This window comes from Coenobita brevimanus, chromosome 11, assembly GCF_032717465.1.
Source record: "Coenobita brevimanus isolate Jiangsu-jjx chromosome 11, ASM3271746v2, whole genome shotgun sequence".
Lineage (NCBI taxonomy): Eukaryota > Metazoa > Arthropoda > Malacostraca > Decapoda > Coenobitidae > Coenobita > Coenobita brevimanus.
The window spans coordinates 9,432,733-9,504,821 of NC_136964.1; the positions used below are offsets into that span (position 1 = coordinate 9,432,733).

Here is a 72,089-nt window from a genome sequence, read left to right on the forward strand (position 1 = left end):
AGGTGGATGGTTACCATCGTCCCGGGAGGTACTACCATGGCAGTGACGTGGTAGCTGGCCTTGCACAACACTCCCAGGCGGGGAACTCAACCACATTTACCAAGTAGTCAAAGTCCGGGCTGAGACTACTACTCCTACATATCTCCTATACACAGCTCATCCTCTTGGGGGCTATGCCTCCTCCATTTTACCTGCACCTCGCCATGTGCAAGCACCCTGTTCCCACCCTGGCCAGGCGCTGCCTGCCACAGCAAGGCCCCTGCTTGATTGTGATCGATGGGTCTGCTCACCCACACACCGGGGTACAACAGCAGTGACATTTGGGTAGTTTATTTTTGCTGTCTCCAGACGGTTTTATTGGCCTTATAAAAGAGGTTGATGAAGTTTATAACCCGCCCAATTTGGGGAAAAAAGTAAATGGCGTGGAGAACAAGAATTAAATGGAAACTTCGTCACCGTGCTGAAGCGGTTAATTTCTTCAGTACTTAAGCTCGTTAAGAATAAATTAGTTTGAGAGGAGCGCAAAGAAAACGGAATATACGTTCTTGAGTAGATTTGTTTATTCTGCGATAAGTGAAGGAAACGAGAGAGAGAGAGAGAGAGCAGGTGTGTGTGTGTGTGTGTGTGTGTGTGTGTGTGTGTGTGTGTGTAGCTGTTTCTTTATCACAAATTGTTTTATGATTCAGTTTACCGTGAAGCAAATTGCGGAGGAAGAGGTTGGGAGGAGGAGGAGGAGGAGGAAGGGGAAGAGGAAGAGGAAGAGGAGAGTGGGGGGAAGAAACGGGATATATGAGGAAGAGGGAGGGAGGGAGGAAGAAAAATAAGAGGAGGAGGAGAAGGAAGAGGGGGGAAAGGGGCAAGAAAGGAATATATGAGGAAGGAGGAGGGAGGAAGAAAAATAAGAGGAGGGAGAAAGACGACGAGGAGGGAGGTAGTTATTATAATCTTTGTCACCCTCCACATTTACTTCCGTGTGTGTGTGTGTGTGTGTGTGTGTGTGTGTGTGTGTGTGTGTGTGTGTGTGTGTGTGTGTGAGAGAGAGAGAGAGAGAGAGAGAGAGAGAGAGAGAGAGAGAGACTTGTTCACGTAATTGCAAGTTTCACCTTTATAGGGAAAGTTGCCTAGAAAATTGTGTGTGTGTGTGTGTGTGTGTGTGTGTGTGTGTGTGTGTGTGCAGTAATAACTTGTTTACGTATAACAGCCATATGTGCGTGTAATGAGTGTGTGTGCGTGTGAAAGCAAGATGCAAGTCATGCAACCACTCTCAGGAAGATAAACACAATAACAACCTCTCTCTCTCTCTCTCTCTCTCTCTCTCTCTCTCTCTCTCTCTCTCTCTCTCAGGAAGCTAACCACAGTAACTAACCAATAAGCCATTCTCTCTCTCTCTCTCTCTCTCTCTCTCTCAGGAAGCTAACCACAATAACTAACCCATAAACCATTCTCTCTCTCTCTCTCTCTCTCTCTCTCTCTCTCTCTCTCTCTCTCTCTCTCTCTCTCTCTCTCTCTCTCTCTCTCTCACACACACACACACACACACACACACACACCTCCCGGTCGAGTTTAGATATGTATGTACAGTACAATATATGTCTATCTATCTATCTGTCTGTCTATCTATCTATCTATCTATCTATCTATCTATATATATCTATATATATATCTATATATATATATATATATATATATATATATATATATATATATGCATGTATGTATATGCACCACACCACACCACACAACACCATAGTGCCACCCCTCAACACCACACCACATTACCACACCATTCCACAGCACACTTCCACACCACATAACACCACACTTCCACACCACACCACACCACACCACACCAAAGCTCTCATTCCTAGGATCAACCACTTTTTAAATACAGAATCTGAACGGTAATTTGAAGTAGACGTGGCAGTTGACAGTTGTGCCCATTGCATCGCGTGAAGGTGCCTGGGCATATGAAAGCAGATGTCATTACTCAGCAACGACCCTGTGTATTTTAGCTTATACTGTTTGGGTTCATTATACGGCGGAGTTTTAGGTGTGTAGCTGATAGTAGTTAGTTAATAATAATAATAATAATAATAATGATGATGATAACAATAATGATATTGATAATAACAATGATAATGGTGGTGGTTGTGTTGGTGGTGGTGATGATTATAGTAGCAATAGTGGTAGTAGCAATAGTATTAGCGATGATTATAGTAGTAGTAGTAGTAGTGGTAGCAGTAGTAGTTATAGTAGTAGTAGGGGGAGGAGGAGGAGGAGTCATTTAGAGACCATTGCCTGAAGCTAAGATCATCCATGTGTAGGTTTGACGTGTGATGAAAATGGCTGGTCTTGTCAGAAGGATGTGTACTGTCGCACGATGACAAGCAATTTCCTCCTCCGCCACCGATGATTCTTAGTGATGTGAACAATATTCACAAAGATACTTAAGTTGAGAATTTGTATAGGTACCTTAAAATGGCTAAAGAATATGAAATGGTCTCCTGTAGGTTCGCCAGTAAACAGATTGGCTTTTTAGTGTTATCTTGAAGTTGGATCTGCTATCTTATTTTTGTTTTCTACTTGGATGGAATAATCTTACGGGCTTCATGCCTTTGGTTCCTTCTTCCTTGCATAAAAAAAAAAAAAAAATACGTGCCGTACAACTCCCAACCTTTTCAAAACCAATGGGAAGTAGAAAGCGCTCTCCAGTTAAATTTAAGAGTTACTGCTGTTTTGTTCTTTCCTACGTGACGGATACTTTTACGGTCTCATAGCTAATTCTGCGGTGTTGGTCTGCCCTGTTTCACAATCTCAGAGCTCATACCCCCGCCGACGCCAATACATTTAATATCCTGATCCATCTCTAAATCTGATCAACTCATCCATGGCCCACTGTCCACCTTTTCACCAAATTTAATTGAAATCCGATAACTTTTTGAAATACCCTGTGCACAAACCAACAAATTAACAGACACGGGTGAATACATAACCTCCCTCTTGCTTCGTTGGCGGGGGTAATAATTTGAAGGCAACAAAAGCTGATTTCAGATAAAGTTTATTTTTTTTTATTTATTTTTTTTTGATGGTGTAGATTTTTGTCATCACGGTCATTGCCATACGCGTACCTGCAGTATCCGTGACACCTCTTCCTTAGCGATTTATTTTCCAGACTTTTTTTTTTTTTTTTTTTTTTTTTTTTTTTTTTTTGTCGACATAGATTGCATGAATAGCACACGTGAATATATTAAAGGAGCAAAAGCAGGCTCATTGTGGTTGAGTAAGGAATCTTCCTAACTCTTCTTCCTTAGCGATTTATTTTTGGATATGTCTGGTTAATAGCCTTGTGTACGTTATTTATGCAGAGTATGGCCATATTGAAAGGATTTATGGAAGACAAGACAGTAAGATGTGATAAAATAAATCGCTTAGGAAAAGGTGTTAGGGTGGTTAATAGTTTTACCTAATTAATGCAGAGGATGGCAATGTTGAAACGATTTATAGAAGACAAGACAGTAACTTGTAATCAAAGTAAATCGCTTAGGAAAAGGTGTTAGGGTGGTTAATATTGATTTACCTAATTAATGTAGAGGATGGCAATATTGAAACGATTTATAGAAGACAGAAAAGGACAAAAAGCTATGATAATCAAAATAAATCGCTTAGGAAAAGGTGTTAGGGTCCTCAACCGTCTTCGTCTCGCTAGGGTTATCATCTATAGCGGTTTTTGTGAGGATGGGAGATTCCGGTGACAGTTACCCACGTCTCTCTCTCTCTCTCTCTCTCTCTCTCTCTCTCTCTCTCTCCTTGCAGATTACAGTTGAATACCTGTATGCTTCCTCCAATTATGTGTGTGTTTGTCTGTGTGTGTATGTGTTTGTGTGTGTGTGTGTGTGTGTGTGTGTGTGTGTGTGTGTGTGTGTGTGTGTGTGTGTGAAATAGATAGATAGATAGATAGAGAGAGAGAGAGAGAGAGAGAGAGAGAGAGAGGAAACTAGGGGGAAGATGGAGAGATTTGGAAGGTAGAAAGGAAGAGGGTAATATTGAAAGGTAGGAGAGAGAGAGAGAGAGAGAGAGAGGAATTAAGGGACGTAGAAGGGAGGGGAAGGAACGGGGGGAGAATGGAGGGAGGGAGGGAGGTAAAAATTGAAGGATAATAAGGAGGAAAGAGAGAGGGAGGTAGGGAGAAAGGGAGGGAAATGGAGGAAAGGAAGGGAGGAAGTGGAGGGACGGGAGGGAGGGAAAACTAATGGGAAAGAGTGAGGGAGGGAGGGAGGGTAGGGAGAAGGGGAGGGAATGGAGGAAAGGAAAGAGAAGGAGGGAGGGAGGGGAGGGGAAATTGATGGGTAGGAGTAAGGGAAGAGAGGGAGGGAGGGAAGGGGAGGGAAGGTAGAGATGGATGGGGAGCAAGTCCAGTGGCGTAGTTGTGGTTTGGATCGGAGTGTAGTAGGATGGGTGACTAGAAGCTCAGAGAGAGAGAGAGAGAGAGTATGAGGGAGGGTGAAGTGGTTGGAGAGAGAGCAAAATAGTGTATGAGGGAGGGTGATGTGGTTGGAGAGAGAGAGAGGGGGGGGGATAATTATAATGGACGGTGGTGCCACGGGAAGGATAGGTCCTAAATAAGTAGGGACAAATGCTAGAATACGTTAAAGCATGTTTTAAAATGGAATTGTATCACTATTTAAGGTGTCTTTCTCTTCGCTGCAATGTAGTATCACCCTCATTTATTTATTGTTTATTTCAGGTAATTTCAGTGCCGGGTGAAGATCGACAGACTGGAAGATAAAAAAAACTCCCGTCAAATAAAGGCAGAAATTAGTGTCGAACTGAGGTACGAATTTTGAAATATAAAAAGTCTAGTATTTATGTGATTCTGAAAACTGAAACCAGTGTCGAATTTGAACTGTGACGTGAATTTAGAAGTTTTTAAAAATTGTTAAATAGAAACATCAGTACCGAAGGCGAATAATAGTAATAATAATAATAATAATAATAATAATAATAATCCCGACCGTAAGTGTGATTCTGAAATTGCAAAAAAAAATATACCGTATATTAGAAAGGTGAATTTTGAGAGAGGAAAAATGAGTGTCGAATGGAGAGATACAGAGTTTGAAGATTGAAAATAAATAATTAATTAAAGGTGTCGATTACAGACGTGGTTTTTGAAACATGAAAAAATATATATGTCGAACTGAAGTATAGATTGTGAAGCTAAAATGCTGATTACAGGAGTGAATTTTGAAAGCAGAGTCGATTAAAGATACAGATTTTGTAACGATCCAAATACATCTGTCCTTTTTGCAGTAATTATCGTAAATTTGAGAGAGAGAGAGAGAGAGAGAGAGAGGACATTTAAATATTGGGTGCCAGGTTGAAGTGTGAGAGTGGTGAGATTTTGGCGGGGTGTGACTGAGTGGGTGTGGCCAAGAAGCTAATCACCATAACCACTAATTCTCACGCACTTAAGCACACGCATGCTTGTGGTGGTGACTGGTTTTGTGGTGACTGTTATAGTATGTTTTTAAATTCGTCTGGCGGTTTAAAATGTATAAATAAATGACGCTAATAACCGAAGAATTACTGTAGCTGATTTATTTTAACGACCCAAAATTCATGCCTGCTTATTTTACGTAGCTCAGTGGCAGAAAAGGACAATACTGTAGCTCTGCATCCTTTCTGTTGCACTTCTTCGTGACCAGCATCATATTCTAGTATTAATGTATTTCTTTAACTCAGCATTCAAGAGAGACATGTTAGTTTTAGGCCAAAGTAGAGTGAACAGAGAACAGAAACTTACTTTAACCCCTTGACATAATTGCAACGTATGAAAGGAGAAAATTTAAAATGGAAAGATAATGTTGAAGGACTAACTGAAGATTAATTTAAACTTTCAAACGTTCATTGCTGGATTATATTCGGCTCCAATGCTAAATAAATTCTGGAGGTAACAAGAAAAACTCTGAATAAGACTGTCGCTCTGATAAACTTCGTAAACATGGCGTCTTTAGCGGGATGGAGGATGTTGAGGGTGGTGGTATTAATTTTGACGTTTGTCGTGTGTGGTGGTGGTGGTATGTGTGGTGTGGAGCGTCATGCAATCCCGTGCAATGATGGGGCAGCGACATGCAATTCAGAACCGTCCCCAGTGCATGACGGGGTGAACGATTTGAAGCGACCGTACGCAGATTGTGAGAGGAATCTTAATGGCGGAGAGAAGGAAGAGTTTGAGGTGGAGAGAAGAGGTGAGAGACTGGAGAAAGAGCAGGTAGAGAGGAGAGAAGAGGGGAGAGGAGAAGAACTTAAGGGATGGGAGATGGAAGGAAGAGAAGATGACGAGGAAAACAAGAGGAAGGGAGAGGAAATGGAGAAACAGGCAAGAAGAAGTGGAGGGAAAACGGAAGAATTGGTGGAGGGAAAGGATCATACCAAAGAAGAATGCGGAGAATGGAGAGAAAACAGGAGGGAGGAAAGAGAAGCGGATGAGGGAGACGAAGAAGGAGGAAGGAAACAAGAGAAGACGAAGGAAGGAGACAGAAAGAAGGAAAATGAGACAACCGAAGAAGACAATGAAAGAAAATGGGCGCAAAAAAGAGAGAAAATGGGCCAAGAATTGAATCAAAACAGAGACCAAACAGAGAAAACGGATATAAACATAGAAAATAAATGGGAAACAAAACCAAATCGCGAAGGGGGCGGTGTTCTCATCCTCCACCCTATATTTTCTGGAAGCCACGAGCGAGTGTTGCGAAAAGTGGGCGAGACACTGGTCAGACGAGGCCACAGGGTCACGCAAATCAGGTTCCCGTCCTCCCTGACACAAGAGGTCAATTCTAGCGTCGAGGTCATCACGCTGAGGGTCAATAATAGTGATTTAAGGTGAGTAGTTGTGCCCTGGTGTACGGGGGGAGCAGACCCATCGAGTACAAGCAAGCAGGGGCCTTCCACATAGCGAGGTGCTGGTAAAATGGAAAATGAGCTGTGTATAGGAGGTATGTGTGCGTTAGATGGGTATTTTTTCTTTGTAATTATCTATATAAAGGATTGCGTGGTCTGGAATTTGTCGACTTTCGTTTTAGTCATGTCTGTCTTATCTATCTATCTGTCTGTCTGTCTATCTACCTGTCAGTTTATGTATCTTTATCTGCCAATAGGAGATCCATGACGGTGTGAACATATCAATACTAATACTGTTGTTAAACCTAAACGAGAGAGAGCGAGAGAGAGAGAGAGAGAGAGAGAGAGAGAGAGAGAGAGAGAGAAAGCGTATTTCAAAGTACTAGAGCGTGTATGAGAGAGAGAGGAAAGGGGGGTGGGGTGGCTCATGGGCCGTCAGCTTTCCGTGTCTAAAAACAATTAATCTTTACCACAGACGGGGATGTGGGTTATTGAAGGGGGCTTATACGGCTTACTTCCGCCTCTCTCTCTCTCTCTCTCTCATGATCCTTCTTCCCTATTAGTCCTTTCTCTCTCTCTCTCTCTCTCTCTCTCTCTCTCTCTCTCTCTCATATTCCTTACTTCTTCCCTGTGTATGTCCTTTCTCTCTCTCTCTCTCTCTCTCTCTCTCTCTCTCTCTCTCTCTCTCTCTCTCTCTCATATTCCTTACTTCTTCCCTGTTTATGTCTTTTTCTTTCTTTTTTTTTCTCTCATATTCCTTCCTTCATTGTGTCCTTTCCTTCTTTCCATTCATTCTTCATTTTCATTTTTTCTATCCTTTTCCTTCCTTCCTTCCTCATTTTCTCTCCTTTTCTTCCTTCCTTCCCCATTTTCTTCCTCTTATCCTCTTTCTTCCTTCATTCATTTCCCCTCATCCTTCCTTTCTTTACTTCCTTCCTTCCTCCTACGGTCATCTCTCTTCTTTCCTCTCTTCCCTCCTTCCATCCTTCCTTCCTCATTCCATCACTCCTATTCCTTCTTATCTCCCTCTTTCTTTCCCTATATCCGTGCATATTTATCTTTCTACTCTCTCTCTCTCTCTCTCTCTCTCTCTGTCACACACACACACACACACACACACACACACACACACACACACACACACACACACACCTGGTCATCGACTCTGGGTAATAACATCTGGTGAGCCGTAATAACAGCCGCATCAGTTATAATAATTCTGTCACCAGCACCGCTATCATTGTCAACATCAAACACCACCACCACCACCAACAACAACAACAACAATAGCAATACTAACAATGATGATGATGGTGATGGTTAATATAATAATAATAATAATAATAATAACTAATAATTATAATAGTAGTAGTAGTACGGTAGTTGTAGTAGTAATAGTAGTAGTAGTAGTAAGGCAGTTGTAGTAGTAGTAATAATAATAATAATAATAATAATTACTACTGTACTACTTCTGCTACTGCTATTACTGCTACTACTACAATAAATAATAATAATAATAAGACCAATGCTAATGTGTTGTTTATGTGTTTGTCTTATTGTGACGATTTGTGATTGTTATATAATTATGATTTCCAATTTATTTTTATAGTTGTTTGATAGGTTAGTATAATGTGATTTTAAATGGATAGATAGATGTAAGGATAGGTAGGTGGATGGATAGATGGGTAGAGGGATTGATAGATGGATAGATAAAGAGAGGTGTAGATAGATGATAGATAAAGAGGAGTAAATAGATGTACTGTAATGATAGAGGGATAGGCTGATAGAATAGGTAGATTTAATTATAGAGGGATAGACCGATAGATAGAGGAATAGATGTGTAATGATGGATAGATAGATAGAGAGGAATAGGCATGTAATGATCGTGATAGGTAGGTACAGATAGTTGGCTACGTAGATAGATAGATAGAGGGATAAAGATAGACTCAGATAGACGGATAGATAGAAGAATAAGTAAATGTAATGATATAGATACAGATATAGATAGATGGATATGTAGGTAGGTTATCAGACAGATAGATAAATAGAGATAGATGGATGGATTAGTAGGTATATAAATAGATAATTATTTTTTCTTCTGACAGGTTCCCTTACATAGATCGAGATGGGACCTTTTTACCCCCCACGGGCCTGCTATGGGACAGGCCAAGGCGGCAGTGGCAGGTTCGTTGCTGAGTAGGCACACTAACCCGTATTCTGGGCTGGCATGGGCTTCGTAGCACCTTTTTATGAGTGATTTATTTTCCATATTAGCTTAGTATTTTCTGATATAATTTTAATATTGTTATACCTTGCGTCAGGAACATGCCCTACTCTGTGCTACTTACACCAACATTACCCTACCTTACTCTACCCTGCCTTACTCTGCCCTACCCTACTTTACCCTTCCTTACCCTACCTTTCCATTCCCTACCCTACCTAACCCTACTTTCTCGTCATTCCAACCCATCCAACTGTACCCTACCCTACCCTACACTACTCTATCCTACCCTACCCTACCCTACCCTACCTTACCTTACCTTACCTTACCTTACCTTACCTTTCCATTCCGTATCCTACCCAACCATACCTTACCTTACCTTACTTTTCCCTACCCTACCCTCATTGCATCCCATCTAACTCTACCCAACCCCGCCCCACCCCTAACCCCATCACGACGTTGCAGCTGCCCTTAGACGTGTTCCGGATCATCGACGCTCACTGCCAAGCCCTACTGGGGGACGCCACACTCCTGCAGCGGCTGGGGCGGGTGAAATATTCGGTGGCCGTGGTGGATGTGATAAGCAATGAATGTTCCCTGGCACTTGCGCATATTCTGGATCTGCCCGTAATTGGCTTCTGGGGCTTCGCGTATCAGGGAGCAGAGGTATCGTAAAAGTTATTGGGAAAAATAATAGTTACCAAAATTCCATGATAATTTAAATGATACAAGCTTGCCAACAGTTACTTTCTTGGCCACCCACGTGAGGGAGCAGAGGTATCATAAAAGTTATTGGGAAAAAATAGTTACCAAAATTCCTTGATAAATGATGCAATCTTGGCAACAGTGCTTATTTTTTTGGCCAGGCACGTGAGATGGGTATGTTCCAGTCGCCAGCGTTAGTCCCGGCGTTCATGAGTGAGACCAGCTGCTATATGACGTTCACACAGCGCTTATGGAACACCCTAGTCACCATCGTAGAATCGCTCATTGCCACATACCACTTCCATGTTGTTGATTCTAACATAAAGGTGAGACTTGGAGTATAATGGCAATTTGATATTAAGAGTATTCTGTTTTTTAAAGTTAACATTGACTTAAAGCTTCCCACACCAGTACTACCCCACACACTCCCATCCCATCCTGCCTACTCTTGCCCACACCTTGTTGCCCTTTTTATTTATTTTATATTTTTGGGAAGGAGACTAGGCGTTATTTTTGTACTGTTAGGACGCTTACTAATACCTCTTCCTTACCGATTTATTTCTGACTCTGTTCCGTATATTCTTGTGTGTTATCCATGCAATCTATGTCGATATTGACACAAGAAGCAAACTAGGGGATATTAATGAGTTGTTTGGAAAATAAATAGTTAAAGGAGAGGTATTAGGGAGCTTCCTTACCCAACGAGAATTTGGTCTTGTTTTAAATATCCATGTAGTAAGTTTGATTTCTAACTTTGACCCTTTGAGTTCTGTATCGTATTTTGTATATTTCCGTCTCCAGTCACTTTATTCAGTTTGAGATTATTATTATTTTTTTAACTGGCATGAATAAACCCCCCAAAATTTTAGACATCCTTCCTGATTTACATAAACTCGTCCGGAAATACCAGGAATAAAATTAAATGGTTAAATCCCTCCTACAGAAGTTAGCACCGAGCAGCCCGGACAGCCGAACTCTTCTTGGGCGGGTTGAGGCTGTACTCGTCCACTCGCACTGGCTGGTGGACTGTCCGAAACTCCTACCGCCTAATGTCCAGTATGTTGGGTGTATCTCGTGTGGTTTACCCTCACCCCTGCCACCACATATCAACTCTTGGGTACGTATACATGCCCTTTCCTCACTTTCTTCTTTCTTTCCATGCTCTTCCGTCATTCTTTCCTTCATTCTTTCCTCTTTCTTCCGTCTGTGGGTGCCTCTACACTGAGTGACAAGCCAAATGGTTTCCTGTTCACCAGGATACCATTTACTACGCTGAGCGGTAAGCATGTAACCAGATTGTGGCACCTGGTGGTTTAGTGGGTAATTACGGCGCTCCAATTGGATTGAGCCGGTATAGGTTTATATCCAGGGGGTGGTTGGGGTTTATTGCTTACGTTATGCGACTCAGGGATGAGTGAGGCTGGTCACTCTTATCTTAAATGTCAAGACCAACTTGCCTAGCCCCGGGCTCCTACGCTCCTCATGGGGCAATGTAGGATTTGATGATGATGACAGCATCTGAAACAGTTACCGTCCACATTTATCTGAAACTGGTGCCGTTTAGATTATCCAAAGCTCCACTGTTTCCTGGACCAACTAATACTGCTACCACCCAGCGTTCATGAGTAGTTAAGTAGATAAGTAGTTACTTCCTGTGCATTCAGAGAGAACATGGAAGCTGCATACCCAGTCCTGTGATATGTATGCCTACTTCGTTGAAATCTACATAGTCACTTTCCTCCATTTCTGATCGTTGTTATTTTTGGAAGGGGGCTGACCACCTCCAAGAATCAATGAGGGGTCACGCTCCCTATATCGCATTACGGCTGAGAGTCCATTATACAACATTTACTGAGATAGTAAAGCTATATCTGCCCTCTTTTCACCATTTTTCTATATTTTTTTATTTGGGAAAGGGGGCTAACTCCCAAAAATCATGGTTGGAAAATTGTACATAGTATAACTGACGAACTCATCTGGGAAGTTACACACACACACACACACACACACACACACACACACACACACACACACACACACACACACACACACACACACAAATCTCGCGGAACGGTATAGGTCGAGATGGAGCAAATTCAACCATCCCGCTTCACAAAATAATACCAGTTCTTCCCCAACAGGTCAACGGGGCGAAATCCGGTGTGATAATCTTCTCGCTGGGCTACACCGGGTATGACGCTGCCTCAGTACCCAGCCACGTCATGCAGTCCTTCATGGCCGCCTTCTCACGCCTTCGTCAGCGCGTCCTGGTGCGTTTCAACCCAATGCTCCTGGACGCACCTAAAAATGTTATGGTCTTGGAATGGCTGCCGCAGTTTGATATTCTGGGTAGGTTTGTGGATTTTTAAGTCTAGAATTTATATTGCTTGTGGTTGGTAGTGGCGACCGTCATCCACTCACTTGATATAGTGCTGCCTTCTTACATCTGTATTATTCTTTTTCTTCGTCTGCTTTCCGCGCTTCCTATTACCCCCATCATCCACTTACTTGATGTAGTGCTGCCTACTTCGTCCTTCACCTCTATCGTTCTTTTTCTGTGGCTGCCCTCCTCTCTTCCTGTTTCTCCCATCATCCACTCACTTGATGTAGTGCTGCCTACGGGTACTTCTTCCTTCGCCTATATCATTCTTTTTCTGCGTCTGCCCTCCTCACTTCCTATTTCTCCCATCGTCCACTCACTTGATGTAGTGCTGCCTTCTTTCTACATCTTTATTATTCTTTTTCTACGTCCGCCCTTCTCTCTTCCAATTTCTCCCTTCATCCACTCACTTGTTGTAGTGCTGCCATCTTCCTTCACCTCACTTCTTTTTCTGCGTCTGCCCTCCTCTCTTCCATTTTCTCACCATCATCCACTCACTTGATGTAGTGCTGCCGTCTTCTTCCTACACCTTTATTATTCTTTTTTCTGCGTCTACCCTCCTCTCTTCCTATTTCTCACCATCATCCACTCATTTGATGTAGTGCTGCCTTCTTCCTACACCTTTGTTATTCTTTTTCCTGAGTCTGTCCAGCTCCCTTCCCATTTCTCACCATCATCCACTCACTTGATGTAGTGCTGCCTTCTTCTTCCTACACCTTTGTTATTCATTTTCCTGAGTCTGCCCAGCTCCCTTCCCATTTCTCACCATCATCCACTCACTTGATGTAGTGCTGCCTACTTCTTCCTTTACCTCTATCATTATTTTTTTTGTCTGTCTTCCTCTCTTCCTATTTCTCCCATCTTTCCTGTCACATTTTATTACTCTACATTTCCTTTTCAGGTGGCTTTACATTGAGTGACAAGCCTAATGGTTTCTTGTAATCCAGGAAACCATTTACAGCGCTGGGTGGTAACCATATAACCAACCCATTGGTGTTGCCTACGTGTCAGCAATGGGTTGGCGAAGGGTTAGTGCCCCTCCACGTAAAATAACTAACTCAAAGACAAACGGCCACCCCTTACCCAATTATGGCGTCTGGCTATAGATAAATAAATAAATAGATCCCAACTAAGGTATTGAAAATTGGAGACAGATAGACGATATAATTTGTTTACCTATATTCCTTCCCGTAAAAGAATATATATTTACTTACTTTTTTAGCTCTGCCTTTGTGTTTTGTGCATTTGTATATAATTTAAATCTTCCAGCCTTTCCCATGTTCTTCATTTTTATTCATTATTTATTTTTTATGTGGGAGATTTAGTAATTTTAATAAGTGATAGGTACTGTTTGTGATGTGTAAAAATAAGTACCGAATGATAAGGCGACGTTGTAATAGTACTAGTAGTAATGGTGGTGGTGGGAGTAGTAGTAAGAGTAGTAGTAGTAATAGCAGTAACAGTATTAGTTGTAATAGTAGTGGTAGTAGTAGTAATTGTAGTAGTAGTGGTTATGGTGGTGGTATATAGTAGTAGTAGTAATAATAATAATCATAATCAATAAGAACAATCATAATAACAATAATAATCTTTCTCCCCAGCACACCCGAAGACAGTGGCCTTTGTGAGTCACTGTGGGCAAGGTGGGATGAGTGAGGCTGTGTACTGTGGTGTGCCTCTCGTCTGTGTACCCATATTCGCTGACCAGGGCGACAACGCAAGAAGAATAGAGGAGAGGGGACTGGGTGTAGTGGTGGATAAGCATGAGATAACCGAGGATGCTGTCTTCACTGCTGTTAATACTGTACTTAGTGATCACAGGTGAGAGAGAGAGAGAGAGAGAGAGAGTAACTGTGTCTGTGTGTGTGGGAGAAAAAAAACGTGTGTATGTATGTTTGTGTGTGTGTGAGAGAGAGAGGGAGAGATAGAGAGAGAGACCCCTTAACCAAACCTCTCTTTCTCCTCAGATATCGTGAAAATACCCAGCGGTTTTCTCGAATGTGGAGGGAGGAGGACAAGTCTGGTGGAGTGGAGGGTGGGGCTGGGGTGGCGGCGGGCTGGGTGGAGAGAGTGGTACATCACGGTCCGCAAACCCACCTGAGGATGCCCGGACACCATTTCACCGTAGCACAGTACTTTGCCATCGATGTGTACATGTTTATACTGACTGTGTTGATGTTACCGCCTTTGTGTTTAATCTACTGCTGTCGGAACAAGAATAAACAGAAAATGGATTAGATATAAGGAAGAATGGCTGGATCTGTAACGTGTACCCTTTTGAATTTTCGTCTCTTTCTCACTACACCTCCCCATTTGGATTTTGGATGTATTTGATGAGTGTAAACTGTTAATTGTGTATCATTAGGGCTTATTCCCATTTCTGAGTGCCTAGTAATGCCCCTTACTGGGAGTGTGTATATTTACGAGGTCTGACTAAAAAAGAAACGGAACATTTTAAATAGCGCGCCAACTAGAGCGTGAGCGTCAGGAGCGGTGTAGCGGCGACTTTGAACTTTATGGCCGTATTAAAGTTGGTGTATGGTTCGTAGCACCTTTTTCTAAGCGATTTGTTATGTCTTCTGTTTGATATTCTCTTTCATGCTGTTTATGTATTATTTTCCTGTTATATAATTTGCCTCAGGAACGCATCGGATGGTAAAAAAGTCGTGTAACATAATAAATCGCTAAGGAAAAGTTGCTGCCAAGCTGCTGTCACAATGCGTCCCTTGGTCTAACGTTAGTCGCATTACATTATTCTGCCTTTACGTCACTCAGGATGTAATCAGGTCCACTGCCATTTGGCTGCTCTCTCTAACTCACGCCCTCACCTTCTATCACTCCATCCCATCCTCGGTATCCTTCTCCCCCTCCATCTCATCCTTGGTATCCTTCTCCCCTTCCATCTCATCCTTGATATCCTTCTCCATCTCATCCTACCTCCACCTCACCCACAAACGCTCTTCTAGTTAGTTTCTCATCCTCTTTGAAACACAGTGGTTCTTATCGCCTTGATTCCTTGCAGTACAGAATTTTATGAGGCAGCTCATAATACTGCAGCTTCACCTTTAAGTACAGTATTTTATTTTTCACTAGTCAAAACACTGCTGCGCCGCCCGGGAATCGAACCCGGGTCGCAAGAATGGGAATCTTGCATGATACCACTACACCAGCGGCGCTATGTGTAATATTGTAACTGAGTAGTGATCATAAAATGTCCCAATTTTTTCCCTGGTCATTATCCACATTTGCCAGACAATTTTTGATGACTCCCTCGTCCTTTGGGGGGTTATTTTAAGTAACTGGATTCTACAGTAGACATGCGGAGAGGATGAAGAGCAAAAGACTAACGAGGAGAGTGTATGTAAATGAAGTGGAGAGGGGAGAGGGAGGGGGAGGCGGAGGATGAGATGGAGGGATGGAATGGAGAGGTATAATAGAGAGGCGTGTGAGCTGGGGGAGAGCAGTGAAATGGCGGGGGAAGGCAACATGGAGGCGATTTGTTTGTGGTCCCCCCTTACGGGATTAAGGCGTCTGGCAATAGATAGATTCCAGAGTATTCGTCACCAAATAACTGGATTATAGAGTTATTCGTCTCCGTTTAGCGGTAATGTTTAGACTGTAGCGGCAAAATTTAAATTATTCTGGGCATTCCTCCCCATTTGGGAACATGGTAAAGTTCTTCGTGGGAAAAAAAATAAAACATCGAGAGGGATATACATACAGGCAGTGGTAACGCTCTCGCCTGCCAACTGGTGGACGGGAGTTCGCGCCTCGCTCAGGTTGCGAAAAGTTTCACTGACGAAGTGGGTGGTTAGTCCCCCTTGAGCAAGGGGACGGGTGTGTGAAGGTCACAGCCTTGCCCTTAGATCGGACTATATGAGCTCCCAGCTCCCTTCCGGGAGGGTAAAAGCTGACGATCGAGACCATCAAGTGATCCTGACCGACCCGGTGAATTACGTACATACCTGTGTGTGTGTGTGTGTGTACGGAAAGGACATGGAAAGGAGTATTTGCAAGTTTCGTATGAAATATAATGCAGTATTGGTTACGAGATTTGTTGTATTTAAATTCTTTCTGCAATATATCTTTACCCCTTTTCGAGGAGTTTATGTTATTGCAGGATGAACAAGGAAATTACTTTGATAATTCCAGTTGTTGGGTGAATTATTTTCGAATGCAGCAACCGCCCCTGAAAAAGACAATGTTACGGCTCTACACCCTTCCGTAGCTTTTTTTTTTTTTTTTTTTCTTTTTTTTTTAGCATAATATTCTAGTGTTCTACTCAAGACTGGCCTTTGGTTCCTTCTTCCTTGCATTAAAAAAAGTAATAATAAAATAAACCCCCACAAACACCATCAGCTAGTTCCGAGTTGTAATCCCATTGTCTTGCATGATTTATAAAGAAACAAAGGTGTATAAACAAACTATGTCCTTATCCTCCGGGAGATGGTATCTACCCCTGGGGAAGGGGGTAAAGAATACTTCCCCAGTATCCCTGCTTGTCGTAAGAGGCGACTAAAAGGGGTCTTTTTGTCTCCAATCTTTCCTTACTGTCCTCTTCTGCTCTTCTGTCCTACTTCTCTTCTTGATATTTCCGTGTTTCTTCCGGCCTTTACTTTCCCTCTATCCCTGCACTGCTATAAACCCATATTATGGCTTGACGATACTGCATTATTCCTTCCTTCACTACCCGACTATTCAAACGTCCTTTAGTCTCCTCCTTATCCCCCCAAAGAAGGATGATGGGCCGCAGGAGAACAACTTTAGCCTGCAGTCCACTGGGTTCACATTTCGGATGAACCAGGGGCTAACTTCTACCACTAGCAAAAATATAGAGACCCGGATTTATTGCACTTACTTTTAATCCCCCCCCCCCCTTTTTTTTTGGACGAACGACGAGTGCAGACATCCCCCCCCCCTCCTCTTTTTTTTTCCTTCAGAGAGAGAGAGATTGGATGGATAGTTTGCTACCGGTACAGCTTAAAATTGTCATCTCCGTCTCTAATGCTGGCTTGTAACAATAGATTACAATATAATGCCAGTCAAAGAAGTTCTGTGGGAAGGATGTGGAGTCAGCGTACTAATGGCTGTAGTTGCTCCTTAGCCTGCCAACCTTCTCATGGGGGATATGGAAAGCTGAGGGACGTTTGTATAACCAGTCAGATTCCACCTCCCTTGGAGGAGATTTGTACATTCTGGGCTTTGCTGCACCAGGGAAATAAAACGTAATAACCATTCATGATTCCACCAAATAAATGTATAATAAGGCTTATTTGATATATAGAAAGGACTTTTAATAGATAAATTAGAAAAACGATTCGAACCACTAGCCAAGTTGTTGATGTAAACAAACAGCAGACGGACATGGCTGGCGCGGATGACACAGAGTCAGAGGTAAGTGTGATGTTTTTCGGTTTTTACAGGTCATACACACATTGACATTGCATTACAAGACAACTGTGCGATAGCGAGAAATATAACATTTTTAGTAATTGCTGAAATAATTGTTTAGACTTCTCAGGAAGCCTTATGGCAGCTGTCAAAATGGAATAAGTTGTTCCTTGAAATATGAAATCGGTAACACAGAATTAGGGACTATATAGAAAATAGTTGATGTAAGTTTTCAGTATCCAGCATTGGTACCGCCTAATTCGGTTAATGCTATAGTAACCTGTTTACAGGTGCATTTTTAGTGAATTTTGAGTACGGTATGGGGTTGTCAGTACCGTATCTAAAGTGCATGCAGTGCAGAGCTGTGGTATTGTAAATTAAGGGGTGAACAGTGAAAATGTAGGAGAGCTCCCATGCCTGTAATTTATAACTTTTTTCCTCATTAAACTGTAACCTAATTATCATAGTCAAAGTATTGCACAAGGACATAATTTTCAAGTATTACGGTATAACTTCGTCATTTTTCACACATACACCATGGCACGTGGCTGCCGACCATGTTGAGCAGTCATGTAGATTCAGCTTATAATGTCAATCCATCACCGGTTGTTTTGACCCCATTATGAGAGAATTAAAGGTACAAAGCATAAAGCCACCTTCTACAAAAATTATTAGTAATCATCAAGGAGACACAGGACCCAGTGGTGGGCATTAATGCATTAATTGTTAATCTGTGAATAACAGAGCTAAGTTTTTTGTTAACACGCTAATCCTTTAATTTTTTCAAAGTTAATGAATTATCGTTAACTGTTAAAATTTCTGTTGATTTCTGTTAAATCTGTTACCGGTATTTTCTGTTACAGGTCACTCTTGGTCAGAAACGTTTTAAATCGTCAAATCAATAGTGTCAAAGTGACTCTAAGCCAACAGAACTTTGGACTGTGAAGTGATCATAGACTCATAGTGATGGCATCTCATTCAAGCACATTGCAAGAGTCCATCCCTTTGTCTCAGTTGTCTGTGAGTGAGACAGAAATCAGATTGAGTGATTGTGTCATTTGCATTTCTGTTAGCATTCTAACTGTATATTTTTAATATTTTGGAGTATTAAAACTTTTCTAGCTTTAAGAGTGTCTTTTATATAGGAAAACTGATTTTCATATGTAAAAAAACAAAAATTAGCAAGTAGCAGATTAGTGGACTATCAAATTAGTGATTAGCCAAGTTAATGTTTTAAAAAACTAGTGGATTAATGGATTAACGGTAAAATTCCGTTAATGCAACAGCAGAATCAGCGGATTACCTTTAATGAAGCTACCGTACTTGACAGATTAATAGTTAACGAAGCTAACTTTTTTCATTAACTTGCCCACCACTGACAGGACCACCTTATTGTGCAGTTTTCTTCTGCTTTTCCATATACCAAGGCTCTTCTTGGGATTGTGTTTGTATTTTCTGCATATGGTACATTTTCAGTTTTCAATGTTGTTCATTTCTTTTAAAAGTGGCAAGAAGCATTTAAAAAGTGGTGATTGTTTACAATCTCTAATGGTGCCAAAGACAGATGGATGTCACCTTGCAGTGCGCTGAAGACGTATGCCATTTTTTGATGAAATAACCCTTATCAGTGTACTGTGCAAGTATAACCTGTTAGAATGACTTTTTTTTTTTTTTTTTTTTTTTTTTTTTTTTTAATGAACTAACCTTTATCATTGCTTATTTATTCAAATCCAACTTACATTTTTGTAATAGCCTAACCTAGTTTATCCTAACCTAACCTAACCTATCTCTCATACAGTATGATCCTAATTTTCCTTATTTCGTGATGGATCCTCTTCATACCTGAAAATGCACTTTGTACACCTGGATAAAGTAACAGAATCAGTTCAGTGGTAGGCATTTTTTTTTTTTTTTCTAAGGTAATCATATGTCTCCTTGAAGAATTCCAGATTATTTATGGTACTAGTACTATACATACAGTATTAGTGGTAGGTGGTGACAGCCATCATCCACTCACTTAATGTAGTGCTGCCTACTTCTTCCTTCACCATTATCATTCTTTTTCTGGGTCTGCCCTCACTTCTTATGTCTCCCACCTTTTGTGTCACATTTTATTACACTTCTTTCCTTTTGAAGTGGCATTACATTGATTGACAATCCTAATGGTTTCCTGTAAGCCAGGAAACCATTTACAATGCTGGGTGGTAACCATGTAACCAACCTATATGTGTCAACAAGTGGGTTGGTGAAGGGTTAGTGCCCCTCCCTGTAAAACTCAAAGACAGCCACCCCTTACCGGATTATGGCGTCTGGCTAGAGATAGAAAGGATAGAAATTTTTGTCATTTCCTAGGTGGTCATATGTCTCCCTGATTACTAGATTAACTATTTACTAACACTGTACTGTACATATCCCACAGATCCCATCTTCATGGATCCAAGTGGGTATGTGGATGTGTGCGGGCAGATGGCGGTACCTGGCACTATGGGCAAGACAGGCTGAGGAATACAACACTCGATGAACCTGTCAGAGAGACTTGTAAGTGAGAAAGATTTTGAAATTGAATGGCATTGGTATTATTTTTTATTTAGGAGTGGTTGAAATTCAGTTTTGGTATTAGGCTGTTCTTGTATTATTTTAGACATAGGAGTATCTAAGTGTATTTATACAGTATTTTGGTATTGGTACTGGATTATTTTTGGCTTAGGAGTGGGTGTTAATTAGGTTTTGCAGTTAAGCTGTTCTGGTATTATTTTTGGCCAGGGAGTAGGTGTAAGTTTTGGTATTAGACTATTCTGGTATTATATTTGGCTTAGAAGTGGGTGTAATTAGGTTTTGGTATTAGACTTTTTTTTTTTTTTTTTCCCTCCAGGAGTGGGTGTAATTAGGTTTTGGTATTGGACGATTCTGGTATTATTTTTGGCATGGGGGTGGTTGTAATTAGGTTTTGGTATTGGACAGTGTTGGTATTATTTTTGACTTAGGAGTGGGTGTAATTAGATTTTGGTATCAGACTGTTCTGGTATTATTTTAGAGCTAGAAACAGATAAATTTACTTTCCTGTACAGTATTACTGTACAGTATTTTATTTAGGACAGATTTTGGTATTGAGTGGGACTGGTGTTATAGGCTGAGATTTCATGCTAGCTCATGGTGTTTTACGAATATTTTCATATTATGCTGAAACATCGTATTCAGAAGGATATCCGTAATTTATGATAAGGCAGTTTTACTATGAGAAATAATGGATAGGATGATGATTGTTCTATGCATCAAATTACAGTACTTAATATTACCTGATTTCAGTTAGATTTATATTAATTACCGTACCGGTAATCTTAGTATGGACCGTGAGGAAGATAGATATGGAAGTTGATGAGGCTGAGGGATTGACAAGAGTTCGAGCTGGCTGGATAAATTTTGTGCATAGAAATGCATGACTGGGGATTTGGCACCCCATTTCAATGTGACAGCGTTCAGATTGGCCCAATCAGGTAGGTACTGTGTATGTGAAGCTAAGGAACGTGGTTAAATTTTTTTTTTTTTTTTTTGACCTATAAGATGGAGTCAGGATTTCAAGGGCTTGATTGATGAGTGAATGGAAGCATAGCCCATTGAATTGGGCAGACTTTGGCTGTCTGGATGTTGCTACTTCTCTCCCTGGCCTAGGGTGGGAACGGAGGTCCGGATGATGATGATGAATACGAACTTGTAATTCAGATGATAAATGTAAGAGCAGTGTGGAGTGTATATATTGTAAAGTGTATTGATTATTTTTCATTCCTTGCTTTAGTACCATTAAACTTACGACTTCTATTTCAGATGAGAGATTTGAGAGCAATTGGCACCAAATTCTTCCATGTACTGTTTCCAGAGGAGAAAAAGGCATTACTCAAAGAATGTGAGTATTCAGTTCATTGTTTATTTTTATTGCAAGACCATGATCTCACTCAGGTTATAGTGATATAGCTTAATTTGTTGCACAGTCATGAGGATGATGATAGACCTTATGTGTCAGAATTAGATTAACACCGTAAAATGGTACTCTGTATCTTTCTGCTGTGTACAAGAATGTAATGTATGTAACTGATGATTAGCTAACCATGTGAAGTACTGTAATATTGAAGTACTGGTTTAGTTTTCATTTCAGTAATTGTTATTAATGATATTATGGCATCAGGCAATAGATAGATAATGTAGATAGATTATTATTCCTCTTCCTTCTGCCTGTGGGTGACTCTACACTGAGTGACAAGCCAAATGGTTTCCTGTACACCAGAAAACCATTTACTCGTACTACGCTGGGTGGTAACCATATAACCAAATTTTGGCGTCTGGTGGTTTAGTGGGTAATTATTGAGCTCCAGTCAGATTGAGCCGGTGAAGGTTTATATCCAAGGGATGGTTGGGGTTGATTGCTCATGTAAGGCCACTCGGGGATGAGTGAGGGCTGGTCACTCTCATCTTAAATGTCGGGACCAGCTGCCTAGCCCCTGGCTCCTATGCTCCTCATGGGGCAGTGTAGGATTGGATGTTGGATGGGTAATTGTTTATGCTTGTAAGTTTACAGGTTTAAGTAAATGAATGAATTTATGGCCCATTTTATATGACAATTGTTATCTTCTGCTTATATTTTTCATTGTCATCTTCTGCTTATGTTTCTCCTTGTCCAGTTTCCTAAGCTTTCCCAATTTATTATATAGTAAGGTAGGTAACAGCTGAGTTAGGGTAATGTTAGTGATTAAAGTGGCAGATGTGCCAGTGAATGATAATGTTTGATGTCTACCAGTGACCCGAGTCCACCCAAGGGTCATTGGTAGATATCAGGAAGGGCATCCGGTCATAAAGTGCTACATGCTCCAAACCTAAATCCTCTACCCAGGGGCAACACCTTGGTTCTCATTGAAAAAAGGAGACACGCCATTAAAAAAAAAAAAAGAAAGTGTGCAGAATGTGAATATGCAGTTGAAAAATGTGAATGTTTGTTTGGCCTGGTGTTTTTCTTCTTTTAATAATAATAATAATAATAATGATAATAATAATAATGATGGGGTGGAGAGGTATATGAGAGAGGGGGGTGTGAGTTGGGAGCAGGGCAGTGAAATGGCGGGGGACAGGGCGACTTGGAGGCGATTTGTTTGTGGCCACCCCAAACGGGATTGAGGCGTCTGGCAATAGATAGATAGATAGATAATAAAATCTGGATGATGGATGGCTGGATAAATACACTTAACTAATTTGAGAGGAATGAGGGTTGGTATGACAACAAGGATGATTGTGGTGGTGACAGTGACGATGATGACGATGGTGATGTATTGTGCACTGTACGTTTCTTTCTCTTTCAGGGGCTTGTTGGGAGTGCTCATCCTCCGCACTTTTTTTTCCATGTTTTTTTTTTTTTTTCTTTTATATCTGTTATTACAGTATTAAGTACAGTAAGACCTCACTATAACGGACTAATTGGGGCCCAAACCATTCCGAAAAATGCAAAATTCTGATAAAAGTGACATCCGGACTTCCCCCCGTTAAACCGGACTTTTTCCGACATATCAGACATTAGTCCGGATCGCATGAACGGTTTTTAAACCGCTTTGACTACCATTGCAGTACTGTACTGTGTTATAACTTCACAACATTAATCTATCTATCTATCTATTGCCAGACGCCTCAATCCCGTTTGGGGTGGCCACAAACAAATCGCCTCCAAGTCGCCCTGTCCCCCGCCATTTCACTGCCCTGCTTCCAACTCACACCCCCCTCTCTCATATACCTCTCCACCCCATCCCTCCATCTCATCCGCGGCCTCCCCCTCCCTCTTCCCCCCTCCACCTCACTCACATACACTCTCTTCGTCAGTCTTTCACCCTCCATCCTCTCCACATGGCCAAACCACCTCAGTGTGTTCCTCATAACGCGTCCTATCACATCCACATCCACACCGCAACGCTCCTTTATATCCTCATTCGTCAGCCTGTCTCTCCACGTGACTCCACAGGCTCCTCTTAAATAACTCATTTCCACCGCTCTCACTCTTGACTTGTGTCCTTCCAACAATGTCCAAGCTTCACTTCCGTACGTTAGAGTTGGTATCACAATACTGTCATGTAGTAACTTTTTCACTTCCATGCTCACTTCCGTGTTTCTTATCACTGCATTCAAAGAACCAGCAACCTTTCTTCCCTGCTGTACCCTTTCAACATTAATCAAATGGTATAATATATATAGTAATACTGTACTGTACACTGATAAAAATGTCTTTTATTTACCTTATAGTGGTGAACATACCTGAAGTGGTCAGGCAGTCTGGACTGCTTCTGGCTTTATCAGACTTTTTCCGATAAACAGAAATTTAGTTCGATAGCTCAAGTCCGATAAAAGCGAATTCCGGTCTATTGAAGTCTGTTATATCGAGGTTTTACTGTACATTTTTTGAAGGGAGCTTATTATGTCCTTTATAGGCAGAAAGCCATCTAAATTTTTTCTTTTTCATAGCTGTGTGTGTGGTTTAATACAGTGAAAATATGTGGATATTAATGAGATACGCAGACACTTCTTGCATGGATTGTTAGTTGGGTTGAGGTGATGATGATGATGAACACACTCAGTTGGATAAGATGGAATGCAAATTTATCCCCTCTCTTATATTGTTTTGATTATACAAGAGAAAATAAAAAATTGATTGCTACCCATATATTTATTCAAGTGTGCTGAAGAAGTGAAAAATTCAGATGTCATATTTGCATTTTTGTTGTTTCCTGCAGGATGGTTTAGGTGTGCGGGGAAGTAAACAAACATGACAGTGGTCTGGTGTTTGCTCGGGCGTTTGTCGTTGTGTGGGTGGGTGCAGCAGTCGTTACTATGAACGCCAGACTACTGGGAAGCACAGTGTGAGTACAGCAATTGACCATGGGAGAGGTTTGGAGTACAGGGAAGTTAAAAATGTCAACAGTGATTTTCTCTTTGTACAAATTGCATTTTAAATGGATAAATATCTTATGAAAATAGCTTTGACATAATATCAAGTACTTGCTGAACAGTGTCGTGCTTCATTTTAGCCATAATAAGAAAATTAATAAGCACTCTCTGAAACACTGGAAAGATGGACTGTCTTGGATATTGTACTTTTATTATCTGTGGCTAAACTGAAGCATACCATTGTTAAGTAAGTATTTAATATATCAGAGCTTCATCTTCCATGTGTCAGCAAGTGGGCTGGTGGAGAGTATGTGCCCCTCCTTGTAAAACAACTAACTCAGAGACAGATGACCATCCCCTTATGGGATTATGGTGTCTGGCTCAAGATAGTTAGAAATAGTTATTTGTACACAGTTGGCTACCTGTCTCTTAAATATGCAGTTGGTGTTGTGCGTGTAATACGAAAATTATCAGTGTTGATATTTTGAACTTCCTTGTAGCCCAGAGCACACTTTTTTTTTTTTTTTTTAAATAATAGAACAGAGGAAGGACTAACAAATAATAATAATAAAAAAAAAAATGTGGTCATCTTTGCCATAATTCACTTTTGTGTGGCCTTTTTTTCTCTCTTACATTCACCATATACTGTGGAAGAATTGCCTGCTTAAAGTCCATTGCCATCTCTAAAATTAAGTTGTATGGCTGGTGGTCTAGTGGGTTTACGTGGTCCAGCTGGATGTGGGCTATGAAAGTCTTACCTCAGGCTGCTACATTGCCGATGAGGTAAAGGATTGAGTGATAAGTAGATAGATAGATAGAGAGGAAGATAGGTAGGTAGGGAGGTAGATAAGAATGGGACGAACTGGACGGATCTTTAATTTTCCTTTTTTTTTTTTTTTTTTTTTTTTTTGAACATTCTTGCAGACTTCTTGCCTTTGGTTCCTTCTTGCTTGCAGAAAAAAAAAAAAAAGCAGTTCCCCAGTTTTACATTTAAAAAAAAGGAGGAAGAAGTTTTGCAGTTTTGGTACACATGTTCTAGAACCCTGTATGGAAGAGATATGAGGGTTTGGGGGGGTGGAGGAGGGAGAGAGGAAAGGGGGGTAAAGGAATTTCTGCCGGCTTTTTGTGGAGGAAAAGTAGGAGGGAGGAGAGGAATAAGGAGGGGGATGGAGAGAATGAGGGAGGAAGGATGGAGAGGAGAGAAGGAAGTGGGGGATGGAGAGAATGAGGGAGGAAGGATGGAGAGGAGAGAAGGAAGTGGAGGATGGAGAGAATGAGGGAGGAAGGATGGAGAGGAGAGAAGGAAGTGGGGGATGGAGAGAATGAGGGAGGAAGGATGGAGAGGAGAGAAGGAAGTGGGGGATGGAGAGAATGAGGGAGGAAGGATGGAGAGGAGAGAAGGAAGTGGGGGATGGAGAGAATGAGGGAGGAAGGATGGAGAGGAGAGAAGGAAGTGGGGGATGGAGAGAATGAGGGAGGAAGGATGGAGAGGAGAGAAGGAAGTGGGGGATGGAGAGAATGAGGGAGGAAGGATGGAGAGGAGAGAAGGAAGTGGGGGATGGAGAGAATGAGGGAGGAAGGATGGAGAGGAGAGAAGGAAGTGGGGGATGGAGAGAATGAGGGAGGAAGGATGGAGAGGAGAGAAGGAAGTGGGGGATGGAGAGAAGGAGGGAAGTGGGGGATGGAGAGAAGGAGGGAAGGAAGTGGGGGATGGAGAGAAGGAGGGAAGAAAGTGGGGGATGGAGAGAAGGTGGGAAGAAAGTGAGGGGATGGAGAGAAGAAGGGAAGGAAGTGGGGGATGGAGAGGAGGGAAGGAAGTGGGGGATGGAGAGAAGGAGGGAAGGAAATGGGGGATGGAGAGAAGGTGGGAAGAAAGTGAAGGGATGGAGAAGAAGGGAAGGAAGTGGGGGATGGAGAGAAGGAGGGAAGGAAGTGGGGGATGGAGAGAAGAAGGGAAGGAAGTGGGGGATGGAGAGAAGAAGGGAAGGAAGTGGGGGATGGAGAGAAGAAGGGAAGAAAGTGAGGGGATGGAGAGAAGAAGGGAAGGAAGTGGGGGATGGAGAGAAGGAGGGAGTTTGGAGGAAACTAGCGACTTCCATTTGATAAATTCAAAGTAAACTAATCTTACATACATACAGTATGCACACACTTGTTATTCAGAAATACGAGTATGTACAGTACGGATTCATATATCCCTGAACGGCGAAGGTACAGGCCGTCATTAACTTACTGAAGCCTATTAGAACTGGAAATGCACACATACATTCACACATACCGTACATACGTCCATTTATAAATTATTACTTAAAAAACGAAAAGTACCATATAATGGCGTGAAAGGGCTAACAAGGGGGAGGGGGGGAGGTGGAGGGAATGGCGAGCAGAGGGAGTTGGGGGGAGGGAGGGGGGGTTGGGGGGGGAGTCCACCGGCTCATTCTGAGTTGGGCGGAGCTGACGGGAGGTCGTGTGCTGCTTTGGGTAAGTATGGTGTCCTTATTTCCCCACTTAATTTTCTGTATAATCATTAATTTGATTTATTTGGATTATGTTAAAACACCCTGGGAATATTGACAATGCTTTGAGGTTAATAAAAGACTGTTAAAGTGGATTTTTGGAGATTTCAACCGGCAGTGTTGTTTGGCGGTTTGCAAGGCCGATATCCCGTATGGTAATTCTCTTTACTTTTCATCTGCAACTAGTTCTGGTGCTTCACAAATAGGATAAGACAATATTATGGCCCATCATACATTCCATTGCACGTTTTCTTGATCAGCAGCTTAATAAAGTGGATTTCCAGTGATACAACCAGTCATTCAAGATCGCGATGGTAGTATCAGACAAGGGTGGTGGTGAAGCTTAATTTACTTTTTTTTTTTTTTTTTTTTTTTTTTTTGCTAAATTTTCAGGATTTGGATCTGAGTTCTCCACAACGAAATTTTATTGCATGAAGTGGTCGGGTAGTAACGCATACAGTTGACTTGGGATTGATTTGGTTTTCCGTTAAATTTTGAAATGTTCAGTTTCGGTTAGGTTTTCATCTTTATTAATTTAATTGGGTTTTCATAGTACCTTACTGGGCTAAATAATGAGATTTTAATAACCTGAGGAATGCTTAATTTTTGCTGTATTATTTTGCTTTTCAGTGCATAAATTTCAGTCTACCAAGAAGACGGACGTTTGGATTAGAGACCATGACGTGGGTTTGAATTCAAGCGACCAAGGAGATGAGTGGATTCAAGTTACTAAGGAGACAGGTGTTTGAATTCAAGTAACCAAGAAGACGGGTGTTTGAATTCAAGCAGTCAAGGTGATGGGTGTTTGGATTCAAGCGACCAGGAAGACGGGGATTTGAATTTAAGTAACAAAGAAAACGGGGGTTTGGATTCAAGTGACCAAAACGGGGGTTTGGATTTAAGCAACCAAGGAGATGGGGGTTTGGATTCAAGCAACCAAGGAGATGGGGTTTGGATTCAAGCAGTGAAGACTATTTTGTTTTCAGGTAAGTATTGTATTCTAACCTTTTCAGCTTTGATGACTCGGGACTGGAGGGTTTTGACTAGTAACCAAGGAGACTTGTTTGTACGGGAGATTAAATTTCGTGTAACCATTATTTGGAGATGAGGGTTTTGACTAGTAACCAAGGAGACATACAGTACATTAAATTTCCTGTAACCATTACGTGGAGACGAGGGTTTTGGCCAGTAATCAAGGAGACTCGTTCTGTACATTAAATTTCCTGCGACCATTATTATTTTGGAGATGAGGGTTTTGGCTAGTAACCAAGGAGGCTCATTCATACAGTACATTAAATTTCCTGTAACCATTATTTGGAGACAAGGGTTTTGACTAGCAGCCAAGGAGATAGTACATTAAATTCCCAATAACCATTACTTGGAGACAAAGGTTTTGACTAGTAATCAAGGAGACTCCTACTGTACATTAAATTTCCTGCAACCATTACTTGGAGATAGAGTTTTGACTAGTAACCAAGGACCTACCTCTAACATAAATCTCCTGTTACCATAATTTAATATTCAAGATAGTATCAGTGATAAAAACAAATTAGGGATGGTAACCGGGGAGACTTTTCCTATCAGTTAAGGCTCTTACTTTCTTGCAACCATAATTAAAAAAAAAAAAAAACTGGTGTATTGAAATTATTTCTTGATTTAAATAACTATTGGATGTTATAGATACAAATGGCAAATGGGTGAGGTAATAGTTTTAATGAGTTGCAGTGCTCCCTATCCCCTGTAATGAGGATAGTGAAGAAGCCAGTCTGCAGTCCACCAGGTCCATTCTGATATTTTGACTTTGTTCAGAATTTTTAATTTCAAACTTAGAAAAAGAAAGGTTCAGTTTAGTGATTTTGGTGTGTTGCTGATCCTGTACTGGTGATAACAAATTATCTTTCAGTTTGAGTGATGGGGAGCAGAAGGTAGTATGATTGCATTAATTTTGAGTACAGTAATGCCTTCCCTATTACTTATTTATTCATGTGTTTATTTTTTGCATTCCATTAATTTTTAAAGCCTTCCCCTTTATTTATTTTTTAATGCATTCCCCCCTTTTTTTGTGCCTACCCATTATTTTGCATTCCCTTATTTTTTTGTGCCTTCCCATTATTTTTTTTAATGCATTCCCCATTTTATTTGTACCTTCCCTAATAATTTTGCATTGTCTTCCCCATGATTTTTTTTTTTTTTTTTTCACATGATTTTTCTGCTCTGCCTCCCCCCCCCCCTTTTTTTTTTTTTTTTTTTCTCCAACTTATTATTCTTGCCCATAGACTATCGTATTTTATTCAGCTTAGGAGAGATTTTGGACAGGATAGGTTAGTTGTAAACCCTTTGTTACAAGAAGTAGCTGTGTACTGTTTAATGGCTCACTCTCAGTTGAGGAAGCCCTCTAACACCTTTTCCTAATAGATTTATACCTTATGGTCCTTATTATATAAACCCATTCAGTATTGCCATACTCTGCATAAATGATGTATAAAATATTAACCACCCATACTCAAAAATAAATCTAAAAGGTGTTGGGGAGCTTCCAAACTGACAAGAATACGAGCCTAAGATTAGCTGAAAATGTCATGGGATTAAGTTGGTTGAGGAAGATCGACATTATTTACATGGTTAGCTGTAAATGACATGTTCACATTAGTTTGCAACCTTGAATAGGAAAGTTACAGTATAGATCCATTTACTATCAGACCTTATTACATGTCAAGGGCTTTTCTTCTAAGTTCTGGCAACTGTTGAAGTAATTGTCTAGTTTTGGCACTTGTTTTACCTCCAGTCCATAGAAAACATTTGGTGTCCAGTTTAGGTCAGGGAATCCATAATAGGAAAAGTGGAATTTTTCAAATCTACATACCTATCATTACTTACCTGTGAATTATAATGGGGGAGAAAGTTTTGACCCTCACCAACTCATTAACCATTCTTACTCTTAAAATTAAATTGCCTGATATTAAAACTTTGAACTTGAAGGAAATTATCTATATATCTATCTATTGCCAGATGCCTCAATCCCGTTTGGGGTGGCCACAAACAAATCGCCTCCAAGTCGCCCTGTCCCCCGCCATTTCACTCCCCTGCTCCCAACTCACACCCCCCTCTCTCATATACCTCTCCACCCCATCTCTCCATCTCATCCTCGGCCTCCCCCTCCCTCTTTCCCCCTCCACCTCACTCACATACACTCTCTTCGTCAGTCTTTCACCCTCCATCCTCTCCACATGGCCAAACCACCTCAGTGTGTTCCTCATAACGCTTCCTATCACATCCACATCAACACCACAACGCTCCTTTATATCCTCATTCGTCAGCCTGTCTCTCCATGTGACTCCACAGGCTCCTCTTAAATAACTCATTTCCACGGCTCTCACTCTTGACTTGTGTCCTTCCAACAACGTCCAAGCTTCACTTCCGTACGTTAGAGTTGGTATCACAATACTGTCATGTAGTAACTTTTTCACTTCCATGCTCACTTCCCTGTTTCTTATCACTGCTTTCAAAGAACCAGCAACCTTTCTTCCCTGCTGTACCCTTTCAAGCACTTCACCCTCCAAACCTCCATCCTTACTCATCACACTACCCAAGTACTTAAACGTACTCACATTTTCCAATTCCTCACCATCCAACCTCGCTGTACATTCACTGACTTCACCTCTCTCAAAGACCATCACTTTACTCTTCCCAACATTCACCTTTAGATTCCGTTTCTTACACACTCTCTCAAACTCATCCACCAAGCCTTGCAGCTCCCCTTCGTCTTCACTCAACAACACGGTATCATCTGCAAACAACAGTACAGGGAGTTTCCAAACACTATCCTCTCTCACCAGGGCCACTCCAACATCCACTACCCTACCTTGTACCTCTTTTATTACCCCATCCATGTACAGATTGAACAACCATGGAGACATGACACATCCCTGTTTCAACCCAACTTTCAAAGAGAAAAATTCACTTAGTTCCCCATCCACACGCACTGCAGCCTTCGCACCATCGTACATACTCCTCACAGCATTCAACAACTTCCCATCTATTCCATATATTCTTAACACTTTCCACAATCCTAGTCTATCCACCCTGTCATATGCTTTCTCCAAATCCATGAAAGCCGCATACAACTTCTTTCCCTTCTCTAGAAACTTTTCCACTAAAGATCTGAGAATGAATATCTGATCTACACAACCTCTTCCCTTCCTAAAGCCTCCCTGTTCTTCTCCAACTAATTTCTCTGTTCTTTCTCTAACTCTGTCAATAAGTATCCTACCATATACTTTTCATATTATACTAAGAAGACAAATGCCCCTATGATTACCACACACTTCTTTTTCCCCTTTTCCTTTGTACAAGGGAATAATTATACCTGACTTCCAATCCTCCGGGGCTCTACCTTCCTCCCAGGCCAATCTGCACATCTTCCACATCCATTCTACTACTATCTCTCCCCCATGCTTCAGCATTTCACCACACACTCCATCAATTCCTGGGGCTTTCCCTGATTTAACTTTCTTCATTGCTTCCACAACTTCTAGCCTACTGATTTCTTCCTGTCTTCTCACCTCCCTCCTTCTTCCAGCCATTCCCCAGCCACTTATACTCGCATTACTTCCATCCTCCACGTTCAGCAATTCCTTAAAGTGTTCTCTCCATCTGCTCACTTTTTCTCCCTTCTCCACTAGTAATCTACCATTTTTATCTTTCACTCCCCTGCTAACTCCACTTCCACCCTGTCTTACTCTTTTCACCTCTTTCCAGAACATTTTCTTACAGTCCCTCCACTTTACGCTCAAATTCCTTCCAAATTCCTCATTCATTGCAAAGTTAATTGGATGTAGGGCACAAGAGTTTGTATCAGAGGGATGGTTTGTTGGTCACCTGCCACTCTTGTTCAAGCAATTGGTCATGCATTAAATATCAGTATAGAGTACCCTGGTCCCTGCATTTAGAAAGGGGTAATGTGGAATTGAAGATGTGCAGTATTATAAACAAATTGGTGATTTAATGGGTCTGCTGTAATGGGAGGAATATAGTTACAAAATACTACCCAGTAGACTGTATGTTGGCAAATTTACTTATTGGCTAGATCTGGTTTCCATTTAGCAACAGTTTATAAGGGTATCTAGAACTTGATTAACCCATCTGTCTGGCCAAGCAGATCCTTCAGGTGCAGGCAAGTAACTAACCCTGTAGGGCTATTCCGTGCGGTGAACTGATTCCTTTGTGGTTGACGGTACCATGTGATGGGCACGGGAAAAGTGTGGTATGGTTTGTGAATCTTTGCCACATAGGTCTCCACTCAGTTAATGGACACCATACGAGGCTCCACATAACCTCATAATTCGGTTATATGGCTACCTCCCAATGTTGTCAATCCATTGAGCTTCTGCTCAGTGTAGAGCCACCTGAAGTGGAAAGTAATGCAACAGGGGGAGAAGTAGGAAGAGGGGCAGACATAGAATGATGAAGGGGAAGGAAGTAGTAGGCAGCACAACATTTATTAGTATTCAAGCAGTTAGAAATTTGGAATATTTACAGGGTAGGCCTAATGTACTTAGCATTTTAGCATTTAGAGCAAGGTAGTAGTGGTTTGGAAACTAAATTTTCTATAGTTGATAGCATAAAAGTAGGTGGCTAACAATGATTTACTCTATTCCAGCATCCCAAGACCACAACTACCAGCCAAGACCACCACAACTACCACAGCTGCTGTCTTTGTTCTAGAGAGCTGTCTTCATTCCTGGGAGGCGTTCAACTGGCTGCTGATGAGGTGAGCACACTTATAAGGTTTTCTTGTATCTTGCATCCCTGTTAGGTCCTCTCACTTGCTGCCAGAGGCAATACATGCCTTAAAAGATGTTAAGCAAACCACAAAAATTTCTGCTTAGAAAGTAAGTACGAAATATATGAAGTTTCTTAAGCAAAATTTTCCATGGGAAGTAAAAACTGGACCTGGACAGCCTGTGGAATGCATACAGGGATTGCTTAGGTAGGAATGCTAAAGCGGTGTGTGGTGTGGCAAGAGTAACAACAAAGATGAAAGATATGGCATGGTTTTTTTTTTTTTTTTTTTTTTTTTTTTTTTTAAATGCGAGGAAGAAGGAACCAAAGGCCATGAGCCCGCAGTAACAGTTCCCTCCAAGAGAAAAACAAAATACAACAGAGAGCCAAATTCAAAATCCGATCATTTTGAGATGCCTGGACACACTGCGTTTGAGAGACTGGAGATCATAGGCAGCAGGAAATACAGACAGAGGGAGACAGTTCCAGAGCTGACCTGTTGCATAAATGAAAGACTGGGAGTAACGGTTAACTCTTGCATTAGAGAGTTGGACAGAAAAGGGATAAGAGTTTGCTGCCAGACGGGTGCTACGCGCCTGTCGTAGAGGTGGAGGAATGCAAGCAGACAGTTCAGAGGAGCAGTGACCATTAAAGTGGCGATAGAAAAGAGATAAAGATGCAACAGTGCGGCAAAGAGACAGAGGTTGAAGGGAGTCAGTAAGAGGAGGAGAGTTAATGAGACGAAAAGCCTTTGACTCCACCCTGTTGAGAAGAGCTGTATGTGGGGAGCCTCCCCACACATGAGAGTTGTACTCCACACAGGGGCGGATAAAACCCCTGTATAGAGTCAACAATTGTGCAGGGGTAAAGAAAGAGCGGAGTCGGCTTAGCACACCCAATCTCTTGGAAGCAGATTTTACAAGAGATGTAATATGATCTTTCCAAGATAAGTCCCGAGTAAATGAAACCCCAAGCATGTTCAAGGATGATGCAGGATTAAGCTGAATATTATTAAACATTAGTGGGTATATGGTGGGATGAAGAAGTTAAGAAAGCAGTGGAGGAAAAGAGGAAGAAGTGGCTAAAGTGGTTACAGGACAGGGGTTCAGTTGAAATAAGAACTGGCTATATTGAGAGCAAGAAGCACATAAAGAGACTAGTGAAGAGGAAAAAGGGGGAGGTAAATGATGATCAAGGAAGATAAATGAATGTGAACTACTCTGAAAATAGGAAGTTATTCTGGAAAGAGGTGCAGAAATGTAGAAGTGAAAGTGGAAAGAAATGTGATCGTGTGATGGATGTAGGTGATAGATTATTAACCCATGGGAATGAAGTAAGGACCAGATGGAAAGAATATTTTGAAAGCCTGATGATTGGGAATGGAGAGGGCAGAGCGGCTGTAAACATGATTGGTTTGGGGTGTGTGCAGAGAAGGAATGCAGTGCCAGGAGACGTGACACTTGCACAGGTGAAGAGTGCTGTGAAGCGGCTGAAAAATGGGAAAGCAGCTGGGGCTCATTAGGTGAATGCAGAGATGATTAAGTGTAGTGGAGAGAGTGGAATGAAGTGCTTGTTGGAGATATGTAAGAAGGCATGGATAAGTGAAACTGTGCCAGTAGAGTGGAAAAAGGCTGTGATTGTACCCCTGTACAAAAATAAAGGTGAGCGAAGTGAGTGCAAGAATTATCATGGCATAAGTTTATTGAGTGTGGTAGGGAAGGTGCATGGAAGAATTATTATAGAGAAAGTAGCTGAGAGAGATTTCAGAAGTCCTAGTGAGTGATGAACAGGGTGGCTTTAGGAGTGGCACAGGATGTGTGGATCAAATATTTGGAGTGAGACATATAACAGAGAAGGCTTGTGAGAAGGACCGTAAGGTGTTTATGGCATTCATGGATCTGGAAAAAGCATACGACAAAGTGGACAGAGAAGGATTGTGGTAAGTTTTGCGCGTGTACAGTGTAGATGGTAAGCTGTTAGGTGCCGTCAAGAGTTTTTATGATGGTAGTGAAGCATGTGTAAGGGTTAATGGGCATCTAAGTGAATGGTTCACGATTGGTGTGGGCATACGACAGGGTTGTGTGATGTCCCCATGGCTGTTCAGTATACTGTATGTATATATATGGATGGGGTGGCGAGAGAAGTAAAAACACGAGTAATAGAGAGGGGGATGGCATTTGTAATGAATGGTGATGGATGGAACATCTCAAATTTGTTGTATGCTAATGATGCAGTACTGCTTGCAAGTACTGAACAAGAACTTGGTAGTCTAGTGCAGAGTGTTGCTGATGTCTGTGAGCATCGTGCCTTGAGAGGAATGTAGAAAAGAGTAAAGTGACGGTTATTGAGAGAAAAGGTGACTCCCAGTGCGATGTTACAGTGAATGGAGAGAGACTGGAATTGGTGAGAGAGTTCAAATAGCTGGGTACAGTGATAGAAAAATAGAGGAAAATGTGCAAAAGAAGTTGAAAGTAGAGTGACACAAGGAAGAAAAGTAGCTGGTGCAATGAATTCCTTGATAAGAAACAGAGGCTTGAGTGTTACAGCTGCACAAGGCTTACATGAAGGAGTGTTAGTGCCAGCTTTAACATATGGATGTGAGACTGGTATGGCATGAAAATGAAAAGTCAAAGAGTAAAAGCAGTGGAAATGGGACTGCTGAGGAATGTATCTGGAGTACAGAGGGAGGATAGGATATGAAATAATGTGATTCGTGGAAGATGTGGATTGAGGAAGTCGGTGGATACCAGAATCGAAGAGAGTGTACCGTACTGAGATGGTATGGTCATGTGGAGAGAATGGATAACGGTAGAATGGTGAGAAAGATATATCTGTGTGAATTTGAAGAAGGGAGGAGGCGAGGTAGGCCAAGGAGAAGGTGGAGGGATATGGTGGAAGATTGTGTGAGGAAGAGAGGTTTGGAAGTCGGTGAGACTAGGAAACTGACAAGAGATTGAGCAGGCTGGATGAAAGTTGTGAGGAGAAGTGCATGATCAGGGATTTGGGACCCCTTTTTAACATGGCAGCGTCAGGATTGACTTGACCAGATACCTCTGTGTGAAGCTGCACAACGTGGTGAATGTTTTTGGTGTATTCGATAGAGCCAGGATTCCGGGGGGCTTGAATGATGAGTGAATGGAAACATGGCCCATTGGATTGGGCAAATTTGGGCTGTCTGGACATTGCTACTCCTCACCCTGCCCTAGGGTGGGAAAGGAGGTCCAGATGATGATGATGATGATGATGGAAGTAAAAAAAAAAAATCTATATCTACCAACACAATTTCCTGGCAGCTTTACAGTACAGTAACTGCCATGCTTATTAAGGGTGTTTTTCAGTTTGAACATTTATACAGTACAGGTATAGGGTTTTATACAGGGTTAATCTCTTTAGGAGGGGTTTTGGGGTACTATGTCACTTTCCAACACCCCATGGGCTGCTTTGTCAGATGATTTAAAGTTGTATATGTAAAACCATTGAAGTATAGCTTTTTTAGCTGAATAAAGTACAGTATGGAGACAGCAAGAATAACCTAGACTCTGAAATCAAGGAGGTGCATATCTAAATTGCAATCACCATCCTACCCTGAAGCCTAAGGTTTCTGTTTTACTGTAACCCTCCTCCCATCCAAAGAACATTGCTCTTTGATAAACTCTCCTTCTACAGTTTTTAAAACCAGTAACCTTCCTAGCCATTGACTTTCTATTTGCTGTAGCCCTCCTCCCCTGAGACTAACTTTTTTCTCCTTCATTTGCAGGTGGTGAGTAATCTGTCTAAGTTTTGTTCAAGACTGGTCCATGCGTAGGTGAGAACAAGTTACATCAGGAATATTGGTGATACTACATATAAGTCTTTTCAATTTGGCAACGTAAAATAGTCAACTCTCAACCTTGCTCATTGTTGATGTTAAAAATTGATGCTAGTCATGAAAGAATCTTAGGATGTAGGACTATGATTTTTAAAGATACAAAGAAAGGCTGTATATGCAATATTTTCTGCTTATGGTGAGCTTTAAAACTTGCATTTTTCCAATAAATACTTTGATTATACAAATATATTTGAATAATTCTTGTAATAAGGTACAGAATGGTACTATATTTTTCACCTGAAGACTTTCATGAAGGATTGCTTGATATTTGGAAAAGCAGTTTTTATCTCTGGTAAATAATCAAATCTTGCTTTTTAGTGGACTTGTTAATTTTGACATTGATTTGAGGAGTCATCTTGTAACATCTATAAAGGCTCCAGTGTGGCTGCATGCCTCTCTGCCTTGTCATGATGAATTAGAAAGTGCCATGTTGTGGAAGAATTGGCTGGATTTTGAAAGCCAGTCATATTGGTATTCCCTGAAAAAAATAATCTGCACAGTAGTTGTTAAAATACAACTGCTTTGTGGAAAGTTATGATTTTGAAGACTACTTTTTTCTGGTTAATCTTAAAATATTTGTGATCGTAAATTGATAATGACTAAAGTCAGTCTTTTAATCTCCTTGAATTTTTTACTAAATGTCATTGATAGTGTATACAAGATAAAAATGCTTAAATTGAGTAAATAGACAAAGGAAAATATTTTGCATAAGAGTACTTAACAGTTGTCAAAAATACTTGAGAGGTTCATACTGTAATGGAAAGTCTAAAGGTGATATTGCTACATACTGTACTAATTAAATGAGGCAAAGGTTACACATCACACCAGGCTTCTGACTTTGATTGTATCAAATTTGATGCTTGTCCAACTTTGCCATCTCAAAAAATCCCTAATTTTAATTCTCTAACATGTCTAGTTACTGAGATACAGCCAGTTTACCCTAATTTTTGTACATTTGGAAAAGTTGGCCATGAAGCCGACACTGGGCATCTGTAACATCATTATATATTAAGCTAGAGAGCTAAGATTTCATGCAAAGGGTATATACCAACCACAGATTTCATATCTGGTGTCACTGTGGTATGCCTTTCATACTTTGTATATATATATATATATATATATATACAGTATATCCTCACCCTGCCCTTGGGTGGGAAAGGAGGTCTGGATGATGATGATGATATATATATATATATATATAAAGCTCCAAAAATCAAAGGATCCCAGATATTCCTTGATAGGTGCTTGCCTTAAAATTCAGTTTTAAGAACTATTGGTTTCCAATGGCTAAACTTACCAGTAGTGTCTCTTATCATATGCTGAAAACCTGTAGTATTTCTTATGTGGTGAAAGTTTGGTAAGGTAATTACAACAATTAAAACTAAATATTTAAAGTGGTGCTTAGAAGTAGCATTGTTAAAAATGGTTCTTACGTTGGTTAGTGTTTCACTAAGATGACTTCATTGGCACGCATATTTTTACCATGCATTTATATGTATTGAAGCATTAGTTTATCAGGGGGTCTTGAGCCCCTAGTTTAGCATGGTGCTTGAAGCCCTTGTATGTGATTTCAGAAATGGACTCCCAAGGGAGATGTATGCTGATGATTTGCTGTTCATTGCAGAGCATGAAAGGGAGATGGAGGAAAGATTTAGGAAGTGGAGAAATGGTATGGGGCACAAGGGCTTGAGAGTACATGCAGATGAAACAAAGGTGATGGTATCTAGGGCTGGTGGCGGTACTGTCATCAGAGAGAGAGTGAGTGGCCATGTGCAGTTTGCCACAAGGACGTGGGAAGTAATTCTATCTTGTGCAGTGTTTGTGATAGTGGGTGCATACGAGTTGTAGTGGTACAGAGGTAGACTGCAAGATAATGCTGGTATTGTGTGAGGTGTGTTGAGGAGAACATGTGGAGATTGTCAGGTGTGAAAGGATTGATCTTGCTGGTGAATCAAGTGTGTGAAAGAGTTTTGTTATTTGGGAGACATGCTGGAGGTGGGGCTGGAGCAGCTCTGTGGCTAGAGTGAGGAGTGGTTGGAAGAAGTTCGGGGAGCTGTTGCCTCTCCTGACATTGAGAGGGCTCTCTCTCCATGCTGAGGGATCTTTGTATGTGGCATGTGTTTAGGAGTGTAATGATGTATGGCAGTGAGACCTGGGCAGTAAAGGAAGAGTATATTCGCTGGCTGAATTGTACAGAAATGGCAATGATTAAGTGGATGTCTAGAGTGTCCTCGAATGCGAGGCCTGGGGGAGGTAGGTTTACTTATTCTCAACTTAAATGTCAGGACCAATTTGCCTAGCCCCGGGCTCATACGCTTCTTGTGGGGCGGCATAGGATTGGATGATGAAATAGTTAAGAGGAAGGATAGGACTGGAGTGTAATGGTATTGTGATGAGGAGAGGTAGCTTGAGATGGTTTGGGCATGTGGGGAGGAAAGGGAATGACATGGATGCAGAAAGTGAGAAGTGTCAACATTGGGGATAAGGTTGCGAGAGACTGACCAAAAAGGACCTGGGACAAAGTCATAAAGTGTGACCTTAGGGATAAGGAACTGAATAGGGGGGCTGCCAGAGATCATGCAGCATGGAGACATGCTATTAGGTGAACAAGGCCAACAGATGAAGGCATGTTGGAGCCTTCATGAACGAAACAAAATGAAAGTTTCATTTTGGTGTCTTGACTCATATTTTTAGTATTTGTCTCCTACAGTTGTGCAGTCACATATCTTATTCGTTTCGTTTCGTTTCGTTTTTAAAGGCTCCAACATGCTTGCATGTGTCGGCCTTGGTCACCTAATGGCGGCTCTCCACGCTGCACGATCCATTGCAGCCTCCCTGTTCAGTCCCTTAACCCTAAGGTCACACTTAATGACCTCGTCCCATGTCTTTCTCGGTCTACCCCTCATAACCCCACCCCCAATATTAACACTTCTCACCTTCCTCACCCAATTATCATCCCCCATCCTCTCCACATGTCCAAACCACCTCAATCTACCTCTCCTCATCACAACACCAATACACTCCAGTCCCATCCTACCTCTCAACTCTTCCATTGTAAACCCAGCCCCTCCAGGCCTTGGACGCAGGGACGCACTGCACATCCACCTAATCATTGTCATTTCTGTACGTCTGAGCCGGCGAATGTCTTCCTCCTTCACTGCCCAGGTCTCACTGCCATACAGCATTACACTAGTCAAATTTGACTTGTGTCTTATTGCACAAAGTTTATCAGATTTGGTTAACAATGGTATAATTCCAGCTTGACTGTACATGATTTAAGAATACTAAAGGTTACTTTACCTATCACCATCTATTGTGCAGTGCCATTGGCAGTTATTAACATGACTAATAATAGATGGCCAAATCCCACAGATCTTTTCCATACTTGATCACTGGAAAAGATTCCCCAGATTAACCGTCGTCAAGAAAAGATGAGTGTTGGGTACCCTTTAAGCATGTTTTGTGTGTAATTATTGCATCTAGTGCTCAGGGAAGAGGTGCTTGCCAGTACACCTTAAATTCTTGTGATCTAAACAAAATCTTGACAACTTGATCAAAATTTCTTAATAAAAATTATTGTCACTAAATTGTCAGTTAACAATTTTAAGTAAAATAACACCATGTGTTGGTGAATTTTACAGCCTAATTTATGTACTCTTCAGCAAAAACATTGTTACTTTGTGTATTAGACCAGAACATACGTGCATATACTTTTTTTTATTTTTTTTATGCTAGGAAGAAAACCAAAGGCCACGAGCCCACAATAACTATTCCTTCCAAGAGAAAAACGAAATACAAAATAATGAATATTGTTTTATTTTGATATATCCTCAGTTTCAGTTTGAAGTACAGTAGTGCACCAACTTTCGCTACAGCAGGATTCGCGGAATCCACTTTCGCGGCATGCACCAAATATTCCCTAACTTCCACTTTTGCTTGAAAAAAATCGATTTTCGCGCACAAATTTTGGGTTTAAGACAATATTTTGAACTTTGAATTTCCTGCACCGCCCGCCCGCAACCCACTGCCATCTTGAATGATGTCATGTCAACACTCTGTCCACCCATTCCCGCCATTGTGTACGAGCGTGCTAGCTCCATTGTGTTGGATTCTCACGGTTCAATGGCCTCTACTATACCTGGTAGTGTGGGGAAAGGGCCTGGTGGTGTGGGGGGAGAGCCTGGTGGTGTGGGGGGAGGGCCGGGAGGCAGTGGTGGTGATAAAAAGTGGCCGGGACATTCAAAGTCGGGAGGAAAGGCCAAGGCTAAAAGAGAGTATCGTGTTGGAGTGAAGAAACGGCAGTATAATAATGAAATGAAAAGGAAGATAGTTGCATCTGAGGAGGCAGAGAGAGAGAGTGGTAGCGAGGCAGCAAGAGGTGGCGCCAATACGTCTGGCGTGGCTTAATAAGCCCGCCACGCGCCTCGGATACTTACCCCCAACATCCATTAAACACCTCAACCTGGTCTCTGTGGTATGTTTCTCCTCATATAATGTGTACTGTACAGTTTTTATTGTTTGTATCTCACAATGCAATGTACAATAGTGATTTGATGTACTGTATTGCAAGTGAAAATGAAAATCTGATGTTACTTTAGGATAACCGGGAACCAATTAGCCTTTTTGCCATAAAGACAATGCCCCGACTTTCGCTAATTCCACTTTCATGCATTATTTTTGGACCCAATTAGGCGCGAAAATTGGTGCCCCACTGTATAAAATGACCCTTAATATATAAAGATGTTTCTTGTTATCGTAGTATACATTTTCCTGAAATAAACTAAATTTGGGGGGGGGGGGGGAGTCTACGTCAAAATGAAACCTTGACACACTAATGCCTCAATATATATCCAGTACAAATGTGTGATAACAATATGAGAGTGCTGCTGAACTGTCTTGGTGAAATACTTGCCGACAAAAGAGCCATTTTTAAGTCGTAATTTTAAGTAACATTTTAAATGCTTAGTTTTAATGCCCATGTGGAGGGGACGAGAGACTGATGAGGAGAGTGTATGTTGAGTGAGGTGGAGGGGGGAGGGAGGCCAAGGATGAGATTGAGGAAAGGATTGGTAGATGAGAGAGGGGTGTGAGAGCTAGGAGCAGGGCAGTGAAATGGGGGAGGACAGGGCAACAAGGAGGCGATTTGTTTGTGGCCACCCCTTATGGGATTAGGGTGTCTGTCAATAGATAGTTTTACTGGTTATAAATACTTAGTTTTAGTGGTTACAGTCACCTTAGTAAACTTTTTTTTTTTTTTTTTTTTTTTTTTTTTTTAGTAGTAGTAGGTACAATATATGATAAAATATCCATACAGGTAAGCTGAGCCTTTGGAAACCAATAGTTTTCTTAAAACAACTTCAAAGAAAATTTGGTATAGATTTTTGTGGTAGGTGGGGGCACTCACCATCCACTCAATGTAGTGATGCTCATGGGTGTCTGCTCTTTCCTCTCCTTCCTTATTTACTTCCATTCTCTTCTGTCTTTCTTTAGTTCATTCATTCCTCATCCTTCTGCCTATGGGCGACTTTACAATCCCTCTTCCGCCTTTCTTTCCTTCATTCTTTCCTCTTCTGACTGGGTGACTGCACTGAGTGACAAGCCAAATGGTTTCATGTACACCAGGACCATTTACTATGCTGGGTGGTAACCAAATAACCAGTTTTATGGTGCCTGGTGGTTTAGTGTGTAATTACGGCGCTCCAGTTGGATTAAGCCGGTAAAGGTTGATATCCAAGGGGTGGTTGGGGTTTATTGCTCACGTAATGCCACTCAGGGATGAGTGAGGCTGGTCACTTTCATCATAAATGTCAGGACCAACTTGCCTAGCCCCGAGCTTCTACACTTCTGGAGCAACGTAGGATTGAATGATGGATGGATGGATATTTCTTTGATTTTTGGAGCTTTATATAAGGAAAGGTATAAAAGGCATACCACAGATGACACAGATATGAAGTCTACGGTTAGCATATACCCTTTGTGTGAAATCTTAGCTCTCTAGATTAATAAATAATGAAGTTACAGATGCCCAAAGTTGGTTGCAAGACCAACTTTTCCAAACGTACAAATGTTCGGGTAAATTTTGAATGGCTGCATCCCAAGAACTACACATGTTAAAGAACTCATTTAATTTTTACACAACTTTTTCTTTTTCTTTTAACTTTTTTTTTCTGGGGGGGGGGGGAGTTATTCAAAATGGTTGATTTGGCATGGAATGATCTTTCTGTTCTGTGCATAATTGTGTTATGATAATAGAGTTGATAGAACACTGTCTTTAATATGCCTTGTTTATATTTTACAATGAATGTCATAGTATAGGCTCCCATGTTAGTGCTAATAAGAGCAGACTTTGGAAGGCCATTTCAGAAAAGATAGGTAAGTGAATGAAATGGGTATAAAGGATTACACAGGAAAGAGCAAGTCAAATAAATTGCATCATAAAGCATAGTGGATGTTGGAGTGGCCCTGGTGAGAGAGGATAGTGTTTGGAAACTCCCTGTACTGTTGTTTGCAGATGATACTGTGTTGTTGAGTGAAGACGAAGGGGAGCTGCAAGGCTTGGTGGATGAGTTTGAGTGTGTGTGTAAGAAACGGAATCTAAAGGTGAATGTAGGGAAGAGTAAAGTGATGGTCTTTGAGAGAGGTGAAGTCAGTGAATGTACAGCGAGGTTGGATGGTGAGGAATTGGAAAATGTGAGTACGTTTAAGTACTTGGGTAGTGTGATGAGTAAGGATGGAGGTTTGGAGGGTGAAGTGCTTGAAAGGGTACAGCAGGGAAGAAAGGTTGCTGGTTCTTTGAAAGCAGTGATAAGAAACAGGGAAGTGAGCATGGAAGTGAAAAAGTTACTACATGACAGTATTGTGATACCAACTCTAACGTACGGAAGTGAAGCTTGGACGTTGTTGGAAGGACACAAGTCAAGAGTGAGAGCCGTGGAAATGAGTTATTTAAGAGGAGCCTGTGGAGTCACATGGAGAGACAGGCTGACGAATGAGGATATAAAGGAGCGTTGTGGTGTTGATGTGGATGTGATAGGAAGCGTTATGAGGAACACACTGAGGTGGTTTGGCCATGTGGAGAGGATGGAGGGTGAAAGACTGACGAAAAGAGTGTATGTGAGTGAGGTGGAGGGGGAAAGAGGGAGGGGGAGGCCGAGGATGAGATGGAGAGATGGGGTGGAGAAGTATATGAGAGAGGGGGGTGTGAGTTGGGAGCAGGGGAGTGAAATGGCGGGGGACAGGGCGACTTGGAGGCGATTTGTTTGTGGCCACCCCAAACGGGATTGAGGCGTCTGGCAATAGATAGATAGAGATAAAGCTAATGCCGAGATGAATGAACACTTTTATGAAACTTTGTTTGTGGAAGCTCAAAGAAAGCAAGGCAGAGAGCATTATGATGAAAGGGAGCTTCCTAAAACTTTGTTTTTGGAAGTTCCTGTCAAACCAAAGGAAGCGAGGCAAAGAGCATCATAAATGAGGTGGAAGAATGCTGTTCTAAAACAGTTTTGGGAAGCTCACCATCAAACCAGAGAAAGCAAGGCAAAGAGCATCATGAATGAGCTGAAAAGAATGTTTGTATAACCAGGCACTGGAGCCACCTGATCATATATATTGTCACCACATAAAGGTGGCATCCTTCACTTGCAACATGTCAGTATTAAACTCATATACACTAATGTTAAAGGTTTAATGTGCTGAAAAATTACTAAGTTCAAAATGCCATGAAGCTTTCCATGCAACTTAAAGTACTAGCCTTAGCTGACTCTTGGAAGTGTAGCAGGGTGGCTTATCCAGCTTAGGGGAGCACACTGGACTCCCAGCTACCATTACATAGGCTTAATTTTAGTCTGGTTATTTATTTTTTACTTCATTCTTGGTGCAACCAGACAATTTTATTCACCTCTGTGACTTTCAAAGCTGAGGGAGTAAGATATAGCCTCCATTAGCCTCTTCACTGCTAGAGGTCTGCCTTGAGTAAAATAATCTGGTGATAATGAGATTGAAATGTAAATTGGCATCAGAGTAAACGGGTTTGTGTGATGAAGGCTGGTTTTTGTTTATAGTTGGATGCATTATGAATTGATATGGGATATTGTCAAGGCCTACAGACCACTGTAAAGCTTCCTATGCCACCTTGAATATGGTCAAATGTTTTGCCAGACATCTGATCCTCTGAACATCATCTAGAGTAAGTGGAAGTAAGCTTGGTAATGTTGAAGTTTAGGCTGAAAATGGAAGTTTTTAAGGTTTGTTTGGTATTTTATAATTTTCAAGCACCAGTGCTAGTAAGTTTTAATCACTTCCTGCCCTCTCCAACAGGATAAACTTCAGATGTAGATGGCAGACATCGTGTTGCAGACTGAAGTTGGTAGAAGGCAGCGGCGGCGGCTTGAAAATCATAGGAAATAATGGAATAAACACCTAACTACCAAACAAAGGACATCACCACTCTTATGTCTCGTGACAGTATTGTTCATTTGTATGTACAGTCAGCCAAAAAAAAAATAGTATCGGCCATCTTACTGCACATAGCATTCTCAAATGGACAGAGCATTGTGATATGTGGGGCACCCTGTAATTGGAAGTAGAAATATTGTCCTTGGTAACTATTACAATTCTGAATCACTTAAATTGGGACACACTTTAATTATAAGAGCAAATATTGTCCTTGGTAAAAAGTGTATTATAAGTCTTAAGCATACCGTATAAATTGGGACACACTAATTATAAGTGCAGATATTGTCCTTGGTAATTATTACAACTCAAAATCACATAAATTGGGGCACACTGTAATTGTAAGTTCAAATACTGTCCATGGTAATTATTCATCCATCCATTGTCCAATCCTGTGTTGCCCCATGAGGAGCGTAGGAGCCCTGGGCTAGGCAAGTTGGTCCCAGCATTTAAGATGAGTGACCAGCCTCACTCGTCCCTGAGTGGCATTACGTGAGCAATAAACCCCAACCATCCCTTGAATATAATCCTGCACCGGCTCAATCCGACTGGAATGCCGTAATTACCCACTAAACCACCAGGTGCCCAAATTTGGTTATATGGTTACCACCCAGCATAGTAAATTGTTTCCTGGTGTACAGGAAACCATTTGGCTTATCACTCAGTGTAGAGCCACCCACAAGCAGAAGTAAGAGGAAAGAATGAAGGAAAGAAAGACAGAAGAGGGTGGTAATTATTACAATTCTAAATCACATAAATCATAACACATTGGATGGTATATTTTTTTCTGGCAATATGTTAACAGATTCATGTGCGTCTCCAAAACTCATTCATTTTGACAATAATCAGTCCCCAGGTGTGATACTTTTTTGGTTGACTGTACAATAGTGAAAAAATAAGGGAAATGTGTCAACTGCCTTACTTAGTGTTCTGAGGTTTATTTACCATTTTATAAACCGTCTCTGGTTGCCTTTGCAAGTCACCTACCTCCCTGTCATTGTTATTATTATTTTTATTATTATTATTACTTGGTGCATTTCACTAGACATTCATTGTTCTCATTTTTGTATGTGTTTCTGAACCTTATCTCAACCCATCATTAACTGGGAAAAAAGTCTAGATGATTTATTATTATTATTGATTTTATTACTCTAATTATTATTGTATTGTGTGGCATGAGTACAAAAAAGTTACCGAGATGTGGAAATAGGTTAGAGAGGAATGTGTGTCGATTTTGTAGAATGGATAGGAAAAGAAATACTGTAATGTGATTTGTGAAAGGTATGAATAAAAGAAGTCTGTAGACAGTAAGATTGAAGGGTGTGTGTGCTGGGATGGTATAGGTATATGGAGAGAATGTGTATAAATCGGGTGGTGAATACGGTATATATGATGCATTTTGTACTGTCATATTGTGGTCATACAATTTCATACAAAATAATACTGTAGTTCCAAACAGTTTCATATGATACAGTCCAAAGTTGAACAAGGTGGTTTGAAATCTGCTGCCAGTTATTCAATTTTCGTACAATTTTAAAGAAAAGGGAAGTGATGCAATGTTGCTGTCAAGTAATCCATCCCGCTCTGACCCAAGCTTAAGTCTTGGGACTGCCACCATGGACGTATGTGATATTCGTTGAGTAGGAATTGTACAGTGCTGTATCGTAACTGATGTCATATTGATACAGTATTACTACACTGAAAGCAGCATCAGCATATTAAATCAGTTCAGTCAGTGATGAAAAAGATGTTGGTACATGTTACCCTGTGCCAGTATCTCCAGTTCAGCATCAGAAGGCAGATTTTATGAACAGATTGCCCATTTCACTTGCTTTTAAACATAAACCCTCCCTATAACAAACTAATTGAGGGGAAGCTGGATTTGATAAAGCTGAAAGTCCATTATATCTGACGGTCTGACCTTGAAGTGGGATTTCAAGTACATGTTTGAAAATACAGTAATTGAGTACAGTAGCATATTCTGGTACTAAAATGGAAACCGATACCCATGTTATATCAATTTGGACCATACCTTTGCCCTGTTGCAGTTTATTTCACATCCTTGGAGTACAGAAGGGTAGCAAACACATGTATTGCACCCCATTTATTGGTTATTGTTCATTATAGCTGATGGAAGTTCGGTGGCTTCATAGCATCCATTATATCCTGTATCTGGCTAACTGAGGTATATTAAATCAAGGATCTTCTGTATTTTGAGCATTATTTGCATCACTTCTCACGTTTCTATTTAAAGGTAATAAATGTGGACTTTATCTGTAGTCATCCTATCTTTTTCTTAGTATGCAAATGAAGGAGAGTAAATGAAAAGTCTGAGGTATGAGCTGGTAATGGGTATACTATTGTTGGCATCCACTGACGGCTAGAAGTTAAGCCTTTTTGTTGTTGAGATTCGTAAATGTCCCGTAATACTTTTGGATACTGTCAATAGTTAATTAGAGGATGATAAAAGTTTGTAATACCAGCTTGACTACCCATCACTGTCAGTAGTACTAGATTAGTTTCCCTGGAGAGAAGTTAAGGGTTTTGCTGAGGAAATCAGTCATTAACACTATAAGTATACTGTGTAATAGCTCAACTTAGGGTCAGTATTTCAGTAGCAGTACTCTTCACACCATTCTTTGGAGCTAAGAAGAATGCAGTTCATGATTTGCAGAAATAACCCCTTCATGGAAGTCATCTTGACAAAGGACAAAAGATTGTATGACTATGATGAACCATACAGAATGTGGTATGAGTTGAATATGGGAGATGGTGCGGTATACCTTCCTTCCTTGCCTGCCCCACTCCTGTCTTACAACCTTTACTGGCTGCCTCACCCCGCACCCTGTCTAGCTGCCTTTCTCCTTCCCTTCATGCCTTATCTCTCCCTTCCCAGATGCCTGCCTCCTCTCCATTCCTCCCTCCCTTCCTGCATGCCTCCCTGCCTAACACCTTCCATACCTTCCTGAGTTCCTTCTTTCAGTTCTTCACCTTGTCTTTTTCACTCCCCTCCCTTCCTACCTGCATGCCCATTTCCTCCCTCACCTCCACCCTTCTACCTGCCTCACCTACTTCCTGCTACCTCTCTTATCCCCTCATACCTTCCCCCCCTGCTTTCTTGCTTCCTGACACGTGCCCCCTGCCTATCTTCCTTACCCCTTAGCTAAAGCTGGGGTCGGCAATTACCTTTGACTAATGCCCAATGTCAAGAGCTTGGAGCATCGCCATTACCATGCCCTACAGGATCTGCTCATTTTATGGTTGTGTTGGTAAAACATGACAAACCAAGATGTTTTCCATTTAAAAACAAAGTGACAAGAAAGAGAGGGAAATTAAATACTTTTGCTGCTGCAGCCCATTAAACTCAGTTTAGGTCACAGAGGCTTGGCTGACATTTTGCCTGCATTGCCTTCTGAAGGATTTAAATGAAACTTCAGTTAAAATTCAGAGTACGATAAATTTGGAGTAGACCAACATTACCACGAGTTCCAGTGAGTCATAAAATTCTGCTTATTACAAGCGGACAATGTGTATCCTCAATTTAGTTTGGAAATGAGTTGCCTGAACCACCTTGACCGTTCTGCTGAGCGGAAGCTAATAACTTTACTCCTGTTTGAAATAAGAGTTGAAATTCTTTCAGCATTCATGTAATAAAATTTAATTGTCATTCAAAGAACTCACCCATAAAAGTGTAGGAATCCCTTGGAATCTCATGTTTTCCAGGGGAGTGTTTGGCTCTAACTGATGAACATCGCAATTACGAAATCAAATAAATATTTTATTGTAACACTTTTCTTTTTGCATCAACTTGAGCAGTGAAGTATTGGAGATTCCGCCTATATTTTATATCAGGGAAATTTTGATAACATGGCACTCGCTTGCTTATCATGCACTCACAAAGTTCCTTTTACTGGTACAGTAGTAGGTTATATGAAAGTTATATAGAAAATATGATAATTTTTGTAGTTTTACCCGAGAATCCAAATATCAAAATTTAACATCTGTTTGGAAGGGAGTGGGCGAGGGACATCTTGTCAGCCTGCCAAAATTGGCTGGTCTCATTTTCTAGACAGTTGCGTTCATACCAACTACTGTAATTCGGATGGGTCTCATTACCCTCAGACAACTGGAAATTACCCCAATGGAGTAATTTACCCCTAATTGACAACCCCTGCCTGAGAGGAATGTGTGCAGAGTACATTGAATGCCTAGGATGAGAGAGACTGTGATTAGGGAAGGAAGTGAATTAATATGGTAGAAGAGAGAGTGCTTAGATGGTGTGGTCATATGGGGAGAATGGATGGAAACAGGCTGGTGGGAAGGATATGGTTATGTAGGTTTGTAGGTGGGAGGGAGTGTCACACCGGTCAATAGCAAAGCATTTACTTTATTTAGGTGCCCTATGAGCTGTTAAAAATATCTGCTTTTTAACATGTTTGCATCAGTGCAGGTCATTGTGATAAATAATGACAGTAAGCAGTGTCTTTCAGAACCCATGCAGTATTGAAGTTTTTACAGGCAAACCAAACCCTCAGAACATTAAAATTGTGTGAATTATAGAGACCTGGAGCAGTACTGCTATCTCTTGTTTTGCATTACTGTACAATCTTTCCAGACAGTATCGTCAGCCAGGGGATTTGATGGTTTCACATCCTTTTTTAAGGCAGATAATTCTGAATGTTCTATAAAATCAGTTATTTAGGATGTACATTACTAATAAAGCAGCCAGAATCATTTCCCCAAGTCACTGGATAATTTTTTTAAAGCATCCATAATAATTTACCAAGTTACTGGAATATTTTAAAAGCATCCGTAATCATGACCCAAGTTACTGGATTTTTTTTTTTTTTTTTTAAGCATCCATAATCATTTCTCAAGTTGATAATCATCTTCCCCCAAAATATAATAATGGAGATGTTTGAGATACCTTTTGGATGGATTGTACACAGCTTGTTCTTATCTCTGAATTACTTCTTGGTAAATGTATTATTATTTATATAGCCCACTCCCCCCCCCACCCCCACCCACTCCTTACCTCCACTTATCCTGCATCCCACCACCTGTATTTCCTCCCTGCCTCCTCATCCTATCTCCTTACTGCCTCCTCAGCTTTCCATCTCACATTCCCTCCTCCATCTTCTTTTCTCCATTCCTCCTTCTTCCATCCCTTTTTCTTTATTCCTCCGTTCCTTAACCCTGTTTCCTCCTACCCTCCTCCTCCTTTGTCTCTACCATTTGTATCACAGTTACCTCTTCCTCTTCTCTTCCTCCCTGCTCCTCTTCTTCTTCTCTTCCTCTCCTCCTCCTCTTCTCTTCTCCTTCTCTGCTCTTCCTCTCCTCCTCCTCTGCTCTTCCTCTCCTCCCCCTCTTCTCTTCTTCTCCTCTGCTCTTCGTCTCCTCTTCCTCTGCTCTTCCTCTCCACCTTCTCTTCTTTTCCTTCCTGCTCCTCCTCTCCTCCTTCTCTGCTCTTCCTCTCCACCTCCTCTTCTCTTCCTCTCCACCTCCTCTTCTCTTCCTTCCTGGTCCTCCTCTCCTCCTTGTCTTCTCTTCCTCCCTGCTCTTCCCCTTCTCCTCCTCCTCCTCTTCTCTTCTCTTCTCCTCCTCCTCTTCTCTTCTTCTTCTCCTCTGCTCTTCTTTTCCTCCTCCTCTTCTCTTCTTTTCCTCCTCCCTGCTCTTCCTTTCCTCCTCCTCTTCTCTTCTTTTCCTCCTCCCTGCTCTTCCTTTCCTCCTCCTCTTCTCTTCTTTTCCTCCTCCCTGCTCTTCCTTTCCTCCTCCTCTTCCTCCCTGCTCTTCCTCTCCTCCTCCTCATCTCTTCCTCATCTTCTCTTCCTTCCTGCTCATCCTCATCTTTTCTCCCTTGCTCTTCCTCTCTCCTCTTCTCTCCCTCTCCTCCTCTTTCCTCTCCCTCTTGTCATCTTCCTACTTTTCCTTTTCTTCCTCTTCCATTCTCATCTTTATCCTCCTCCTCGTATCTGTTCTTTCAGTTCTTTCTCTTCTTCCTCTTTCCCCCCCCCCCTCCTCATCCCACTTCCTCTCTCTCCTTTTCCTCCCTCCTCTTCCTATCCTCCTCCCCCCTCTTCCTCTCCTCCTCCTCTGCTCTGCTCTTCCTCTTCTCTGCCCTCTTCCTCTTTCATCTCCTCCCTGCTCTTTTTTTTTTTTTTTTCTTCCTTCTCCATCTTTTTTTTTTCTTCTCCCTATTTGTCAACCTCATCACCTACTATCCCAGAACCACACCCACTCCCACTCCATTATCCACCACCCTCATCCCCCCTATCTCCCACCCAAACCACGTATCGTATCGCACAATCCTCATTGCCTATCCCCACACCACCCAGTCCCATGCCCCCACCCTCCTATGAACCCTTATCCGTTCTTTCCCACATACACCTCCCTTGCTTACACCCCATCTTCCTCTTCCCCAAGCACCACACCCATCACCCTTTCTCACCACTTAGTGTCTTTAGCAATAAAAGTTTGAGTATTTTGTAGATTCTCCAGATCATATTAATAACCAGTCTTCATACACGTATGAAAGCCTTACATTTATATGGGTTTAGATTACTTGTTACCCTTTGTGAAACATTGTAAATGAAATGTATTAATAAAAGTCTTTTATGGTAGGGTTGTGTTTGATGAGCCTTGTGGTAGACTTATAGTAGACCCCTACACAAAAATTTTCAAAATTGCAGAGTGGACTGCACCGGGATTTTTCTGAGAGATCGGGCGAAAATCCATATTTATAAAGATTTTTAGGCGCCTTATTTATAAAGATTCTTAGGGGGTATTTAAGAATCTTTATAAATATGACTTAAGCCATATTAATGAAGATTCTTAATTTACCCTTTATATTTACAAACATTCTTAACTTAAGAATCTTCATTAATATGGCTTAAGTCATATTTATAAAGATTCTTAAATACCCCCTAAGAATCTTTATAAATAAGGCGCCTAAAAATCTTTATAAATATGGATTTTCGCCCGATCTCTCAGAAAAATCCCGGTGCAGTCCACTCTGCAATTTTGAAAATTTTTGTGTAGGGGTCTACTATAAGTCTACCACAAGGCTCATCAAACACAACCCTACCATAAAAGACGTTTATTAATACATTTCATTTACAATGTTTCATGGAATAAATCTTATTTACAATTTTTTATGGAAGGCAACAAACAAGCACAATATAAGGTGGAGGGGAGGAAATAGATTAAATGGTAGTCATGCTAAATGGGGAGGGAGGGTGAAGTGGGGGTAATGTGGTGGTGATGAGTTGACGGTAGGTATGGTCATGGTGGAGGAAAAGACAAAAAAATAAGGAATGGAGAGTAGGGGCAAGGACAGAGACAGAAGAGAGAGGCTCAGGTGGAGGAAGGGAATGAGAAAGGGGGAGGTTGGAGAGGAAGGACTGGGTAATGGAGATAGGTTGGTGGTGGCAGGGTGGTGGAGGTGGTGATAGGGAGGAGGGATGGAGGAAAAGGAAATAGGATGGAGAATAAGAAAGGGAAGAAAATGGGGAAGTGGAGGGAGCCTAATACATAGCTGTAGATATTGTATATGATAAACACTAAAACACACAGAAAATAATACATCTCTTCATTCGTAGTATAAATAACACAAATCTTTATTTGTATTTTTTTTATTTTTTTTTTCATTTGTGGGCTAATGCCTACAGGAGGCATAATTTAATTTTGTTTTAAAATCTGACTGGATGTAATTTTGAAAATATTCTCCTGTTTTTGCTTCTCTGTTATAGAATGTAATTCTTCACTGGAGCTACTTTCAATATACACATTTTCACTATATACATGTCAGATTAAACGGGAACACTTCATGTAAGTCAGCAGTAAAGGTGTGTAGTGAAGATAAAGGTTAATTCAGTAAACAGCATCAATCTAAAAGTATAACGAATTTAAGCTCTTTCCATTCAATACTTATCTTGACTGGTGAAGTCTTGAATATGACCTACTTGAAAAAAATCCTTACTGGAACCTAGCCCTCACTTAGCTATTTTCAAGTACCAGCATTTTACAGGATTATATACAAACTGTTGAATGAGGAATTTCTCTTTGTTGGCATTATGCACAAAAGAAATCACAAATGTATATATTCAGTTTGTAAGTGCGGAAAACGTGCTATAACTTCTCAAAGTAATGTGTTTAAACATTTAAATCCTATGGATATACTATACTCAAGTGGTGCAATAACAGTGATACAGCACAATGTGGGCCTCTGGAAGCAGTTTGGTATTTTGGTTATACATGGGCTGTGTACATGCAAAGGTGGTGTTGGAGAGAGAAGTTCACTTGGTGGCACTAATATAACCAAGCAATGTCCAGTGAAAAGAGACTCTCTCACTATTAATCCTGACTTCACTGCACGGGTCCTTCTGCTCCAGTTTTCCTTTACATACGCACTTTGTTCCATCTACTCCATGACTTTCCTCTTTCCAAGCCATCCCTAAAGCAACAACAGGCGGTGTTTTCAATGCTAAAAGATTCCTCTTAGCTAAACATCTAATTGTACACACAATCAATGGACTCTCAATCAAGAAAAACATGAACACACACACATCCTAAACTACCACACCCAAACAAGACCTCCACACAGGCTAACAAGGCTGCCTCCCCCCCTCCCCTCCAGACACACTTTATGCACTATGGGTCACAAAAGTATCAGTGCACAATATGCATGAAACATTTGGGACCACAGAACGAATCTAAAGGTGAATGTAGGGAAGAGTAAAGTGATGGTCTTTGAGAGACGTGAAGTCAGTGAATGTACAGCGAGGTTGGATGGTGAGGAATTGGAAAATGTGAGTACGTTTAAGTATTTGGGTAGTGTGATGAGTAAGGATGGAGGTTTGGAGGGTGAAGTGCTTGAAAGGGTACAGCAGGGAAGAAAGGTTGCTGGTTCCTTGAAAGCAGTGATAAGAAACAGGGAAGTGAGCATGGAAGTGAAAAAGTTACTACATGACAGTATTGTGATACCAACTCTAACGGATGGAAGTGAAGCTTGGACGTTGTTGGAAGGACACAAGTCAAGAGTGAGAGCAGTGGAAATGAGTTATTTAAGAGGAACCTGTGGAGTCACATGGAGAGACAGGCTGACAAATGAGGATATAAAGGAGCATTGTGGTGTTGATGTGGATGTGATAAGAAGCGTTAGAAGGAATACTCTGAGGTGGTTTGGCCATGTGGAGAGGATGGAGGGTGAAAGACTGACGAAGAGAGTGTATGTGAGTGAGGTGGAGGGGGGGAGAGGGAGGCCGAGGATGAGATGGGGGGATGGGGAGGAGAGGTATATGAGAGAGGGGGGATGGGGAGGAGAGGTATATGAGAGAGGGGGGTGTGAGTTGGGAGCAGGGCAGTGAAATGGAGGGGGACAGGGCGACGTGGAGGCGATTTGTTTGTGGCCACCCCGAACAGGACTGAGGCATCTGGCAATAGATAGATAGAACGAAGGTCACTGAAATGTTACTGTCCGACCTAACACTATGTAGCCCTAATGTCAGCAGGTATCATATATTGCCAACAAGCAAAATCCTCTTCCAAACATATAGGAAATGTTATGTTTATATAAAAATACACTGTTCATAGACAATGAGATATGGGTAATGTAAGCAACTTTTCATATGTCTCTGGTAGGCATCAGAGGCCCTGTGCACCAGTACTCTTGTGACCCATTGTACCTCTTCACAATAACATTCCAGACCAGGGCGGTAAGACAGGAACAAGTCTCTATGGTTAATAAATAAACTGACCCTCCAGTCTGACTAAGAGGTCATTCAGCACTGAAAATAAATGCACTATTGCCATTCTAACCACCAAGGAAGTACTTGAGTTAGCACCTGACCTCCCGCCCCCCAAGAAGCAACCTGCATCCAAATGAAATGTAGATCACTGCAAAAAGAATATGATGCAGTCACATTGGCCCCACCCCGCCAATGGCTGTGGTCGTCTCCCCCCCCCCCCAAACTGTACATAAATGTAGTCATTGCCTAGCCACTACATCCAATCAAAACCTACTACACCACATGAAGTGCCTCGACATCATCCCTCTTCCTCCTCTACACTACACATTCCCCCACCTGCTGAGCGACTTCCATCAACGTAGAAGTGGTTGTGAAAAGATATATTTCACAGCTCAGGTCACTGTCCCTGACCATCCACCAATGACTGGTCATCAACCATCTAATTGTACACAGCCAATACCAAGCAACACCACACTGACTTTGTAAACATCCCTTGTCCTCCAATCAAAACAGTACCTCCCACACTTTTGTTTCCCTAACTAATTAACCTCCATCCAAAGAGGACTGTGTTGTGAAAGAACTATTACAATACTTCTAAGCACAGATCGCTGGCCCTAACCATCCGCCAATGACTAGTTGTTGACCATCTTTTTTATTCAATTCTTTATTTTTCACTTTATACTTCATTCTTTACAGAAGCTTAAACAAGCATCTGTGCATACTAAATGAGAGGGAATATGAGACCATGGATGATAAATATCTGAATACAGGAAGTTTAAGGGCTGATGTAATATTCTGATTTATGGTGATAATTTCTGGGGCATCAAGTTTGTAATACTGTAAACAGCTTTATGTTATCACTCACATTTATATATTTTAAGATGACAATAAACAATATAATTATGTAAAGTACTCGATGTTTATTCCTTTATAGGACCCATGAAAGCCTGACATTTCAGTGGTGTTCTGTTTCTTCCAATAAAAGGTTCCCACTTTCTTAAGAGTATGGGTATAAAATACTATATTACCTCTCCTTGTACTGATGTGACATCCCATTAATAAGTGTTATTACAGTGAAATGTGATGCTTCCACAAGCTGGCCCTGACAGGGCTCATAACCAACCAGTAGTGGGATGTTTGGTGAATCACATTCTTGAATAATGTACCTGGTATTATGATTCAACTATTAATGTACATGGCTTTCCGTGTCACAGGAAATCCAGGGCCCTGTGAGCTCATTACTAAGACAATTATTAGCTGTGGTAACATCTGTATCCCTGTACTGAAAATAATCACATGTATCATTATGAATAACTTATATAGCAATACACCCAGTGTTAGGGAACTAAACAGAAGTGGGTAAAATCACATGCCAACCCGCCAGAGACATTACTCATTACACTTAGTTTTGGAAACACTGACCCCCTCCTGCACAGATACTTGATTTACCTACTGTGTATAGATACTACCCAACAAATACAATCATTCAAAACCTACAGCAAACAGTGCTTTAAAAATGTTCTCATTCTCCACCCAGCATTAAATTTTACAGATATATATTTTACCCCCCACTCCCCACCCCAAACAACCTCCATTCCACAGGAACTGTGCTGGAAAAAAAAAAAAAAAGCGTATGATATTAAACAGCCTAAGTCACTGGCCCCAACCATCCACCAATGACTGTGGTCAACCATCTTCCCCTCCTCCCCCTAACTTTTTACTTCTACTCTTTCAGACCGTACACAGTCACTACCTTGTCATACAGAGCCACTACTGTACACCATCCAAAATTTCCAGCTGAGCAACATCCAACAAAATTCATCACCAGACATTCACCCCTCATAAACATCCCTACCTAAATGACTCCCATCCAAAAGGAACTGTAATGTGAAAAGTATATGGTATTTCAGTCTGTAGAAGTTACTGGCTCCGACTACCTGCCACTGACTGTGGTCGTCAACCTTCTGTTTTTCGGCTTCTCCACTTGCAGCTTTTCACTCTGAGTTCTCCTTGTAAATCTTTAGCCATAAACCAACACAATCTAACCTGACAAACACCACCATCATTATAAAAACCTAAGATCCATAAACAAAGGGAAAGCATTGAAATGGGAGAACTATCAACAGTATACATGGTGAATCGTCCTTAGCATTCTAAATTCCCCTCACAAGCAAAATAAATCACCACCAACAACGAAAATGGTCCATAAACAAAAAGGAAGCCTCAAACTGGAGAACTATCAACAGCAAGCACAAAGACTTGGAATCCCCACCACCTAAAAATAACCAACACAGAGAGAATGCATCAAAGTATGAAAAATACCAACATCGTATGTAGAGAACAGCCCTTGGAATTCTGAATCTACTCCACAACCATAAAGATGTTAACTCCCAAAACGTAAAAAAACCTTTGGCTGTCATGTTAGAGGACTTACAATGCCTGAATTACACAACATACCCAACACTTATAATCTGCTTCATATTAACTGCAAATTTCTGTGGTATTACTCAACATTAGGAAGGATCTTGACAAGCAAATTTCTTAAACCATGCTTCAGAAAATATACCAAACTTTGAAGAATTTCTACTACAATGTGATTTAAAACTTGCACAGTGTAAGAAAATAGTTTAGTCCACTGTAGCACCACATCATCAATTCAGGATTTAACACAGCTAAAGGTGACTCAATAATTGCACTGTTTTCCGCACTTTACAAACCAATAGGAACAGAACTGTAAAAACAACAAACATACAATATTACATTTCAACATTAATACAGTAATCCCCAATTATCTGTCACAATTCAAAGTCCTTCTCAATGGGGGCATAACCCCTACAAAAACTTTACACTGCATTGCATATTGAAACATAAAACAACAACAATTAGTTTTCTTGATAAAACAGTACAGTGTTTTACAGTAAAATATTCAGTCACTGTATATTGTACTCACCATAATTAGAACTGTAAAAGATTTGCTGATTTTTTCAGTGTGATTGGTGGCATGATGATCAATGCCATGCAAAAAAAAAAAAAAAAAAAAATGCTTATCCGATAATGACATATCAGTTAATGTGGTGCTGGATAATTCAGGGATTACTGCACAGTATTAAAAAAAAAAAAAAAAAAAAAAAAAAAAAAAAAAAAAAAAGTCCGTCTGTTTTCCTGCAACAAAACCAGGTAACTTTTATAACTTGACTACTACTTCACGGGTGCATAAAATTCATTAAGCCTTTGTGATGACAGGAATGAGCCTCCATGGTTACTAGTCAAATGAACTCACCAGTCTGCACTAAGCCATCAAACCAAGCTAAAAGAGGTTATGGATCTCTGTCAGGGCAAAACAAACTGACTATAATAGAAATAAATAAAAATGTGTAAAAACCAACTCATACAAATAAATGTACAGTCAGCCACAGGGGAAAAAAAATAAAATAAATACTAACAAAAAATGTAGGCCATATTAATGACACACTTTTCTACATAAGGGGGACACAATACCCTCATTATTCTTTGACATAACTGAAGGAACATAACTCAAACTGTCTGTTAATCTTAGACATAAATGAAGGGAAGCAAACTAAAGATGCTCATTAATGACGTAAATGAAGGAACATTGACTAGGGATGCTCAATACAGTATTCTTTGTACTAGTTAGGGCAGGTGGAGGGATGAAGTTGAGAGGTATATGAGGGAGGGAGGGAGGAGTGAGCTGGAGGAAGGGCAGTCAAATGGTGGGTGACAGAGTGACTTGGAGGTGTTTTGTCTGCAGCCACCCTTTGCAAGATTAGGGCGTTGGGCTATAGATTGATAAATTTTCTTTCCCTAAATGTTCACCAGGAACTAAAGGCTAGACTGCAGTGTTGTTCCTTCCATGAAATACAGATAAAACAAAAAAGCCAAAATCAAGCTTCACTGAGATTCCTCCACACCCTGCATTTGAAAGACAGAGATCACAGGCCAAGGGAAATACAGTGGTGACTGAGGAAGACCATTGCAAAACTGACCTGCTGCATATTTAAATCTTCCATAACAAGAATTATCCTTTCTCCTGTGGCAGACTGTGCAGTACATCACTATAACACGGCAACAATGAATATGCACAAATAACATCACAAGAAAATTTACATAATAATGTAATAAAACAAACGCCAATATTTCAGGTAAGATTAAATAAGTAACACACTTATATTTTATCGTCAGCTAAAAAATAAAGCACTATGGCTTTCATCAGTTAAGTCCAATTATATGACACATTTATTTATGATCTTTTGGGTTGCTATTAAAAGTTTTACTAAATTATTTATGATCTTTTGGGCTGCTATTAAAAGTTTTACTAATACTTCTTGTAGTGGTCCCAGGCTCATCTTAACTATTCCCAAGAATCAAAGGTATAGAAACTAAATACTGGAATTTAATGACTGAAAAAGAGGTACTATGAGCTTCAGACACATGAATTATGCTCCCAAATGATCATTCAACATAGAGTATCCTCTAATAAATTTATCTGTTTCAGACGTGTGTGTGCAACTTACTACTCTGGAAAATTAACTGCATATATCCTTAACAGAATTTCTCAGTTCATTTAGCAACACTTCATTCAACAAGGTATTCATGTACAAAATTAATAATAATCAGCACACACAGATAAGCTACAAACCAACTGATAATGTTTTGCTTACTGAGGGAGCAATGCTATCTACAAAAAAGGCTGAAATTGATGCTATATCAATTCTGAGAAATGGTTTGGTTACAGCACTACTTCTGATGGCTGGGACCACAGCAACACCAACCCACAATTTACTGAACCATAATACAGGGCTGTCCATATATATCGGGTGTGTTGTGGGAACGTCTCAGTCAACCAGTGTGGGGGAACTCAGGCTTCTGATTACTTTAACTAGGCATTAAATTACAATCTTTCCTTTGTAAATGCTGAGTTAAACAATAATGAACTATGGTGCTAGTCACGAAGAAATTCTATGGAAAGGATGTTGAGCCACTGTGTTATCTAATTTTGCCAGTTGGGTAGAGGTAATAAATCTGCCCAAAGACAAAACTTCAAGTCTGTGTGTGTCATGCCCCTGTGGTTCAATTTGTGTATACATGGGGCTACAACAAATACTACTTAGGGTAGTGGATGTTGGAGAGTCTAGCGAGAGAGGGTAGGGTGTGGCAACTTCCTGTACTGTTGTTTGCTGATGATACTGTATTGTTAAGTGAGCATGAATGTGAACTGCAAGGCTTGGTGAATGAGTCTGGAGTGTAAGAAACAGAATCTAAAAGTCAATGTAAGTAAGAGTAAAGCTATGGTCTTTAAGAGAAATTAAGTAACAGCATACATAGTGACTCTTGATAGTGAAGAAATGGAGAGAGAGTGCACCAAAGTACTTGAATAATGCTTTGAGTACGTAAGGAAGGAAGTGCTTGAAAGGGAAGAGGAGAGTAGAAAGGCTGCTGGATCACTGAAAGCAGCGATAAGGAGTAGGGAAGTGAGCATGGAAGTAAAAGTCACTGCATGAGCATTGCAATCCCCACTCTATGTACTGAAGTGAAGCATGGATCCTCTTTGGAAACAACCCAAGAGTGAGAGCAGTGGAATGAAGTGAGGAGCATGTGGAGGTTTATGGACAGAAAGAGAAATGAAAAAAAGAAGTGTTGTGGTGCAATAAAAAATACTTTGAGATGGACTGCCCATGTAGAGAGGATGGACAATGAGAGACTGACTAGAAGTGTATGTAAGTGGGGTGGAGGGGAAGACCACGGGTGCAACTGTGGAATAGAGTGGAAGAGATGAGGAAGGGCTATAAAATGGCAGAAAACACAGCAACATGGAGATGAATTGTCTGTGGCCACCCCTTATGGGATAACAGAGTATGGCAACTGACTGACAGATAAGTAGACAGATAAGGACAAATATTTCAGATTACTTACAATTAGTGAACTTTATGCAATTAGACAAATATTTCAGATTACTTAAAATGAGTGAACTTTATGCAATTACCGGAAGCAAATGCAAGAGGAGATATTTAACTTTTTTTTTTCAATTCAATCAATGGGTGTAAATAAGCAATTGCTATAAAGTGAGAAACGCTTAGGAGTAGAATATAATGCAGGGTAGACACTGGTAATGCTGCCTGAGATATTCTCCACATAAATCATCACCACCACCACCTTTTCTTCCCACCTCAGCATGGGGTATGGTATGTCCATAAGCAAGGAGAAAGCACATGATAATCAGTCATGTTATACATGAACCACCCTGTATTTTTAAGCACCTGTCTCATATAATGGACTTACTGTATTTGTAATGTACAGGCATGAGCAAAAGTTTGCATACAACAGTCAGCCAGCACTATCTTGTATTCTATATTTATCAGTCTTCCCAAAATGACATCATTTTTCTCGTACTGTTTTTATTGGTGCTTGTAACTGACATCGTATGGTAATGGTCAGGTAATGATGCTGCCAGGTTATACTAACATCCTTCAACTCCCTTACAATTTCCCTTCAGGAGGATGGTGGACTATGAAACTTTGATCTGCTGTCTGTCACATAAAATATTTCATCTTCCATTGCTACAGCTGGCACAGAAGTGTCTACATACTTCGCTCATGCTGTGGACAGGAGTCTGGTACACATTTGATAGTCTGTGGCATCATACATATGGTTGTACAGTTGTCTAACTTTTGTCACTACATAAATCTGGCCAAAATGTCTAACTCCTTTCAGTTTAGTTGACAATAAAATATAATGAGACTGGAGGTCTGATGTCACAACTATCCAAGGAGATTCACTCTTACCTCTAACTATGGTTCAATGCATTTTATGTTAAGTGGACATCTCATGACTGCACTGAGTAACAAGCCAAGTGGCTTCTTGCTACCCAGGATATAATTTACTACACCTGGAGGTTAAATACCAGACAGACACATGATGGTGTAATGAGCTGAGGCGCCCCAACTGGATGTGGCCCATTAAAGTTTACATCAGTGAGCAGCTTAGTCCCAGGCCTCTTTGGAAATGGAGAAACCAAAAAATTGGTGAATGACTGGGTGACTGTGAATATGTTGTCCAGCATCTCATAGATGTGAACAGTGTGCAGCGTCCCATTGACGACAGCCAGATAAAGGTGTCAGCCCATCATTAAAGCATTGTGTGTAGTTATAAAAATAAAGGATCAAAAGAGCTGTTGTAGCAACCCCCTCCGAAAGCATGATGCCCCCACACAGTCAAGGTCAACGTGGCTGATGCAAATGTGGGCTGTGTGCATGTCTCAATAAACCTTCCTCATGTGTGCCTCTCACCCTTCCAGCATAAGGAAAGAGAACCCCTTACTCTCTGTGAGCATTAGAACTCCATACCGATGCTGTAACCAATATTCGAATGGCACACAACGGAGGCTTGTGTGTGCTGTGATAGATTTACACATACCCCAATGTACGAAAACCCCATGAGGAGCACTGAGACCTGGGTCCATGCTACAGTGTCCATTGGAGTGACAAGCCAATGTCTCTCTCTCTCTCTCTCTCTCTCTCTCTCTCTCTCTCTCTCTTTTTTTTTTTTTTTTTTTTTTTTTTTTTTTTAATAGTCTGATTTGGTTTTAATGGGGCTAATTTTTTAAGATGCAGACTTTTGATTCTTACTGCTGGAAAAAAATTAAATAACTTATATATTTCTCTGCTGCATTGTCAAAAATGGTAGTTGATCCTACACTATAGCTACATGTCACTAACCCTACACATCTGACCAAAAATTTAAGTGCTTCCAATTTCTGTGATGTTAGGTACTGTAATTGCTCTTCTTGTGCTAATGCATTCTTTATGAACACAAGGGGGAACTGACTGCACATGGCTCAGGTTTGTAATCTACAAGCAATGCCTACATCACATTGCTGGATGGTGTGGGTGACTGAAAACACAGCAATGGTCTCACAGTGTTCAGTGAATAATCTCAAACACAAATAATGCTGCAGGGAAATTTGAATGAAAAAGTTCAGGATATTGGTAAGTTTCTGAAAATACCATCCGATTTAGGTTGCAATATATACCAGTACAGTATGCTAATCAAGGAAGCTGATCTGAAGTGCTGGAAATGAAAGAACTGGGCAAGCCACAGACTATGAAATCATTCAAGTCCACTGTACACTGTGTAATAACAAATTATAATGTTAATAATCAGTCAATAATCACATGCATAACTCACTGGGGTCTCTTTCTAGGTGACATGGGAGGCTTGCCACAGCCACAAAGACAAGCCACTTTCATTGTACTAACACCGGACTTTCTTCAAGGGTGAGAAATACTGCAGTTAACTGAGTTATGGGGATTAGGTTGCCAAAGAACAAGAATAGTGGCTAAGTCAAAGTGGATGAACAAAAAAATGTGCAACACATATCTCAGAAGGGTGTTTGTAGTGGCATTAGGCACAGCTGGGTATTGATGACTGGGGTGGCCAAGAGTTATAGAGTGCTGAAGCACTTCAGGCCAGTCCAAGGGTATTCCCCCAGATGTTTGAAGTGGCCAGTGCTCCCCTGGTCATGCTCAACTGACAGAAGCAGCAGGCAAACACCAACGGCAGCAGGAACCCCAGGAATAGCACCAGCAGAAGCCCAAACCCTAGCAGACGCCCCCAGCAGTAGCAGGAACAGTATCAGCAGTAGTCTTGGTGACACCTGAAAAATAATAAGTTTTAAGAAGATATTCTTTGTCTGAACAGAAGTTCAATACAGATCTTACTAATCCCAAATGTGTTAGTGGTGGAGAGGGATGCCTTCTAATCGTGGCACTGGCAGGACCAGATAGGAGCTGCCCGATTAAATAATTCATCCATCCATCATCCAATCCTATGTTGCCCCATGAGGAGTGTAGGAGCCCAGGGATAGGCAGGTTTGTCCTGACATTCAAGATGAGAGCAACCAGCCTCACTCATCCCTTAGTGGCATTAAGTGAGCAATAAACCCAAACCACCCCTTGGATATAAACCTTCACCGGCTCAATCCGATTGCAGCACCTTAATTACCCACTAAACCACCAGGCATTATTGTCTGGTTATGTGGTTACCACCCAGCATAGTAAATGGTTTCCTGCTGTAAAGGAAACCATTTGGCTTGTCACTCAGTGTAGAGTCACCCAGTGGCAGAAGGAAGAGAAAAGAATGAGGGAAAGAAAGACAGAAGAGGAAGGAAAGAAGGAAGGAAGAGACGAAGGGCAGTCACCCAAGAGCAGCACCATATTGAGTGAGTGAATGGTGAGCACCCCCAATAATAAATAAATAAAAACCAAGGGCAATGCCTCAGTACAGTTACCATACAGAGGGGCTATTGAGACCACCCAGGGCAACTGAGACCACCTGAAGACAATTTTACCTAAGATGATTCCTAGGGTGAATGAATAATTTTAAGATGCTGTTGGTATGGTTATGAAGGTATGGTATGTGCTATTAATATATGTAAAGCACATTATTCCACAGATCCCAGCAGTACCCCTAAATCCTAATAATGTTTTTGTATTAACATGACAGGAAATTTCAACTGTAAATGCTAAGGTGTGCTGTAGCCAAGCCATATCCCTCTGCCAGTCCATATTCAAGTGACATGTAGCCTTATATCCCATGTATGTGTACAGCCAATTTGGTAATGATTGACATTTATGTTTACTCTGTATTTCTGTTTATATAACATGGGGTAACTGAGACCACCATACCGGGGTAATTGACACCATTGTTTAACTTATGTACTTTGTTTGTTTCTGAATGGTGCATCATTATAAGAAAAAAGTGACATCCCCCAAGGTCCAAATACACTCCTGTGACCATGACACAGGCTGTTCCAAGAAGTTTTGTATCCCCAAGACATCATTACAACAAGTCATGTCAGGGAACTCTAAGGAACCTGGGAGGGTAGGACAGAAGACATCCCTGCTGCAGTTTGAAGAGCCTATTGTTCAACACACTGCTGCCCTTGGGGATACTGGTCTTGCGTTTTATATGTTCCACCAACGGAAATTTGTAAAGGACCACTTGGATCGTCAATACAGGCATGTCAAACAGTTTAAGGACAATTTCCCAGGAGAAGACTGGGCACATGGGTTTCTTAGTAGGCACTCAAATATTCTGATGCATCAGTTATGTCAGAATATAAGCAGGAAATGTGGAGTTATCTCAGAAAATGAAGTTTAAAAGTACTGTACTTTTGTAATCTGGAAGAGTGTCAGTGGAGTACCTCCAGCCAATATCATCAATTATTACAAATAAGTGTAAACTGGGTTGTGTGGCCTTCAAGCTGCCAGAGACTGAAGACGAAGATGTTGTAACTGTCAACAGAATTGTGCAGAGGGTAAAAATTCATGATGAGATTAATAATAAAGTTGTAACAAATTATACATTTCAGGGACTTACTGTGCACTAAGTTTTGTGGGTTAAGTGTCGGACTTATGTGCACTTGGTTAAGTGTTAATAATACAGTACAACACAACAAATATGATGATGAAAGGACATTTAATTTTATTTCACAAGGATGTTCTTTACTGTTATCGACGTGGTAGGCTTAATGTGCGAACAGTGGTGGGCTTATTGTGTCCAAGTTATAGACTTGTTGTTTACTAAGTTTAAGTGTCTAGGTTATAGTACAGTACAGCAAATATGATGATAAACGGTACTTCCCGTGTACTTGAAACAGAAGTTTTTTAGTTGTGGTCTTAACTGCCCCATGCCTGGGGTGAGTGAGACCACTTTTGCAAAAATCTTGAACTTATGTTTATATTTCACTGTTTTTCTTCAAAATTTAGTGGTATGTTCTCCAAGGACCTACATATCTCTCTTATTCAAAGTAAGGTGATCCACTATATAGGTTGTGTTTTATTCACGTTTTACTGGGAGGGGGGGGGTTAAAATCAGTACTCAATAGCCCCGCTGTACAATACTAGGTTGACATGTATGCCCTGAACACTTAAAGACACTGCCTTATGTCCACCTTACGATAGGATAAAATTAATGCTACAATGACAGGAGCACTAACCCATCATGTGGTTGCCATGGTAACGAGTCTGGAACACAGGCTACTTGTGTTCCACCACTCTTCTGTTGCTGTACCTCCACCAATTAGCTCTATACCAGCACACTCACCCAGCCAAATACCTGCAAATAAATAACTAGAGTGAGAATCATCATGATCAATGATCATCACCACCACCATTGCCACAACATCCACCCAGCCAGCTGTGGGTAAATATGAGGCGGGAGACCAATGGGCCAAACGGCTGGACTACTTTGTAGATCCATTTCAATCAGTTTACTATTATTCTTGCTGCTACCAGACTTTTTTTTTTTTCCTCAGCTTAGGGCAATGACAATGACTGGCTAACCCCCAGAATATATTGATTTATTTTACTCTTGCTGATATGGTTACTTACTTTTTATTTTTCAGCTTGAGTACCATAATAATGCAGGGATTAATGAAGGATACATACGGTATTACCCCTCCAGTTAAAGTCTGAGTCTAAAAAACTATCTTAATTTTAAAAATGTCACCAAACTGAAGAATAGTTAATCCTGGAAGCATAACTGCCTATCCAGTTAAAAGTCTTTGTCTATATAAATCTATCTTCACGATAATAATAATAATTAAAGTCACCAAACTGAAGAGTATAAATTAATCCTGGCAGCATAACAGCCAATGTCAATACCAGCAGAGAGCTAAAACTGATACAAAGATTTAAACTTCACGATCACACTATACCATTTATTTTGGCACTCGTATCCGATTATTTTTTCTCCTTTTCTCTGCCAACAGATAGTACTGTATTTCTGACACAGATGGTGCTATGATACAACATATCAGGGAGGAAACTCATGAACATGTCCTACATGTACAGCAAAAGCAGTGGAATGGTAGGTGAACTAATGTCACATGCAACATTACACCCCTCAACATAAAAAGCTACAGTCTGTTTAACATTTCAGAGGTAGTGGAATGGTAGGTGAACTAATGTCACATGCAACATTACACCCCTCAACATAAAAAGCTACAGTCTGTTTAACATTTCAGAGGTAGTGGAATGGTAGGTGAACTAATGTCACATGCAACATTACACCCCTCAACATAAAAAGCTACAGTCTGTTTAACATTTCAGAGGTAGTGGAATGGTAGGTGAACTAATGTCACATGCAACATTACACCCCTCAACATAAAAAGCTACAGTCTGTTTAACATTTCAGAGGTAGTGGAATGGTAGGTGAACTAATGTCACATGCAACATTACACTCCTCAACATAAAAAGCTACAGTCTGTTTCACATTTCAGAGGTAACATACCATCAGTGTCTGATCTGGCATGTGGTTAACCAGAAAGTCAAATCTAGTCTCTGTGTTGTATTGAAGGTTGACTCGATTCAGAATGTGAGACTGACCACCACCATCTTCTACGATGAACCACTTGCCTACAAAAATACATCAATCCTTGTCATGTGCATCAACAATATATAACTATTTACCATTTCACGTCAATACAATAATTTATGCACAAAATCCTGCAACTGTAATATGACTTAATATTGTAACACATCCACAGTATTCAGACCAAACAAATACGTGTCCACCTAGAGCACATCTGAATTAGTACTTATATGAATAATTAGAAACTTAAACACTCATGCTAACACTAACCTGGCCATCATGTATCCTCAGAGACCAGCATTATGTCACCCTGGCTTCAAATATTCCATCCATCACCATTCAGCTTGTGTCTTCAAATCTGATCCACCCGCCACCACTGCATATTCACCCAACCACCCAATTACCTGTGGGGAAGTATAAAATGTAAGAAACAAATGGGTCACATGGCTGGAGGCTGTAATGACCCTCTCACCCCTAGGATCATTTCTATTTTGGCTCATACCAGATGATTTTCTTTATTTATTGGCAACACCCTAATTAGTGACTCCATTAAGGCCTATATATAATTCTTCCTGTCTGATAATATGGAAAAAATACAAATGAAAGGACTGACACACTGCAGTGGGTGTAAGTTAACATAAGAAACAATCCCCTCACTCTGAAAGCCTCTTCCTAAAATGAATAAAACTGTTGGACACCAGTAGGTTTCTATGTTTTCTCATGTGTTTGCACCACCCAGTCAGTCACTCAGTATGTCTGTCTATGCAGAAACATGAAACTCCATGGAAATGCCCAACCACATTTGCCGCGTAATATAACGTCGATGTGTTAGTATTAAAAACATTTTTGGTAACCGGAGAGCGACTGCACACAGTTTTGTTATGCATTCTTTAAGTTAGCACATTTTAGGTACCGGTACCTTAACAAAAGTTGATTCAAGAATTGTTGTGCTGTAATGCACTGTTTCGGCTAATATGAGGGTACAAACAGAATGGGAATTTTAGTGGTACAGTAAAAGTCCATTAATTTGACCACGGATAATCCGAAAATCCCAATTATCCAAATTTTTGAAGAAGGCTGACAAAAAAAAATAAATTAAATTTAAAAAAAAAAATCAAACTGGGTGTCAAATGTGCCAAAGTGCTAAGCGATGTGGTTATGGAAGCTTCATGGAAGGAAGCTTCTGTATACTCTGATCAACTGGTGCATGTTACTGAACAAAATAATCATTACAATGGGGCTGAGGTGATCAATTTTAATATTTTGTGAAATGAGTTCTACAAGAAACGTGCGCAAGCTGTAAGGCAGGCTGATATCCGTGACTGGCTCAAGTGCACGAGCAACCAGGCAGGTAAATCCACTGATGACAACCCAAGACCAGCTACCCACTCTCCAAAGAAGGCACCTCAAGGAACCCTAGAAGAAGCAGGTACTGTAGTCCCGAGCCGATGCTTGAGAAATATGAGCAAAAGTGACAAAGTTAAATATACTGTACCGTAGGTTTAAGGTATTATTCACAGTAATACATATTAAGTTTTTGTTCTTTTACAATACGTGCATATTATTATTAACCCTGGACTAGCTCTCTCTAATTGGATTTACCTGCCAACAACTGCTGTTTTCAACACTACGCATCACTGGTGAGTTAAACAACCCATAACATCTCTTAATTTACCAATTATAGTTCGTGTCTTCAGTAATACATAATTACCGGTAAGTAAAAAATTTGTGTACGGTAATATGCAATGTTAATATGTGCCATATTATATTATGAATGAATGAAAAGTGATCCATTCAGTAAAATTTCAGTTTACACATGAAGTTAAATGTCTTAGGGGTTCCACCCAAAAATCCGAAAAATCGGATAAGCCGAATGATTCAAGGTCCACTGCCATTCGGGTTAATGGACTTTTACTGTATATAGATATCAAATCATTTGGAGATAATCAGAATAATATATGGTACCCACAACTTATCTGGATTCATGATGTAAAATAAAATTATTCTGGGAACTTAGCAAGTCATCCACTCCATACAGCAAGAAGGAAACTGAATACAAGACATTTCACAGACACATTGCTGAAAACTATCACTAATTATACTGTTGACTAAATACAGATAAAAGTACTTAGTATTGTACAGCACAGTACACATGGAGCGGAGAGGGGTGGTGCTGAGCTCCTAGTTCTGTCTGTTACTGCATCTACATTAAAAGTAGGTTGAGTTAGGTTAGGCCGTTAGGTCATCAATGCTCATTTGCAGATGCAATCAAAGACAGAGATAGGCACTGAAGAATCTCAACTTCTGTAAAGTACCTAAAATAGCACTTGCGGCTGATGCTTACAAAAGAGAAAGTGCTTGTACTGTAACTGCTTAAGGTCAGTAAGGAGCGCAATTATTTTAGTGTCCTTTAGCTGGGAGAAATTCTGAAAATTTATCGCAGCTACTGGTACTATCTGAGGTTATTGGGTTTGTTCAACCAGACAGACCAGGGTTATGCACCAACATAACCTTTTCTAAACATGAAAACCGTTATAACCAACATAGCCCATTCTAAACATGAAAATCGTTGACCAATATACGGTAGTTTAACCTACTCTTGTCAAGTGTAACACAATGGCGGCTTACCATACAATTTCTCTTATATTTCAATTGACATGTACAATACAAACTCTTACATTTCAAAGTACATTTCAATACTGTCAATATTCATTATGACAATACTGCACCCTATTTCTGAGAAGGAAAGCCAGCTGAATATCGAGCACGATGTACTGACTGACAACAAAATGCCCAAATTCAATTTCGTACAAAACTGATCCCTGCTCACTAATTTATCATGCTTTTTATTCAATTACAATATCGCAACATAATACTAAGCAGAAGTAGCACAACCTCACATGACAGGTGCTACCATGTGATAACATTAGTAGAATTGCTCTGGGACCTGCAGCGAGGATCTTTTTTTAAACAGTCTGCTGTAAAAATTTGGATTCCGCATGTCAAATAACCATATACCGGAATGGCACCACTTTCATGTTTCAGTAGGCTTAAATTAAGCACTTTTAGTAAAGTTGTCGCTGGATGGCGCCACCTCAGGTTTATTAAGCTGATAGCAGATTTGGATTCTCCATGTCAAATTACCTAATGTGGTACCACTTTTACGTCACCAAAGGCACCTTTTAAACAAATCCACCAGAAGCAGCAGAAGAAGAACACTGGCCACTCACGTAGCTGCTGGCTATTGTTGCAGGTACAAACAAGCCAAGCGGAGCCACTCTGGGTGGAAGACTAGGGTTCCATTAAGCCAGCATTACACTGGGCAAAAAATTGCTAACTTGTTAACCCTTTTGTTACCGGACAACGCAGGCTGCGTCCAATCATAGGCAAGTACAATACTCTGGATGTGGGCCGGCTCGGCCTGCTGGAAGAACCCCGTTTCCACGCTCGGGTACCGGTACTTCTTAAAACATTTTATCCTCTTCTATCTGTGATTTTTAATCCTCATAAGCTCGAATAGTTGTACTTGCTTATGGTGTCGATAAAAACGTTTAGTGAATACAAATTACAGTACAGTATGTGCTAATTTATGATGTTTTTCTTTCTTTCGTGTTTTCTCACAGAAATATATGTTTTGTGGTAACTGTTCCTGAGAAAGTGTTTAGGAAATTTCATCAGCTACATTTTGGTATATAAACATTTACTGTAGGCCAATACGGGTCGGTTTTACATACCGCAAAAGAAAATTAACTTACGATCGTGCCGCACTGCAGGAGCGGTGTTTCTCACGGCCAATGTTGTTGCCAAATCATTTTTTCCCCTGCCTTTATTTATGCCCCTATCTGCCTGATTTTTTATTCTTGTAACCTCAAAGTTGTACTTTTGTGTGTGTGTGTGTGTGTCCGACTCTGGGCATAGGCTTCACAGCCTGCTATCAAGGCCCAGCAGTCCTCCTACATACCATGCACCTCTACATGTCACCTGCTTATGGTGATGATAAAAATGTTTGGCAAATATAAATTATGTGCTAATTTATGATGTTTTTTCATCAAGGGGTGATTTTGTTGGATGCTGCTTGTTTCGTCCAGTAATGAGCAGGTAACATTAGATTCGACGCAGGCTGCGTCGTCCAGTAACGAGCAGGTAACTTTTGCACTGCTACCCTAAGTATCAAAATGATTAACTATTTCTGCAAGCTGAATGACAAACAGACAGAAGGATATGGCTTGCTAAGAAGTCTGCTGCTGTGCTGAGTACTCAAATTAGGTAAATATCAATTTTTTTTATTTTTACTGTGCATAAAATATTCCATTAGAGCACATGGTAAGTATAACTAAAAATCACACACAAAATGGTAACCATGTTAGCTGTTTGAACAAACTGCAGGAGAGTACCATTAACAAATGATGAAAATTTTACAACTGATAAACTGAAATAAAATTGGCAGTGCCTCTTTAATGACAGGGATTATTTTCCATAATAGTATAATTCAATTATGACACCCTAACTCAGCTGAAATAACATTTGTGTTACTAAAACCCAACAAGGTAGGTTTACTGATGCTGGTGGTGGCGTCCAGAGCGCAATGGCTTGTTGTGACCCTAACGCTCCTTTGTTCCCAAACTGTTCTGGTTAGTAAGGTTAGGTTATTTTAATTAGGTGTGATGCGGTGAGGATCTGTCCGTTCTCCCCTTTGGGGCTAAGATGCGAATGAATGTGTCTGAATGGATGAGTAAATGGAGAGTGAGTCGTCCTGTCTCGGCTACCTCCCTTTCCTTGGGGGAAGCAGCCTAGGTATATAGATAGATAGATAGTAGGGACAGCTGATTAG

The 72,089-nt window shown here is 40.8% G+C and overlaps 1 protein-coding gene and 1 non-coding gene across 2 annotated transcripts; one reads left to right on the plus strand and one right to left on the minus strand.

Annotated features, from left to right (window-relative positions):
• The first annotated feature begins 6,601 nt into the window (after window positions 1-6,601).
• LOC145410927 (UDP-glucuronosyltransferase 2C1-like) lies at window positions 6,602-14,441 on the plus strand. The gene is made up of 8 exons (XM_080280973.1): window positions 6,602-6,879; window positions 9,003-9,081; window positions 9,584-9,784; window positions 9,985-10,149; window positions 10,767-10,940; window positions 11,965-12,172; window positions 13,805-14,024; window positions 14,171-14,441. Exons 1-8 carry the CDS (start codon window positions 6,602-6,604, stop codon window positions 14,439-14,441), a joined length of 1,596 nt encoding a protein of 531 aa, XP_080137099.1.
• Window positions 14,442-15,308: 867 nt separating this feature from the next.
• TRNAG-CCC (transfer RNA glycine (anticodon CCC)) lies at window positions 15,309-15,379 on the minus strand. The gene has a single exon. It is a non-coding gene; the product is annotated as a tRNA-Gly (tRNA).
• Window positions 15,380-72,089: the final 56,710 nt, after the last annotated feature.

Bases quoted from the DNA above. Each gene is read 5' to 3' on its own strand.
- LOC145410927 (XM_080280973.1), top strand. From the start codon at position 6,602: ATGGGCCAAGAATTGAATCAAAACAGAGACCAAACAGAGAAAACGGAT. The intron at 10,150-10,766 runs GTGAGACTTGGA...TCCCTCCTACAG, and splicing joins TTGTTGATTCTAACATAAAG to AAGTTAGCACCGAGCAGCCC. The intron at 12,173-13,804 runs GTAGGTTTGTGG...CTTTCTCCCCAG, and splicing joins GCCGCAGTTTGATATTCTGG to CACACCCGAAGACAGTGGCC.